Source organism: Pyrus communis, chromosome 17 (genome assembly GCF_963583255.1).
Source record: "Pyrus communis chromosome 17, drPyrComm1.1, whole genome shotgun sequence".
Lineage (NCBI taxonomy): Eukaryota > Viridiplantae > Streptophyta > Magnoliopsida > Rosales > Rosaceae > Pyrus > Pyrus communis.
The window spans coordinates 15,837,746-15,908,338 of NC_084819.1; the positions used below are offsets into that span (position 1 = coordinate 15,837,746).

Below are 70,593 nucleotides of genomic sequence, written 5' to 3' on the forward strand. Positions count from 1 at the left end.
AAGCTGAAGGAAACTGTGGAGGAGCTGTCTTTCCATATCTTTCTCAATCAAAGCAAATTGAGCGATAATATATAAACAGAACTTGACCAGTGCACGAAAAACAGAGCAAACATTTAAAATCAAAGATTGTGTACAAACACACAAAAGAAAAGAGCTAATTTTCTCACAAACCAAAGCCAAAACAAGGGAGAACAAACAAAAGAAGCATAAATAATTAAAATTGTTTGATTCAATACTGATTTCGTATGTGTATCCATTTCCTTGTTGCCTCTTGATCTCGACTGATTTCGATATCCAAAGAAAGCAAACTAGACAGGGTAGAAACGAGGGTGCAAAACCTGTACAAAACAAAACCAACAGATATAAGATATAATGCATCATAAATTCAAACAACATAACCCCTTTTCCTTGCCCATGTGTTTGAGTGTCCATCCTAGAAAAGTGTTAAAATGGAATTCAAAACGCGTGCCCAAGGCATTGGTTAGTAGGCTTGTTCTTTTCGTTTTTTAAGAAACCTCGACACTACAATGAAAATTTATTAACCATAATGTAGAAAGATACAAAATAACTTCCAAACCTAATTACAACACAAGCTATAAATCAAAATGTGAAACCATATTTTATTTGTTGGATCTTACCCTAGGCACAACATGGAGTCCAGCTGCTTGCTCCTCATAAACATTTCAACGTCCCCACCTCTGATTTATGTGAACATGTCTTCGATGAGGACCAATTCTTTCTTCAAGCTGAGGGAATATCCTCACAAGGATTTTATACATAGACCTGTAATACCATTTACTCCATCTCTTGAAGAACACAAGTGACCCAACAGCAACTGCAAAGCCAAATACAAATCCAATTTCGACGCTAATAAGATCCCAATCAATCTCATCTGTAGAATTTGGATGGCTTCCATTTAATGTTGGTGGTGGTGACAGTCTTGCTTTATTATCCACCGTCAGCGGAGGCCCCCATAATCCTTTGTTCCCTGTAAATGAGTCATTTGGAAATGTTGAAATTTGAGTACCAGCTGGGATCTTGCCAACAAGTTGATTATTCGAGAGATTCAAGAATGAAAGGAAATTAAGGTTTGCCAGTTGTTGTGGGATTTGCCCGCTCAGCTTGTTCTGTGATAGATCCAAGGACTCGAGTTGTCTCATGTTACCAAATGACGATGGGATTTCACCTGTGAAGGCGTTACTCGACAAGTTGAGAAAATATAAATATTTCAAATCTCCCATTTCCTTGGGTATTGGCCCACTGAAATTGTTGCATGAGAAGTCAATCAAGGTCAAGATAGTTAGAATCTTTGCCCAATCCCTCTTTAAACCTTTGCTTGTAATCGTTATAGCAGGCTCATAAAAGTCAAAACCGGATGATGGGGATGCAAATTTAAAAACACTGACTGTTGACCGGAAACCAATATTAGTGTTATTCTTCATTGCTTGCCATGTTGTCAGAGAGAATCCTGGTACTTCACCATTGAAATTGTTGTAAGCTAAGTCTACGATTTGAAGAATCGGCCAGGTGGCATTGGGCTTCACTGCTGGACATCCAATGCCTCCATAGAAATTGTTGGACCTCAAAGCAAGAACCATCAAGGTGGAGATGTTCTTCAACAAGCATGGAAAGGTGTCTGTTATCTGATTCTCTTCAAGGTTTAAACTAATTAAGCTTCTGCACCTGGCTAGAGACTTTGGAAATTGACCTTCAATCTGATTTTGGCTGAGGTCTAGAGCTTCTAATGACTCACAATTTTCAGGAAATTCAAGATTAGAAATCATTCCAGTAATGTTGTTTTTCTTGACATTAAGTACCCTGAGGGTGCTCATTGCAGCCAAGCATTGAGGAATCTCACCCCTCAGAGAATTACTGGACAAATCAAGAGCAAGAAGACCACTTGCATTGCATATTGATACTGGAATACTAGAATTGAAATGATTGTTTGAGTAATCCAGATATTCGGCATATGGTGTGACAATTGAAATTGGCCCCTTCAGCTGGTTTGAATGAAGGTCAAGCTTAAACACATGAGATGTGGAGTTGATGAAAGGACCTTCGAGACTTTCCAAGGCATTAGAAGAAACATTTAGGTAACTAAGAGAATCGAGCTTCCATATCCAATTGGGTAGCTGGCCTTGAATTTGGTTTTCTGAAAGGTCCAAATATGTTAAATACGTTTGATTTCTCAAGAAAACCGGGAATGTTCTCAACTTGTTAGAGACTAAACTGAAATAACCAATTTGAGGAAATGAAGAGTATGAGGAATTGCTGCCATTGTATAAAACCAGCAAGCTATTGTACGAAAGATCAATCCACGTCAGATTTGGCAGCTGATGAGGACCATTAAAAGGAAAGGCACTGAAATTATTTGAAGAAAGAGCGAGGGTTTCAAGCCCTCGAAAATTAAAGATAGACACGGGTATTGGTCCTTCCAAATTATTGAAACTCAAATCAATGTAAGTAACTAAACTAGAAGAGACGTTAAAATTTTCAGGGAGTTGCCCAGAGAAATTATTATGGGAAAGGTCCAAGTCTGGCAACAAGGGAAGAGAAAACAGAGACGACGGAATGCTCCCCACCAGTTGATTGTCGTACAAACTGAGATCTACCAGATTAATGAGGTTTTCCCAATGAATAGAACTAATTGGGCCATTAAACATGTTTGATGACAGGTCCAAATCAACCAATTTCGTTAGGTTTCCGATTGACTTTGGGATTGATCCAGTGAAATTGCATCCAGAAAGGTCTAGTGTGGACAACATGTTGAGGTTGCCAATAGAGTCGTGCAACAACCCTGAAAAGCTTGTCCCGCTCAAAATCAAGGATCGAAGAGATCCATTCTTGGGAAATTCTGGCAAGGAAACATGAAGTTCTGTATTAAGGGAAAGATCAATAGTCTGTAGAGTAGGTACCTGAAAGATCTGCTTCGGAAATGTTCCACGTAACCCACAACTATATAGACTCAAGGTAGTCAACTTTGAAAAATTGGCAAAGAATCCTGGAACCGGAGCAGAGATGTTGTTTCCGCCCAAGTTCAACACCGTCAGGCTTGAGAGGTTCTGAAAGAACATGCTGAACTTCGAGCTTTCAAGTGGCATGCGGCCCGCATTATAGTCACGTTGAGAAATATCAAGGACCTCCAACCTTGTCAAGCGTGAAATCTCAAAGGGAATTTTCCCGAAATAATAATTATTTGATAAATTCAGATACCTCAAGTTTGTCAGCTTTCCAATTGCAGATGGAATGCCAAAGCCTTTGACAAAAGAGTTATCGGCCAAGTTGAGGCTTTGAAGATGCTGAAGATCGGAGAGACTGCTGGAGCTGTCAATGCCACCCGAGATGTGTTGGCTGCTAATGTCAAGACCAACAACATGCCCGTTGCTACTGCAAGTAACACCGACCCAAGAACAACAGTCTGTACTTGAATCCCACGACACAAACTTGGAAGAAACCGGAGAACCATCATCATCAAACGTGAGGTTTTTCTTGAAATGGAGCAATGACAGTTGCTGGTCTTTGAGACACTGGCTGTAGACTCCAGTTGTGACATTATGACAGATAGTGAAGAAGAATAGGAGGACAAAGGATTGTAAAGATTTCATTTTTGCTAGCTGAGTAAGGAAAGTGTTTGATGAAGAACTGAAGGATTGGTGTGGTGGCTTTAAATTATTTTTCGTCGCTGCAGATTTGTCTTGAAGTCTTGGTCTATTTCTTCTTTTTACTTTAATCCCACTTTTTATCCCATTGAAGTCTTGGTTATTAATTTATATATGACCGACCAAACCCACCATGTATCTTTTAATTATTAATTTATTTATTTTACACTGTCAACTTATTATGTAGGTTATTAATTTATTTATGACAAACCAAACCGAACATGTATTTTTTAATTATTAATTTATTTACTTTAGACATGTCAACTTATTATATAGGTTATTTAGAGGCCTTACTGTATACATATTGTAAGTCTCAACATATTATAAACTGTAATGACTGCCAATGTTGAGGAGATTTATATGTATTTTATATTTATGTGAGGTTACAATTAAAAAATCGTTTGCTAGTATAAAATTTTATTTAATTGAAACTTATTTCTATTCCACTTGACGAACTTTTTATGTTCTAAAAATTTTAATCTTTCAATTGAATTAGAATAATTGAGATGTGTGGATGTTTAGAAAATTAAAAATCTTGAAATGTTAAGAGATTATTGGGTATTCTATTTGAAAATTTTTATCATTTCTCAAAACATTTCTTGAAAACAATTTTCTTTAAGACACAAAAACTTGATTGGTTTGCGATTTAAAATTTTTAAATCTTACAACTTAAACTAGACAAAGAGATATAAAAATAGGGGATCACAAGAGAGGGAGAAAGAGGAGAGATGAGGAAATAAAGTAAGAGATGATTGAAGTAAAAAGAAAGAAGATAGAGGATCGGATGAGATAGAGAGGAAGATGAGTGAGAGAATGAACCGAGAGAATGAAGAAAGCAAATTAGAGGAGAGACGAAAAAAGTAAAAAAAAAAAAACAGAGAAGAGAATAGATTTGGAGTGAGAGGGAGGAGGGAGAGAAAAGAAATGAGAGAATTTAAGTTTAAAAACTCTCAAAACTTACTTTTTATGTTTTTAAATAATAGATTACATTTTAGAGTTAGTCTTCAGTTTTTTAAAATAGTCATACCAAACAAGTTTTTTAAAGCCTAAAACTTGAAAATTGTTTTTGAGTTTAAAAAGTGGGATTCAAGTAGACTACCAAACAGATCCTAAATTATTTTTTTTTTTAATTATGTGTTGATTGGCTTAAATATTAATGATGTTATGGAACTAGAAAAGGCTTCCATGCATGAAATGTGTGGTTGGCTTGACTTATCAAGTCTTTGTTATCTTCTCCTCTCTGCATTCGCCAGAAAAGAGGGTGAAAAAGGAAGGACATGGGAAAGGAGAGTTGGGGTAGGGCCAGCACTGCACTGTGTGTACGCAAGGATTTGACGAAGTGATGTAGAATAAATTGCAGAATAGATCGAGGAGGAGATGACCGTCAGAAGATGAAAGGACGAAGTGAGAATTTGTCTATTTGGCGTCTGTATTACGAATTGGACCCACGATACTTTTTCAGAAAAAAAAAACGACACCACGAGTCAAACTCATGGCTTTGCCATAAGATATGATGAATTTTGGTCATCCAGGGTCATTTAGGCCTCTAAATTACTTTTGGTTTTCCATCAAATTAATGTTTAGTTAATGTTGTTTTAATTTCTGTGAGTCTTTTGAGTTGGTCTTTATTTAAATTATCTGGATGTAACCATTTGATCATTCAAGAATTAATCAAATACCAACGTTTAGGATTTCTCTCAATTTGTTGGTGGATTCCAAGAGATTAGGTTGGTAACCCTTTGATCATTTCGTGCTGCGTAAGGTTGTTGATTACAATCTTCATTGTCTCTATTTCTCTTCAGTTTCTTCATTTATCTGAGTTTAATTTTGATTGAGACTGGAAACTGCAAATAGCTACAGTCCAAAAGACTTGTGCTTTGTTTGGACCCGGCTTCTTTGCCCTCATAGTTCCGATACATTCTCATCTCCTGCTATTTTGTGTGATCATTGTTAAGTCACGTCAACATTTTACATTGAATTTTTTATAGAGATAATAAGACAAAAAAAATAATGATATAAAATATTGACGTGGTTTAACTGTAATCGTACAAATAGAAGAAAATGAAAGTGTATAGAAACTGTAAGAGCAGAAAGGCCAGATCCGCTTTGTTTACTTTGAAGTCTTTCCACATCTGTATAATAGGGCCATTGGCCAGCGAATTGGATAAAAGGCATCAGGACGTGCTCTCTGGGGTTGCCATTAAGTTCTTCGGGCCATTATAAATGTAGCGTCAGGCAGGGGGTAGATGAGATAGGATATTGTTTGATTGACTTGTTGACTTGTTGACTTATAGCTTTGAAGTCTTCGCCATTTTCCTTTTTTTTCATTTGTTTCTTTTTGCATTGACTTTTGCGTTGTTGATTTTGTAATCTTTCCGCATCTGTCTTGAAGTCTTGGGCTATTTCTTCTTTTTACTTTAATCCCACTTTTTATCCCATTGAAGTCTTGGTTCTTAATTTATTTATGACCGACCAAATCCACCATGTATCTTTTAATTATTAATTTATTTATTTTACACATGTCAACTAATAATGGAGGTTATTAATTTATTTATGACTAACCAAACCGAACATGTATTTTTTAGTTATTAATTTATTTACTTTAGACATGTCAACTTATTATATAGGTTATTTAGAGGCCTTACTATATACATATTATAAGTCTCAACATATTATAAACTGTAATGACTACCAATGTTGAGGAGATTTATATGTATTTTATATTTATGTGAGGTTACAATTAAAAAATCGTTTGCTAGTATAAAAATTTATTTAATTGAAACTTATTTCTATTCCACTTGACGAACTTTTTATGTTCCAAAAAACTTAATCTTTCAATTGAATTAGAATGATTGAGATGTGTGGATGTTTAGAAAATTAAAATTCTTGAAATGTTAAGAGATTGTTTGGTATTCTATTTGAAAATTTTTATCATTTCTCAAAACATTTCTTGAAAACAATTTTCTTTAAGACTCAAAAACTTGATTGGTTTGCAATTTAAAAATTTTAAATCTTACAACTTAAACTAGACAAAGAGATCTAAAAATAGGGGGTCACAAGAGAGGGAGAAAGAGGAAATAAAGTAAGAGATGACTGAAGTAAAGAGAAAGAAGAGAGATGATCGGACGAGATAAAGAGGAAGATGAGTGAGAGAAAGAACCGAGAGAATGAAGAAAGCAGATTAGAGGAGAGACGAAAAAGGTAAAAAAAAAAAAAAATAGAGAAGAGAGACATATTTGGATTGAAAGGGAGGAAGGAGAGAAAAGAAATGAGAGAGTTTAAGTTTAAAAACTCTAAAAACTTAGGGTTTGTTTGGTATTCTACTTGAGTTCAACTTTTTTAACTCAAAAATATTTTTTGAGTTTTAGGCTTTAAATTCTTGTTTGGTAAGACACTTTTTAAAAATTGAATTCAAAATTAACTTAAAAACATAGGCTATTTCTTAAAAACACTAAAAATGAGTTTTTAGAGTTTTCCTACTCTTTTCTCAACATCTTCTTTTGCTCCTTCCGAACCCTCTCTTTTTTCTCTCCCAACCCTCTCTTTCTTCTCTCCCCACGTCACACCTTGTCTTCTCTCTCTCTCCTCAGCCTTTGTCTTGTCTCTCTCTTTCATCACTATCTCTTTCTTCTCACTCCTCACCTTCTCACTATATTTTTTGCTCTCTCCCTATCCTCCTCGTCCTCCCCCTATCTTTCTCTCTTCTCGCCAACTATTTCCTCTCTTTTCTCTTTCCCAATTCTTTCTCTCCTCCGATTTTTGTTCAAGGAAGTTTGAATTCAAACTAAAAAAAAGTTATTTTTAAAAATTCAACCAAACATATTTTTGAAAATTTGAGACTTAAAAGAAAATTGTTTTTAAGTGATGTTATTTGAAAATTATTTTTAGGAACAACCAAAGTTTTTTGGTAGGATACCAAATAGACCCTTACTTTTTATGTTTTCAAAGAATAGACTAAATTTTTGAGTTAGTCTTGAGTTCAGTTTTTTAAAATAGTTCTACCAAACAAGTTTTTAAAGCCTAAAACTTGAAAATTATTTTTGAGTTTAAAAAGTTGGATTCAAGTAGAATATCAAACAGACTCTAAATTATTATTTTTTTATTATGTGTTGATTGGCTTAAATATTAATGATGTTATGGAACTAGAAAAGGCTTCCATGCATGAAATGTGTGGTTGGCTTGACTTATCAAGTCTTTGTTATCTTCTCCTCTCTGCATTCGCCAGAAAAGAGGGTAAAAAAGGAAGGACCTGGGAAAGGAGGGTGGGGGTAGGGCCAGCACTGCACTGCGTGTACGCAAGGATTTGACGAAGTGATGTAGAACAAATTGCAGAATAGATCGAGGAGGAGATGACCGTCAGAAAACGGAAGGACGCAGTGAGAATTTGTCTATTTGGCGTCTCCGTTACGAATTGGACCCACGATACTTTTTCGGAAAGGAAACAACACCACGAGTCAAACTCATGGCTTTGCCATGAGATATGATGAATTTTGGTCATCCGGGGTCATTTAGGCCTCTAAATTACTTTTGGTTTTCCATCAAATTAATGTTTAGTTAATGTTATTTTAATTTTTGTAAGTCTTTTGAGTTGGTCAAAACGTTTGTAAACTTTGTTTAAATTATCTGAAGGTAATCATTTGATCATTCAAGAATTAATCAAATACCAACTTTTGGATTTCTCTCAATTTGTTGGTGGATTCCAAGAGATTACGTTGGTAACCCTTTGATCGTTTCATGCTGCGTCAGGAAGAAAGCTGTTGATTACAATCATCATTGTCTCTATTTCTCTTCAGTTTCTTCATTTATCTGAGTTTAATTTTGATTGAGACTGAAAACTGCAAATAGCTACAGTCCAAAAGACTTGTGCTTTGTTTGGACCCGGTTTCTCTGCCCTTCTAGTTCCGATACACTCTCATCTCCTTCTATTTTGTGTAATCACGATTAAGTCACGTCAACATTTTATATTGAATTTTTTATAAAAATAATAAGACAAAAAGTAATAGTGATATAAAATATTGACGTGATGTATCCGTAATCGTACAAATAAAAGAGAAAGAGAATGTATAAAAACCGAGAGAGGAGAGAAGTCAGGTCCGCTTTGTTTACTTTGAAGTCTTTCCACATCTGTATAGTAGGGCCATTGGTCAGCGAATTGGGAAAAAGGCATCAGGACGTGCTCTCTGGGGTTGCCATTAAGTTCTTCGGGCCATAATAAATGTAGCGTCAGGCAAGGAGGTAGATGAGATGAGTGAAATTGGGATATTGTTTGATTGACTTGTTGACTTGTAGACTCTGAAGTCTTTGGTTTTTTCTTTTCTTTTCTTTTTTTTCATTTTTTCTTTTTGCATTGACTTGTGCGTTGTTGATTTTGAAGTCTTTATCTAGTGGAGCTAGGGCTATTGATTGACCAATAAAGGTACTCAAAGAAAGAAAGTGGGGAACAGGGCGAAAAATTTCGCCCCTACACACAAATACCAGCATAGCCAAGTGGAAGATGAACGTAGATGATATGGCATGCTGTGGAATTGTGATATTGTTGAGTTGATTTTTTGATTATAGACTTTGAAGTCTAAGCCTTTTTTTTCATTTTTGCATTGATTAGCGTATGTGAAAATGAAAATCTCACAAACCATTTTTTATATTGACAACGGGACATTAGACCGAAAGAAAATGAAGATTACATAAGAATATCATGAGACCATCAAACTCCAACTATATTTGCAACCAGCAATCAATCAATAGCGATAAATTATTGCATCGTGAGTGTAGGTAAGTCCCTTGACCAAATCCTAATCACAAATTTACAAATAGCCTCCAAGTTAATACAAAGCAAGTGGAAATTTGTAACATGAGAAATACTAATTGATATGATTGGATTTATTCATAACATTGAGGAATTGTGAGATTGCTTTTATGGATTGACGATGATTTTTCAAGTCTTGATTGGTTTGTCTGAAGTTATGGATTTTGATGAGTGAAATTCTTCAAAATCCCAATGGAAAATGCGAGATTTGTAAATGCTTAAAATGCAGTATGAAATCTCTCTAATTCAAGGGAATTGGACATATAATTCATAGTGTAGTTTAAGCATCACAAATCTCACATCTCTCCCTATGATTTTGAGCAAATTCATTTAAAGTATCTATACATGTTACCCTATGATTTTAAGCTTGTTAGGAAACCGGGTATGCTACCCTTAAATATGTTACCATTGTATCTTTGAAATATCTAGCTCCAAGCCCTAAACGGATTGGAGCACATTGTTGCTCTTTGCAACAATACAATCCTTTCTTCACAGGAAAAACTAAAAATAAAAATAAAAACAAAATTATGTCAAACCACAATTTTCTTAGACCATACACAGAAACAAAAACAAAAACAAAAAAGCTCAGAACAGGCAAAAAAAATATCATCAGAGAAAATAATAACATGGAATTGAAAACCTATTAGCCAATTTAGTTACCAATTTTTGGTGTAGATTGCCAACTCTCAATTTTTAATTTATCAAATTGAATAAAATTCCTCAATCTGTTGTATCTGACAGTCCCACCCCAGAACAGTAAACAAAAATTTTCTCAATCTCTTATATCTCACAAAGAGAACCACATGCATGTCAATTTCAGCTCTTACAACCGAAAGAAAAGATTAGGGGTTCTTAGTTTCTTACTGAAATCCATAAATTTGAATCAAATCTCTGCACCCCAGCCTGAGATCCCTTTGAAATGACCTCCATGAACACAAATCTTATACATGCACAACATTTTAGATGAAGTTGTGAGAAGGGGTGATCAACAGCGAGAGAAGAGGCGAGAGGCAAGGCAGAGGTGTAATAAACTCAGTTAACATTTTGCAAGGCTAACCTATAGACTATTGATATTTATTCAGTTCCTAAACAACACACACTGTATGCAATTGTAGCTCAAACTTTCTACATTACACTTTCCTCTCTCATAAGTGAAATACAGGACTGAAATTAAGCAAAAATTAGTCAACAAAAAGTATAAAAGACATGTACATGTGAACAACCGGTAAGCATTGGGCAACATCCTTTTCTGTGCAGCATAGAACATGTTAGTGTTCTCCGAAAGATACAAAGAGGAAGAATGTCCCAAATACTGAATTTGGGAAAAAGGAGAAACTGCAAATAAGGATACCCCAGATGCTGATTCTGGGAACACAGAGAGGGTTTTCTGGGAAACAGCCCAACAAAGCATGACATTATTTTTCGAAAATTGATATTAGCAGGAAAGCACAAAACTTGATAAATTAAATGGAAATTTTACTTCAACCCAATAAATACTTTTTCTTCAATAATTCATAGAATCCACTGTATTGTCACATACTACAGCTATGCGTCGGTCCAACACTAATTTTTTTTATTTGGCCTAAAACAAAAAACCCAAAACTTCAAATTCAAAAACTAGACAAATAAATTTAAAAAGGGTTAAGATTTTAGAGAGAGAGAGAGAGAGAGAGAGAGAGAGAGAGAGAGAGAGGGGGGAGGGGAGAACCTTGAGCGAGGAGGCAATTGACGGTTTCATTGGAGGAGAACATCAGTGCAGTTACAATTTTGTCAAGCTCTGCACCAACAATTAAAAACAGATAAAACCATCAAATAACACCACGCAGCACAACAAAACGTATTTGACAAAACAAAAAAATGTATCCAAAATCTACACAAAAATACATTCACCATTATTACCTGGAGCTTGGCTGCTTTCTCTAAACCTTTCTGCTTTTCAATTCCACTTCTCTTGCCTGCCCGAATATCAAAAAATCGAAATTACTTTCTTTCGAAAACTCAGTAATTCACATAATTATGTCTACATTACACCCATTTCTGTAAGAATTTGAAATCAATTACGTTTAAATATTACAAAGTATTGTATAAGCACTGGGACAAAAACCTGGCAGCAACGAATGCAAAATCATTCACAAAACAGAACAGAAAACATTGACTCACACAACATGATACAAAATCCTAACACACTAATTCATACAACATTGTAATCCACCATCCCATTTGTCAACATATTTCAACTCTCTGACAATCTTCCCCCCCCCCCCCCCTCTCTCTTCTCTTCTCTTCTCTCTCTCTCGCCAAATAAAAGGGTACATCTTCCTCTTTTGAAAGCTGCAATTATATAATTGAAAACAATATACAATAAAAATAGAAAAGAGTGCACTCAAGATTAATAAAGGCAAACCAAAATTTAAGTGTTCATTGACGAATCAGCAATGAAAATGCGGAGAATCAAATAACAAAGTTATTTTAATTTCCTCTTGTAGCAATAGACGATCACCAAGCATTACACACTAACTTTCAGTCAAGCTTAAACTGATATCCCATCTTTCCTTGTAACTCATCTATCTTTTCATGGATATTAGTTTTTGTTTCTACATTTAAACAAAATGGTGGCATGAAAAACTCATTTTGCCAAATTAACAACCATTAACAAATAGCTTCTAGAAAAGTCAAAGTGAATAAGATCATTTCAACCTTTAGCTCTAGAACAATTCATAAAAATCTACCCAAATATCAAAATTCCCGCACCATTCTTTGTGATATTGGAACACAAAATTAACTTGTTTGATTTCAGGCAACCCGACTTCACCTCTATACATGGAAATGGTCCTATTTATGATGCATCACATGTTAGCAAAACCATACATTAATTGAAAAGATAATCATCAAACCTAGCTAGCTAGTTAAATTATTTGTTAATTAAACGTACTTGTGGCTTGCAGATTGGCAGGCCATGCCAGAGGGAGAGAAGATGATCATGAGGGCAACTTCAGCATCGTAGAGGATAGAGAGGTCAACAGCTTTCTTCAAAAGTCCATTTATGCGTTTGCAGAAGGTAATTTCTTAAGTCTCACAAACAAAATAAAACCATCCTATTTTTTCACTACATAAACAACAAATCACAAATTTAACACTTACAATGGTATACGAGACCAACTGTAAACGAAAAAGAGAATGTTGAGAAAATAACCCAGATGAAGGCAGCTTTACAGAGTTTAGAATCCAAGTATGGTATCAACAGCCAAGATATGTTCCATGTAATATCCTTTTATAGATCCCAAAACAAATACAGTCTGCACAATCAAGTTTCTTGTTATAGCCAAAAGAGAATAATAGTCTGCAAGGTAGTGCATCTCAAACACTAAATGAATAATTCAGATAAAATGAAATCACAAAAGAACCCAAAAATTTAAAGGAAAAATCTTTATAACTTAACATCCAGACTGCCTTGGATCCAAAAACTTTTAGCACAGAGATTGCACTGCAATTTATCTCAGGTAAAACCCTAAACCTATCAAGGCAACGTCTGTGATTTTTCTGTACTGAGTTATGATAAATAATACAATCTAGCTATGATGTTTCACATGCATGTGTCTCTGTGTTACATTCTTCTTCTCGCTACTTTTTTTTTATTGGAATTATGTGTTGGTTGTTGCCCGAATAGAAATTTCAATTGGTTAAGCTTTGAGGGCTGGAATAATATTTTCTGAGCAAGAAAACAGAGGTAAATAAATAAAACTGCCGATCGAGAGCAAGTTGTCCCCCAAGCAATTCTTAAGCCAATGTAATTGGCTTCAAAATTCTTGGTTCTTCTCTTCAGATAAATTTTTGGTTATTTTTTCTCTTTTTCATGCAAGCTTACATCAGTAAAGGAAGCCAGAGATTTTTACCTTTTACCTTTTACCTTGGGTCTGAGATCCTCAAGTCGTGCTCTCCAAACGGTTCCACAAAATAAAAAGCACCTTTTTCCTGGAAAAGCACCAATATTCATACATTTGCACAACCAATGGTGCACTAATTGAGTTCCCAACCTATAAGGATGCTAACTTCATCATATAGCACTACAGTTAAACACACTTCTTTCCCTAATTAAATTAAGAAAAAATTTGACATTCACATGCCACAAAAATTACAGAGTTCCATGAAGTAATCTTACTATCGCAGCCAAATTGACACAAAACATGTCACTGTCCTTTCGAAAACAAAATTCCCCCCATTAATCATATACTCATTTAACACTCTATATACAGATTACAGAGTTTCAATAATTTCCATAAAATCCGACGCTTTTGAGCTTCAAATCTGTGCGAACAATTCCAGAGCTTTGAAGGGGTGCAGAGAAAAAGCTGCTGCTTCTGGGTTTAGAAAGCAGGGAAGAAAGTGCCAGAAGCTAAAACCCCACTAATCTTTTTTTTACTTCAGATTCTCAGATTCGCACTTTCTCGTTGTTTCTCCCCTTTTCTTGTTAGCTCAACAAAATAAATATCTTCTGAGTTCTCTTTCTCTCTCTGCAATTCCGCCCAGCTCCCTCGCCTCTGTCTCCGTCCTCAACCCACTCTGATTGAGACCGACGGAACACCCTCTCTGCGACGGGAGAAGCGGTGGCAACTTCGTAAATAAATCGAAATTTCCAATCAGAAGAGAAGAAGCGGTGGTAATTTTGTAAATAACTCAAAATTCACCCCAATTCACTGTTCATTTGTGGTTTTGATACAAGCGATACCAGGAGGGAGGAGATCGAAGACATACACACGACTGCCCAAACGATAATTTATATGAATACGAACTCGATTGCCTGGTGCAGTTTCAATATCACATATCCCTGCTCAACTCTGCCAATCTACATAGACGGACCAAAATTTGAACAATCACTTTTTAAACAAGCTGGAAAGCTCATCCTTCTCCTGCATGGAACTTAGAATATCACAGCCCCCAAGCAGTTCTCCATTCACAAATATCTGCAGGAAAGTCGGCCGGTTACTATACTTCTTCCGTCTCTCCCTCAATCCACTACTATACTCTTCGTCAAGCACATCAACGCTCTCATAATCCTCTGCGAAAATCCGCACAATGGGGCACTTCTCGAGCCCTTAATAAAGGCCACGACTTTGTTCTCTTTCACCAACCGGTCAATGAGTTCCTCCAATGGCACTGTCAGCTGCACATTAGGACCAGGTGTTAGCCGGAGATCGGGCTTCTTCTTCCTTGGTGGTGGCTTTCGGACCCATGTGGCGTTTGCCTGATTCATTTCCCGGAGGAACCTTCCCGGTAGCTTTTATGTGTTCTTCCATCCATGATTCCTATGCTTCGTTAGAACCGCCCTATCTGGTTCATCTACTACCCCAACCTACAGTACAATACCATCACTGTTAGAAGAGCAATATTACATAGTTCCTTCTACATTTATACTAGTTTTGCAGTAAAATCAACACCGATTAAACATTTCGATTCGATCCAATAAACTTCTATCCTGTACGGGAAAAAAACACTTCTTTCACCAGAGTATGCATTTCCCACACAAATCAATAACAATGTGGATTAGGGGTTTGTAGCTCAGTTGGTTAACTAGGCCGAGTTCCCGAGTTAGAATTCCCCTTCCCCATCGCTTGTATTACAAAACGAAAATTGAATTGATTTTATATTATTTATTGAATAAATTGAATTTAACTCTTGAATCAATATATAGATGTTCAATTTCAAAAAAAAAATATTTAAATTAAATTAAATTCACAAAAACTAAACTTTAGTAACAAATAAAGGTCCCAGAAAAAGTACGTACCTTGACGGAGTAGCAAAGCTCTTGCAATGACTTCCGGTGTCAGAGAACACTCGCCGCTATGTTCCTCGATAACCCGACGAACTGCAGCTCGCCGTTCTGATAAAAAAAAAGGGCGTAGATCCCCGTCTCCGCCGCCTCCGGCGCGGGGATTAGATCGGCCCCCGACAGAGTCTTAACCGGCGAAGTGATGACCAAAGCTCGAGCCTTGGTTGCGGTGTAGGGTTTGAGAGAAATGGAGGGAAAGGAGAGGGCTTTTGGTGGTAAATTGAATGAAGGATTAGGGTATTTTGGGAAGAGTGAGAAGAGAATAAGCGGATGGAGGGAGGCGACGGGATTGATCATCAACAGATATTGTTGGGGCAAGGGATTCGGGTTTTGACCCGACCCAGATGTTTGCGAGTAGCTAGTGGAGTTGGGCCTTGGAGTCAAGGACCCAAAGAAATAGATAACATTGAGGCCGTGTTAGTCAAAGAATTGATAATTATTATGTGCGAAAGTTAAAATGCATATGAATATGTGATTGATTTGTAGGGTTATATTGTATATGGAGTTTGATGGAATCTGCTTGACTTTCAAAATCAAATATATTTAAGATAGACTTTTATGGAGTAAAGTCACCTTGTATTGAATAAAAACTTGAGAGAAATGCAAAGGGGATTCTCTCAAAAGTGGAACTCTCTGTTATCTCGCAGTTTAACGTCAATTTTCATGTCAACCTTGTAAAACATAATGCCAAAAACATGAGATGGCAGAGAGTCTCACTTTGAGATAATCCAGTTGCATTTCTCTAAAAACTTTTTATGATTTCTAAAAAGTCTATAAAAATCTCGTGGTATTCAAATATGACTTAGTGTATTCAAAATTTCATTGATTTTAAAGGATTTTTTAAAAAATTAATAGACTTTCATATACCTTTCTATGGTATGTTTTTTGTTATTGCAATTTCAACCTCTCCCCTTAAAATTTTGATGGACTTTCATAGACTTTGATACTCCACCACTCACCATGATGCAATAAGGACCACTATTTTCACTTCCACACACCATTCTGTCACCACCACCCAGGGCCGACCAAGCCAGTGCAGGATGACGGACCGTCCGGGATCCAAGAAAAAATGGGGGACCAAAATTATTAGAGTGGTACATTCATATATATTTTCATAAGTATAAATTTATAAAAGTTGGCTAAATGACCACCAAGTTTAATCATAAATAGTGGTTTCTTTTGTTTGAAGTTAACAGGAGGTCTTAGGTTTGAAATTCATTTATTTACTTTCAAATTTTTACAAATTTCTTTCAAGAGTATAAATTTATAAAATTTGGTGAAATAATCAAGAGATTTAACAAGAAATGGTGGTTTATGTTGTTTAAAATTAACGAGAAGGTTTTTGGTTTGAAACGATATGTGTGCTTTTTTACTTTATGTTTTTACATTTTTTTTTTCGTAAGATTATAACTTTATAAAATTTGGTTAAATGATTAAGAAATTTAATGAGAAGCAATGGTTTTTGCTGTTTAAAATTAATGAAAGGTCTTGAGTTTTGGGTTCGAAATGCTATGTGCCTTTTTATTCTTTCCAATTTTTATGAATTTATGTTTGGTTGTTAATTTTTTTTTTTTTTAAATTACTAGCTAGTAGCTATGTAAGTTGTAGTTTTTAAGCATTCATTCCAATTTAAGTCTAACCCTTAACAAAGATTAATGTGTAAACTAAATTTGCAAATTATATGACGTGTCACCAATAAAAAAATAAATACGTTTATCGAAATCATACATTCAAAAGCAAATAATTATTGTTAAGGCACATTTTTTTAGATCTCCCGTTCCTCAAAATATCAAAACCTGCCCTACCCACCAGAGTATACTTTCGCCCTACCCACCAGAGTATATTTTCTATGATGCAGTTGGACCTTACGAGTTGATCATGTTTTATATTAAATGCTTAATCGTATGACAGATTTGGAGTAAAATTGCAGCTAACTTCAAACCCTAAATTAATGCTACGCAATCATAGAAATGGAAGGACTATTGTCGTACTTGAACATGATGTCAATGTTAGGTTGGATTAATTTTCCACGCCAACAGCATCATACCATTTACAAGTTGCTACCACCCCAAATTTCATGTACTTGTTTGTTCATGCCAGATTTGCTCATTCAGACTTTTCCATATTTCGGTCAAAATCTCGGTGGTTTCTCTTCATATTTTAGAATTTACAGTTTGTTTTTTGTGGGTTCAGTCAGGATCTTTAGGTTGGCCTATCAGTTCTCCAGAATCATACAGTTCTGTTTTTGTTCATTTGGTTCAGGACTATATCATGTGGAGGTTATCATGTCTATATCAACTGCATAAAGCGTCTCCTCCCGATGTCTATGACAGTATTACAAGCACGTCTATTCGATGGAGAAAGTTAAATCGCACTCACAATATGTGATTGACTTAAAATGATGATATTGAGACATCTTAAATATAAGTGAACTTTTTGAGTTGTATTATTTTAGATGGGGAAGAGTTAAAAAGAGAAAGCGTCATAATTAAAATAAAAAATAAAAAAATATTTTTTTAAAAAACAAAAGGTGATTGGAGAGTTGGTAATTCAGAGGTTAAAAGATTATTCATTGCTACCATATCTTGAAAGTAATGTTTTGGATTTTTCAAGTTGTTCGCATGAGCTACTTTCATTTGGCAACACGGTCGTAGAAGAGGAGGTGTTCCTTTCTCCCACTACAACTTGAAAAGTCCAAAACATCCACTTTTTGGGGATATAGCAGCAGCAAAAAATGTGACATCCCACATCGCCCAGGGGAGTGGATTTTGTAAGTCTTATATTTATATTCTCATCTCTACCTAGCACGAGGCTTTTTAGGAGCTCACTGACTTCGGGTTCCATTGGAACTCCGAAGTTAAGCGAGTAGCGCGTGAGGTCAATCCCATGATGGGTGACCCATTGGGAAGTTCTCGTGTGAGTTCCCAGAAACAAAACCGTGAGGGTGTGGTCGGGGTCCAAAGCGGACAATATCGTGTTACAGTGGAGTCGAGTCTGGGATATGGTGTAGGCCCGGGCCAGGATGTGATAAAAAAATCTTTTTAACTCCTGAATTACCAATTCTCCAATCAATTTTCTTAATTAAATGGTCCTTCTTTCTTTTAACTCTCCCGCATCTAAAATAACACCAACTTCGTCCTCGACGCACACTCACAATACATAATGGACTTAAAATACTAATGAAGTAACATCCTAAATATAGGTAAACTTCTCGAGATGACGATTATGACGATGTGCACCAAGCATATATGTGGTTACTTTTATACTGCTGCTACATATCGAAAATTCAGTACAAGTACCTCAACATGCTCTCTCATCATTCAATCAATAAACCTTTTAACAACCTGAAAATGAAATATTTCTAAAAGTAAACCAAAAGAAAGGCATTTGTTGATTTGGCTGCTGATTACCACAACCAACCAAGAGACATGCACTTCATACAATTCAAGCTACGTAGTTAGTCTAATAGCAAGGCTTCAATAGCTGATATTGAGATTCTAACATGCAACCGAATGTAGATCATCAAATTTGTATATTTTCATTATGTTTCACGTGACGAATGCTAGTAAGATGATATACACTCGGTTGAATTAGTGGCGACGCTGTATGTAGACTAGATGTTGTCATGGCTGCCTCAATTTTCTTGTGGCTTCATGTAATTATAATAGAAAATGGTCAACAAATGTGTTTTTGGCCCTCCCAGATTCTTTAGGTGACCTCGACCACTAGGTGAATCCGGGAATCTCTCCTTATATAATAGTTATCTACGAGTGTGAAGGATTTGTTACTTTAAGACCATCTTCAAAGCAGATATTAAATCCTAAGCGAAATGTTATGTAATCAATTTTGAAGGTAGAAACAAGCTCTAATCGATATGTCAATCCTATGTGGATTGACATATGAGAAAAGGTGATGTCAAATAATTTTTAATTATTTTATTGTGTGGATCTTATTAATGCACCAATTATAGATCTTGAAAATTTATTTTAATTGATTTCATTTTAAAATGAATCCTACAAATATCATACATAACAAAAAAAAAAAACATATCGGTTGGAAAAAGAGAAAATCTGACATTACCACGTCAACCATCAAATTTAACATTAGACATTTATCTTTTGACATCTCATTTGGAGATTCTCTAATCGGATTATTTTTTGGTACATAAAAAGTTAAGGAGGAGTGAAGGCTACCCCATTCTAGGGTTAGGGCATGCCACAACCCTCTTTGAAGACTTATAAATGGGGTTAGCTCCTTTTTTTGTTTGTACAAATCACCCACCAAGAGCGATTACTGGCATCGGGACTTAAATCTAAGCCTTAATTTAGCGAATAGAACGAACCTTACCAACTCAACCAACATTCATTGGCAATTAGAGTTACATACATACATACATATAGATATACAGACATAAATAAATATGATAGATGAATCCTACTAGATAGCCAAACAATTCAAAAGTGAGAGAGATAGAGAGAGGGGTAGATTCTGAACTACTTTTGCATATGAAAGCAAAAACATAGTTGTTGGATGATCATCATATAAGCTATGCTAGCTCCCCACTATATCCATTTGCACAGGACACAAAAGGAATGCAAGATGTCAGCCTTGCAACTTACCCCTAAACATTAAATAATTTTAAAAAAATAAATTAAAAAATTCCCACCCAACCAATACATTCCTTTAGCTTTACTCCTACTCAAAACCCAAATAAAATGTTCCCCCAAAAATAAAACACCTCTCTCACTAAGTCCTCATCATTCTGTTTGTACACATCATTTCATATAATCCTCCCTTTTCTTTCTTCTCCCACAATCAAAAAGCTTTCTGCAGTACTCTACTCTCTCCCAACCATGAGCTTCCCTCCTTCTGCATCCGGCGCGATGAAAGCGGTTCGAGGAAAGCTACATTTTCCTGTTGTCATGGTCTGCGCTATCGCCTTTATCAGTCTCCTCTACGCCGAACGATCTAGCATCAGGCTTTCCTCCAACCCTTTTTTCAAAATTAAGTCATGTTCCAAACCCGAAGCCATTACGAAAAATAGTAAGTCCAAATAACTATTGATTTTTCTTTTTCTTGTTGAGATTTTTTTCCAACAAAGATTTCCTAATTGATTTTTGTGGTCACCAATCCCTACCAAACAGAAAACAGAAATGCTACCGAGGATAAGTTAAGGGATTCCATATTAGATGATAGGGATAAGTTAAGGGATCCCATATTAGATGATAGGTTTGCTTTCGACCCCGAGGAGTGCAGCGTTGAGAATGGAGAGTGGGTGTTCAACCGTTCGATCAAGCCTCTTTACTCGGATAGAAGTTGCCCGTATCTTGATAGACAAGTTTCGTGTGTCAAGAATGGACGTCCGGATTCTGGCTATCGCTACTGGCAATGGCAGATTGAAGATTGTACATTGCCAAGGTTGACAACTTACAATGCATGTCAAAACACATCTATGCAAGTTTGTCCAGACTAAAATGTTGATATATTTATTGGGAGATATTATTTACACTCCAAAAAAATCATCTTACATCTTCCCGATTTCTAAAATTAAAGGGAGGTCGAGTGCATAATGACTGTTTCGGAGTGGTGATAGTATGCAAGTTTATGGATTTATATACTGCATGAACTATTGTTTTTCTAACAGGTATTTGTTTCCAAGTTTATATGTAGGTTTGATCCAGAAGTTACACTTAAGAAACTCAGAGGAAAGAGACTACTTTTTGTTGGGGATTCTTTGCAAAGAGGTCAATGGCAATCTTTAGTCTGCATGGTCGAATCCATCATACCCAAGAACCAAAAATCCATTCAACGAGGGCGGTCTCATACAGTCTTCAGAGCCAAGGTATCCTATAATTCTTAGTCTTTGCTCAGTTGAACCAACGACTAAACAAAAGAGATGAAGCTAATCGAAAGTTTTCCTTCTTCAGGAGTATAATGCTACTATTGAATTCTATTGGGCGCCATTTCTGGTTGAGTCCAATTCTGATGAACATATAATAGGAAATCCAAGGGAAAGAATACTAAAAGTGGATTCAGTTGCCAAGCATGCGAAATACTGGACAGGAGTAGATATCCTTGCGTTCAACACTTACGTTTGGTGGATGAGCGGCTACACGATCAAATCATAGTAAGTTTCACAAGAATATGCATAAATAGAGCTGGTTACTAACTTCTAACAAATAACAGAAAAAGAGTGACATTAAAACAATGAAGGGCACTAAACAGTGCTTTATATACGGCTTATTGTCTATTTAGTTAACCTGTTCTGTTATGATTAAAAGTCATGACCTGTTCTATTTGTGCATATTTTTGAAGAGAAATTAACTATGCCAATGGATTATTGTCATTTTCTTTTCGGTTTAAGATTGATCAATTGAGCAACAATGTGTAACTGAACACAGCTGGGGATCGTTTCCAAATGGTGAAGAAGGGTATGAAGAATTGGATGCACCGGTTGCCTACAGAATGGCGTTGAAGACCTGGGCAAACTGGGTCGACTTAAATATCAATCCGAACAAGACTCGTGTTTTTTTCACTACTATGTCCCCTACACACATGAGGTATCTCTCTCTCATACACAACTTGTTATGATTAAGCACAAGATAAAAATTGAATGTTTTTACTAATTACTTGAGTAACAAGTTAAATCTCTAATTCTACAGAAGTGCAGACTGGGAAAATCCAGATGGGATCAAATGCTTCAACGAAACAAAGCCGTACATGAAAAAGGGATTCTGGGGAACTGGTTCGGACAAGAGGGTCATGCGCGTGGTGTCCGAAGTAATCCGCAAAATGAAAGTTCCGGTTTCAGTACTTAATGTAACGCAGATGTCAAATCACAGAGTTGATGCTCACACAAAAGTTTACACCGAAACCGGAGGCAACCTACTAACTGATGAACAAAAGGCTGATGTGCTGCACAATTCAGATTGTATACATTGGTGCCTTCCTGGAGTTCCAGACGCATGGAATCAAATTTTTATGGCACATTTGTAGCGCTACGAACCACATGTAAATCTGCAGCGCTATCGAACAACAAGAGGCGGAACAATCGAAAGTAACACGTTTGTACTTTCTGTTCAAGTTCTTGTCTCATTTTTTTTTTTTCAATTGTAATGAATTGAATTTGTACAGCAAAAGCTGCTGAAGCAACTTGTTAGTTTCTTCAATGTTCTTGTGTTTTGGTAACATAATGCTGCAATGTAGCAAATTCTAATTTATCCAATAAACTAGGTCATGGTAATTAGTCTGGAGGACTTACCAGTTACCCCCCTTGACAGGACGGGGGATGTTTACTGTTGTAAGTTGTAACTGTGGACAATTTTATGTATATTTCATGTCTAAAATAGTTTACAAGATCAACCATAAATAGGATATGAATACAAGAAAGAAAGTGGAGGAATGATGCGAACTGGGATGGCAGCTGGGATGGCAGCTCAGCAAGCATGTGTGGAGGAATGGTGCGGACTGGGATGGCAGCTGGGATGGCAGCTCAGCAAGCATGTGTGAAGACCTGACCTCCACTATCTCTAACTTAAACTAATACCTAGCTTTACATGATGAGGGAATATTGCTCTTAAATAAGCCTAAAGTAAACAAACAAACAGCTAACCCTAGCTGAAAGTAAGATGACAATGAGTTGTTATTCATCACCAACTAAACAAGCACAACTAGACAAACCCTACCATCAATTATAGTAGATACTTCAATACTCCCCCTCAAGCTGGATCGAGAGTTCTTCTGGATCCGAGCTTGAAGAGAAGACGATCAAGTTGTGCAGAAGGCAGAAGCTTGGTGAACACATCGGCAAGTTGATCACTGGAACGAACAAATACAGTTTGTAATAGCTTGGACTGAACTTGGTTGCGAACGAAATGACAGTCAACCTCGATGTGCTTTGTGCGTTCATGGAAGACGGGGTTGGCAGCAATATGCATTGCTGCTTGATTGTCACAGTGAAGAAGAATTGGTTTGGAGGAGATGATTTCAAGATCACGTAGCAACCTCTTTAGCCAAATTAGTTCGCATGCAGTCGATGCCATTGCACGGTACTCAGCTTCTGCGCTTGACCGAGCTACAACAGATTGCTTTTTGCTTTTCCACGTAACGAGGTTACCACCAACAAGAGTGCAGTAACCAGTTGTGGATTTGCGATCAAGGACATTGCCTGCCCAATCAGAGTCTGTGTATCCTTCAATGGTGAAATGTCCGTTGTTTTGCATGAAAATCCCAGTAGATATTGAGCTTTTCAAGTATCGAAGGATCCTTTTAACTAGTTGCAAATGATGAGATGAGGGAGAATGCATGAACTGGCTGACAAAGCTAACAGCATAAGCAATGTCAGGTCTGGTTATAGTCAAATAGATAAGTTTTCCTACCAACCTTTGATACTCCGATGCATTTTCAAGCTGGATGCTTGAGGTTTCATCCTTGAAATTTGTTGGTAGTGGTGTTTTGGCAGGCTTGCAATGCCTCATATTTGCTTCTTCTAAAAGATCTAGAACGTACTTTTGTTGATTTAGAAACAAACCAGTTGGAGATTGATCCATTTCGATTCCAAGAAAGTATCGAAGTCTGCCAAGATCTTTGATTTTGAAGGTTGAATGTAATGTGGCTTTGAGAGCATTTATTTCTTCTGGATTATCTCCCGTGACAATAAGATCGTCAACATAAACAAGTACCACCAATCTTCCATGCGTACCAATCCTAGTGAACATTGAAGAATCTGCATTGCTTCGTTTAAAGCCGGATGACATAAGGACAGAACTAAGTTTTGAGTACCAAGCCCTTGGAGATTGCTTGAGACCGTAAATAGCCTTGTGAAGCTTGCAGGCTATTCCTTGTTCCTTCTCTCGTTCATGACCAGGTGGTAGTCGCATGTATACCTCTTCTTCTAACTCTCCATGTAGGAAGGCATTTTTTACATCCATTTGATGTAGAGACCAGTTTGAATTGATAGCCACCGAAAGAAGCACTCTAACTGTGTTCATCTTTGCCACAGGGGCAAAGGTTTCTTTGTAATCTACTCCGAAGGTTTGTGTGAAGCCCCTTGCAACTAACCTTGCCTTGTGCCGCTCTATGTTTCCATCTGAGTGAAATTTGGTCTTATAAATCCATCTTGCCCCAACCACACGTTGACCTTTTGGTAGAGAAACAATGCTCCAAGTTTGGTTTTCATCAAGTGCCTTCAGTTCTTCAAGCATGGCTTGCCTCCATACAGGAGATTGGTGTGCCTCTTCGAAGGATCGAGGCTCAGAATTTTGGGATAACTTGGTCACAAAAACAGCATGAGATGGAGAGCTCTTGCTATGAAAAACCATTTGTCCAATAGGATGTCTAGGCGTGTAGATTTCAAAATCATCAAGCCTGGCTGGAGGTTGTCTATTTCGAGAAGGATTCCTTCGTGGAGGAGGAGGTTGTTCAAGTTGAGGCTCTCTCCTTTCGAGAATGACTTCTTCATTATCTGCTTCCATACTTTCAGGAGCTGACTCTATCTCAACAGCTTCATTTTGTGGTGTTGACAGCCTTGTATCATCAAGGAAGAGAGGGGTAGGAAACACTTCATATGAGAGCTTCCCCTGAGGTTCATCATCATGCATTTGAAAGAAGGAGTGAGTTTCATCAAAACGCACATCCCTGGATACACATACCTTTCTGGTCTTAGAGTCGTAGCATTTGTATCCCTTTTGGGAAGTTGAGTAACCTACGAATGCACATTTGATAGCCCTTGGATCAAGTTTATCTCGGTGAATAGTTTGAATGTGCACATAGCATACACATCCAAACACACGGAGATGACTTATGTCAATTTCTCTCCCCTTGAGAATTTGGTAAGGAGATTTGAACTTCAAGATTCTACTAGGAAGGCGATTGATGATGTATGCAGCAGTTTGTATAGCTTGAGACCAGAACTTCTTTGGAACTTTTGCTTGCAACATTAGTGATCGTGCTTTTTCAAGCAAATCTCGGTTCTTTCTTTCTGAAATGCCATTTTGTTGTGGCGTTCCTACACAACTTGTTTGTTGCAAAATTCCATGCTCACTTAAGTAAGTTGTCATGATTTTGGACGTGTACTCAGACCCATTATCAGACCTTAAGATGCCAATTTTAGAGTTAAAATGATTTTGAATTAATTTATGAAAATTTTTGAAACACTGGAAAGCTTCATGCTTGAATTTAAGTAAATACACAAAGGTAGTTCTAGAGAAATCATCAATGAACGATATGTAAAATCTGTAACCATCAAAGGACTCTAATGTGGCAGGTCCCCAAATGTCAGAATGGACTATTTCAAATGCTTTGGTAGCTCTAGAGAGAGAGTGGGGAAAGGGTAACCTGGTGAACTTAGATTTTTGACAAACTTCACAATCTGGAATCACTTTACAGAAACTAGGAAAAAGGAAAGACATAACATGTGAAGAAGGGTGAGCTAATCTTATGTGCCACAGCTTCTCCTTGTTTATAGTGCTTGAGTTTACGTAGAAACCTTTTTGGAAACTTGAAGAGAATTTGACATAGTACAGTCCATTGAGGAAGAACCCTTTACCAATCGTTTCCTTCGAAACTTGGTCCTGGAAAATCACATAGTGAGTTGAAAAAATTGCAAGACAATTTAGCAAATGTGTTATTTTTCCTACTGACAATAGTTTGAAAGGAAAAGAAGTGTTGGAAATGTGCCCTAAAACCAATCATATGATGATACTTTATGGACATTTCACATGTTAAACTAATCTAGTTTAATATTAAGGGCAAAGATTATTGTTTGAGCCGTCTCATATAAATGTTATATGCTTAAACGATAAGTCCAAGGAATATGTGATTGGAAGAATGCGATCTAAAGAAGTTAGATTCATGAGACCATTCTTTCGTTGACACATCCTAAACGTTCCTGATCATAGGATTGTCAATTGGGCATTGACAGTCCGTTAAGATCAGTACGTGCTATGTCTTCTCTCAGGGAGAGTGACTAGTCTCGAGTCATTGGTGTGTGTGACATCAAGACAAGCATGTAGGTGCTCAATAGAGAATGAGTTCACTGAACACGATCAACGAAGAGTTCTCATATTCATGTCACATGAGAACTCATGGTTGGGATAATGCAAATTAGTCTTTTGACCTGAGGCATCACAGTTGTCTTGTGGTTAGGTCCTTAATCTTTGATTATGTCAAAGTCACTCCATCAGGAGGGTGTCCACGGCATCGTTGGGGTTAAGCCACTTAGCCATGGAGGCAAGTGAATGCGCAACAAGGGATCTCTAACCTTCAAACTGTTTGAGGGAGAATACTCTATGATATGATTTAGAATCTCTGGCCAGAGTATGAATGAGATGTTGGAATGCGTTCCAAATCACATTCAAGGTAATCATATAAGCACAAGACTCACATTGGATAGTAGACATGAATAAACTATCAAACCAAACAATGTGGTCAAGAGTATTGTATTAGAGAAAGACCGTATTGCATTTGTAATCCTAAAACTGAATAGGTTCTCCACCTCTTCTGATTAGCTTGGGTAACCATGACATGCTGCTAGGCGTCAACCATGGTTTGTGGAAGCCCTAAAAGTGTATTATCACTAACGGGAGAATTGAAAGTAAGTTTCAATTCACAATCGATTTGAAAGAGTTTGAATCGCCCACTACCTCGCTAAAAGGAACCTAATGGATCGTACACCGTGTAAGGTAAAGATTGAAGATTCAACGGAGATGAGTAAGAATAATTAAATGGTTTAATTATTTATGGCAAGGATTAATTAATATGTTAATTAATCAAACGAATAAGTTCGTTAAAGACCTCGGGATAGTTTTGGACCTTAAGGCCCAATGGGCTTCGAACGTCAAGTCCATTGACTTAAGTTGTATGACAACTTAATAAATAATGATTCACAAAGGCCCAAATAGCCCAATAAATCCCCTTAAATTCGGCCATTTAGAGGAGGGTAGTGAACTTGGCTTAATTGCAAGTTTGCCACTCCATTGTGAGGTGGTATAAAGACATCTTTATAGCCATTTCATCCTTAGGGTTTTCTAAGGAGTAAAGATGAGAACAAACTCTCCTTTCTCTCAAGAAATGGCCGGCCACCTTGAGGAAAAACATCTAGCAATCTTACTTCCTCAAGGTCACTCATTTTTCTTCTCCAATCTTACCTTGGTGTGGAGACTTAGAGGTTCTCAATTTTGGGAACTTGGAGAAACCTTTTCATTCATCCAAATCCATGGATCTAAGATGCAAGGAATGAAGGCCCTCTCTTTGGGTGATTAGCCTTTGCTTATGCAAAGAGGAATCTACAAAGGTATTGATTTCTCAACTCACTTTGTTTTTGAGTTGAGTCTTGGTTCACCTATCTACTAGGCTTTGAAGTTCATGGGTTAAGTTTTGTTTTTGAGTGCATATAAACATGATTCCGCCTTTTAATTGTTAATTGCATGTTGTTGATGTTGCTCAAATGAACTTGTTTTTCACAAATTTTCCTTCAAGAAAGGACATGCATGACAAGGGATTCTTTTTTACTCGAAAAAATTTTGAGTTTCCCTCTGCCTACTATATGAACTTTGGTGCCATTAGCTACGGAGACAAAAGAAGGAGTGGAAAATTTTTGAAAATCATTTAGTAAAGATGCATCGTTAGTCATGTGATATGTAGCTCCTGAGTCAACTATCCAAAAATCACAACTATTACTAAGATCCAAAGCAGTGGAGATAGTTGCAATAATACCTGGCATGTCATTTTGTGACACTGAGTTTGATTGTTTGAGAAAGCCAGCAAACTTGCCGAGCATGGCTGAAGGAGTTTCATGATTTGTTGCTCCTTGTTTCTGTTGCAAGAAGTTAGCGAATTCATTTATGAGAGCAATGGGACTAGAGGAAGAGTTTATCACATTATTGGAGACATTGTCGCAAACAAGATTTCCTCTAGGAGTGTAGGCAGGCTTCATTTGGTTTCTTGGTGCTCTTCCATCGTCATTGAACTTAGGTTTAAGTTCTGGATAAAGAATCCAGCACTTCTCTTTTATGTGTTCAATACCTGTACGACCTATCTTCACACAGTGAGAACACTTTAAGTCTGGTCGTTTTCCCTTGTATGGTTTGGAGAAGGTGAAGGCTCTTGCTTCTGATGGCCTAAAATTTGATTCTCCAATGACCATGTCTGCGTTCATAACCTTCTTTCTTACTTCTTCACGTTGAATAACGTTGCAGACCATCTGTAAAGTGGGAAGTTCAGGTGTCATTAAGAGATGGCTTCTAAGATCTTCATAATCTGGTCCAATGCTGGCAAGCAACTGGAACACTTTGTCTTCTTCAGCACGCTTTAAAAGAATGGTTGTGTCCGTGGTATGAGGTCTGTAGAGATCCAATTCATTCCATTTTGCCTTTAAGTTGCCAAGATGTTGAACAAAAGAGAGATTTCCCTGTTGTAATTCCGTAAGATCTTTCTTCAGCTGAAAGACTCGCGCAGCGTTGTTTAGATCTTCATACATGTCTCGTACGGAATTCCAAAGTTGGTGAGATGATACTGAGTAGCTGAAAATCTCAGCCATCTTTGGTTCCATAGAGTTTAACAGCCAAGACATGATAAGTTGATCTTGGGATACCCGTGCTGCATAATCTGGTGCAGTTGTTTCGGGGATGATGTCATCCTTTTGAATGAAAGGGAGCTTTCCACGTCCTCCAAGAGCGAGAGAAATAGCTCGTGACCAGGGCAGGTAGTTGAATTCGTTTAGAAGCACTGAGCTTAAACGTTGAATTGGATTGGTATCCATGGTTTCGTTTTTTGAAGTTTTTTCTGCTGGTATGGCCATAATGGCTCAACTGGTTTGGATTTGGTGGGTTTTTTTTTTCGGAAGAACACAGAAGCAGGTCCAAGAGGAATCACTGCTCTGATACCATGTGGACAATTTTATGTATATTTCATGTCTAAAATAGTTTACAAGATCAACCATAAATAGGATAGGAATACAAGAAAGAAAGTGGAGGAATGATGCGGACTGGGATGGCAGCTGGGATGGCAGCTCAGCAAGCATGTGGAGGAATGGTGCGGACTGGGATGGCAGCTGGGATGGCAGCTCAGCAAGCATGTGTGAAGACCTGACCTCCACTATCTCTAACTTAAACTAATACCTAGCTTTACATGATGAGGGAATATTGCTCTTAAATAAGCCTAAAGTAAACAAACAAACAGCTAGCCCTAGCTGAAAGTAAGATGACAATGAGTTGTTATTCATCACCAACTAAACAAGCACAACTAGACAAACCCTACCATCAATTATAGTAGATACTTCAATAGTAACAGGAGCAGGTTAATTTTTGGCTGATTTACCATGGTAAATTGCCCTGCAAGTCATGTTTCACAACATTAAACAGAGGTAAACTAAACAATCCAACCGTCCAAATTCGTACCATCGACCATCCTAATACCATCGCCTCCTCGCGTGCTGACACATGATGAAGTGCTCCGAAGGTACGGGCTGTATACATACTTATTAAGAACATATGTTTGTTTCTTAAAATAAAATAAAATAAAAAGAACACATTATAGTTGCATGACAATTAAATGTGAAATAAGTATTAACTAGATATAAGAAGATTAGCAATTTTTTCATCAACAATCTCTTTATCTCTATCCTCATGTAATAATCTATATGCATGTTCGACTAATAATTAGTTATGACATGTGGGCTAATAATAATCTATATGTATGTTCGACTCAAAGGATATGTTCGACTCAAAGGATATGAAACCTTCTTGTTTGAATGACTTTGTGTATTGCGTTACTATTTTAAAGATCCATATAATGCTACAGATAATAATAAGAGGGCTTTCTTTTCTCTTAAACAGGGTGATCTTTTAAAGATCCATATATTCATGGGACACTTATTCTCCATCAACAGGAGGCCGAAGGTTTGGTATGTTTTCTCCTTTTGTTTCAATTGTGAGACCATATTTTATTGCTTTCAAGTCAATTCATGACGATTTTGACAAAAATAATATATAATCAATAAAATTCTCACACTACATACAAATTTATGATAAGAAATAACATACATACCTTCACAAAAATTTCAGGTTATAAAGATGTAGAGAGATTTGGGAAGATGGAGACCAAGTGGACTGCTCTAGCCTCCAAAATAATCTGAAAATAAAAAAAACCTTTTGGGGTTTCAATGTGCAACCCTAGAAAAAATTGGTGATGGTAGTTTTGATGATTTTATAAAGTGGAATGGCATTTTAGACTTTGCAAATTAAAAAATAGGGATAATTTTGGAATTGAAAAAAAATCATTAAAGGGAGCAAAGTGCTTCCCTTGTTTACCTCTTATGTGCTTTTTAGTGCTTCTATTTCTAGCTAAAAGCACTTTTAAAATGTTTGCCAAACGATCATTTTTTGAACTAATGCGCTTTTACTTATTAGGAATCGCTTTTTGCTATTACAAAAGCACACCCACAGCCAAAGGATCCTTTATTCGACAGAAAGGGTACCTTGACTGTTAACTTGGCATACCAACAAAAGTTTGTGGGCTGTTTTCAGGCCTAGTATTTTGTGGCTTCTTCAACCGCTTTTTGCTATTTCAAAAGCACAACCACAGCCAAATGATCATTTATTCGACAGAAAGGGTACCTTGACCGCTAACTTGGCATACCAACAAAAGTTTGTGGGCTGTTTTCAGGCCTAGTATTTTGTGGCTTCTTCAACACGCTACTGGAGAAGTGTGGAATATACAATTCATATGGCTTGAGAGAGAGAGAGAGAGAGAGAGAGAGAGAGAGAGAGCGGCTGCATATTTGGGTGTGGAAAGCACTGATGTTCATGAAGAAAAGTTCGTATCTTCTTTGGTGTACTTTCTTGCCTGTTTGTTATTTGTTCTGCACACAATCTTTCATGTATTAGTTGACAAGTCCAAATAACTTACATACAAGTACAATTTCTAAAATTTTATCAAATGAAGTCACATGACTACCATGTTAGGCATTGTGTGTACGAGATGGGTTTTATTAGCACATAATAATGTGTGATTGACTTGTATTATCATCATTGTAATACTCTATTATATATTTCATGTAAGTTTTTTGCCCGCACATAAAACACTCGTTTTGTCACAAAATTAATCTTAAAAGTAAATTGAAGTACAACCGTATTTCAACTCGAAAAAATTGCTTGGTTAATACAACTATGACATGGTTTACTAATTCTTAACCGAGTGAGAAAGAAATGAATTGAAGGGAGTTAAATTAAAGTTGTTTAATAAATTATTTAAAATGCAAGTAATGAATTGCTCAATTTTTCGTTTTCAATCTTTACAAATTAATACTGATTATTTCCCAAAAAGGTTAGTATGAATTTAGGCCGTGGGCCTAGGGCCCAAAGAATAGAAGATTGTTGCAAACTCCATTTGACTGCGGCTCAAAGCCACCTCCCCATTCATCTCTCGGGGGGATTTGAGAAGCGACGCGAACGTCTGATCGCCAACACTGTTCAGGTAAAATTCCCCCAAAAAAATTAGGGTTCTCTCAATCCCCAATAACATTAGGGTTTAAATCCAAATCCCAATCCCAATCAAAATTCGTTCAAGTTTCTCAATTTTACGTACAAATCAAACCTGAGGCTTATGCTATCGGGTTTAGTCGAATCTCTCGCCCCTCTTCTCTATGAATCGAGTGCGAATTTTCTCTCTTTTTGGTCAGGTGACGTAAGCAAGCAGCCATGGCGGGCGGTGGGAATTTCATGAACAGAGTCGTGTCGTACCTCGTCAATGAGCTTCTGGTCGATAGCCTCGCCAACAGGTACTTTGTCTCGATACTTTTGAATCATTGATCCTATTTGATTGGGTTTGATTTGTTGAAAGCTTCATTCTCTGGCCACACGGAACTCTCCGTTCCCGACTGGCTCGTTCCCTTGAAGCAAAATTAAGCCAAAGCTCTGATTTTGCTCTCATCTGGGGCGCCAACATTTTATGGCGCTTCGGCTTTGCATGCTTTGAGGAAACGTTCGCCACAAGAGAATGATCTTTATTGCTGTATTTCAATTTTCTGTGATAGGGAGTGTGTTTTGTGTGGTGGGAATTTTTTGTTTTTGTTTGATTGTTCACGCTGATGAATATTGAGCTAGTCGGACATTTAGCCCATCTGATAGGATAAGGTTTTGATGTTGTTTGAGTGTTCGCGTGCTGATGACTATTGAGCTAGTGAATTAAGCTTCTCAATAAGCCGTCGGGACGATTAGATTCCTGATTGGATGCTCCCAAAAGCAAAATAAGTTCAAAGCTTTTGAAAATCTGCAGTGTAACGGTAAACATCAAAATTTCGATGAAATAAATGTTGACCAATATATTAAAGTTTCGACGTGCTAGGGTATACATGGCATGCGCTACGTGTCGCACAAATTGTACACATAATGTGTGACTCAATAAAATCGGACGAATCACCTCATATTGAGAAGCGGTGTGGTGCACCCCTACCTATGAAAATGAGTGCATGGCAAAATCTAAAGCTAAGGTGGAGATTGTTAAACAGATGGCTTCCAATAATGTCATTATTGATTAAGCAAGTTTTTCTCATTATGGCAATGACAAGGTAACCACACTTCAATTTTAATATTGTATTAAGTGGGAAAATTAGGCCACAAAAATAATGCTCGAATGGAATGAAAAATTGTGGTGATGATTTATTCTCAAAGCCTATAAATAAACTTCTCCATCAAAGTATCAGGCATCCTAAAATTATATGTTCGAAGCCAACCATTTTTGGCTTCTCTAGTTTCCTTAAGGTAATCGTTTGTTCAAGATCAGGTCCTTGTGATCATTGGATTAACAACCTCTACTTCACAAGAACCACCAAGCACCCCTACACGTGCCGGTTCCTCCATTGCCAAGAGCCAAAGCCTTGCGGCCCTCGTTCATCAAAGATCAAGTCATTGCGACCCTTGGATCAACAAAACTATACATCTGCACCTTTCGGAGAACGAATCAAAAGATCAAGTTGTAAAGAGATTATAACCCTATAAATTCATTAACACAAAATTTACTTTATACACGTATTCTTGATTCATTTGTTACAGAAACTTGCAGGAAACCGCCACTAACTGCAGAAACTTATAGGAAGCCACAACTAAATGCAGAAACTTGCAGAAAGCCGTCACTAATTGCAAATTCGCAGAAAGCCACCACCAGTTGTAAGCATAGGTGAAAGAACTTTCGTCAAACTAAGAAGGAAATTCACTAATGTGCTGACAACAGATACAAACAAAAAAAAAAAAACAAAAAAAATGATGGTGTCGTGGGTAGATATGTATACATTGAATGAAATAAAACTTATTTATTGATATCTTTAAGAAATTATAGATATGTGCATACACGAGTTAAAACAAACAAACATGAGGGAGTCTTCATAAAGGTTGCTCATGTGATGTCTCAGTACTTGGCGGAACTTCATAAAGAAGAAATACCAAAGGTTGATTATTTGAAGCCTTAATACTTGGTAAAACTTCAAATGGCGAAGGCAATAGGTGCTTTTAGGATAAAGCCACAAATCTCTAATAATCACTTTAAATCCGACTTTTGGATTCTTGCAGTTGGTCAAGCTTTCTTTTCATGCTCATTGAGTAATTGCGTGCAAGTATGTGCAACTCTCTATTTTCATGCTTAAACCCTCTGATCTCCTGTCTAAGATTTCACACCTCAACTATCAATGATTCAACTTGGCGAGTTCGAGCAAGTAGGCATTGATCCATATTGGATACATAGCTTGCACATTGAACATTGAAAGCCAGAGAATCTTGAATAATCAATTCGTTTGACCGTTTTGAAAGTATTATGTTATCCTTGGGAGAGAAGAGTCCTAGTTACCACTGTAGCTGTTATGTTATTCATCACAGTGTCCCCAACTGTAAGAGGACCATTAGCGGATAAGAAGGATGGGTGCCTCTTGAGGAGACATGTCTGCATCTTCCACAACATTCAAGTCAAAACGACGATCAAATGGGCAAACCATTTTCAAAAATGAAGAAGGAAAATGATGTCGGATAAATCTCAGAAGTGTAAAAGGGAAAAATTTCTACAGGCAGCAACTTGTTAGCGTGCTTTTTGAATACAATCAATGCCTCTATAAAAGAAGAGGCAACAAGGCCACTTGTTTAAAAATCGAAGATGCACCACTCTTTGAATTTCAAAAGTCAGATTTTCCTAAATAAAGTTCGTTGTCATTTTTCAAACGAAATTTTAGCTTTTCGGATATCATGTGCAACTTTGTCAAAGATCTCTGACAAAGTTGAAACGCATAAATTTTACAGTTCCAATTACATCACTATTATCGACTAGAGTAAAAGAACAACACCACTACTTGCTATTGGAAAATTCCTATATGTGTTGACATATGTCCTCCATGGCAGGTCAGATAAATGTCAGAAGTACAAAAATGGGAAATTTCTACAAGCAGCAACCTTTTGGGCGTGCTTTTTGAACACAATCAATACCTCTATAAAGAAGAGGCAACAACGTTACTTGTTCAAAAATCGGAAAGGCACCACTTTATAGGCTTTGAGAATGAATCACCACCACAATTTTTCTTCCCAGTCGAGCACCATTTTTGTGGCCTAACTTATGGTTTAATTTTCCCACTTAATACAATATTAAAATTGAAGTATACTTGTCTCGTCATTGCCCATAATTAGAAAAAAATTGTTTAATAAATAATGGCATTATTGGAAACCATTTATCTAACAATCTCCACCTTGGCTTCAAATTATGTCATCTCCAAGGGTATTTCTTTCGATGCCCTTCATGCATCCTTTTTAAATTTGTAAACACGAGAATCCAGTGACAAATGAAATAAGAACACGTGTACAAAGTAAATTTTGTGTTAATGAATTTGTAGGGTTACAATCTCTTTACAACTGATCATGTGACTCTTTAATAATCTTTTTACGTGATGACTTGATCTTGGATGAAGTAGTGGTGTTGTTCTTTTACTTTTGTCGGTAATAGTGACGTAGTTGGAATTGCAAAATTCATGCGTTTCAACTTTGTCAGAGATCTTTGATAAAGTTGCTCATGATATTCGAAAAGCTGAGATTGCGTCTAAAAAAAGACAACGAACTTTATTCAGGAAAATCTGACTTTTGAAATTCAGAGAGTGGTGCCTCTTTGATTTTCGAACAAGTGGCTCTATTGCTTTTTTTTTCTTTTTTTTTTTCCTAAAGGCATCAATTGTGTTCAAAAAACATGCTCAAAAAGTTGCTATCTGTAGAAATTTTTCTTCTTTGCACTTTTGAGATTTATCTGACCTCATTTTCCTTCATCATTTCTAAAAATGGTTTGCCTATCTGATTGTCGTTTTGACTTGAATGTTGTGGAAGATATAGACATGTCTCCTCAAGACAACATATGACATCCATCATTCTTATCTGCTAATGGTCATTTTACAAAATAAAGACTCTGTGATGAAGAATAACATAATCGCTACAGTGGTAGTTAAGAATCTTCTTATTCTTAAGGATAACATGATACTTTCAAAACGGTCTGATGAATTGGCTATTCAAGGCTTTCTAGCTTTTAGTGTTTAGTATGTGGACATTGTATCTAATATGGGTCAACGCCTACTTGCTAGAACTCGCTAAGTTGAATCGTTGATGGCTAAGGTGTGAAATCTTTGACAAGAGATCAGAGAGCTCAAGCATGAAAATAGAGAGTTGCACATGCTTGCAAACAATTACTCAACAAGCATGAAAACAAAGCTTGACCAACTGCAAGAATCCAAAAGTCGAGTTCAAAGTGATTATCAGAGGTTTGTGGCTTTATTCCAAATGTATCTATTGTTTTCGTCATCTGGAGTTTTACCAAGTATTGAGACTCCAAATAATCAACCTCTGGTGCTTTTTTTTCTGGAGTTCCGCCAAGTATTAAGGCGTCACGTGAGCAACCTTTGTGAAGGTTTCCTCCTGTTTGTTTGTTTTAGCTTATGTGTATGCACATCTGTAATTTCTTGGAGATATCAATAGGATAAGTTTTATTTCATTCAATGTATATATATCCACCCACGACACCATCACTTTTTTTTTTTTTTTTTTTTTTTTTTAATCTGCTGTCAAGGGAATTTCCTTGCTGTTTTGACAAAGGTGTTTTCACCCGTGCTCACAGTTAGTGGTGGCTTTCTACGAATTTGCAATTAGTGGAGGCTTTCTGCAATTAATAGAGGCTTCTTGCAAGTTACTACAGTTAGTGGCGGTTTCCTGTAAGTTTTTGCGACGCATGTTGATGTCACAAGGGAGTCACCGGATTGCACGCATTGCCTTTGCCTGCGAAGATGAGGACACACTGTTGCCTATAAGGACGAGCCAATGTGACGACAAGTTGTGATGTAATTGTGATGACAAGCTTTTGATGCAACTGCTGGCTACCATTTTACTCATTTTCACTTGCCTTATTTGTCCCCCAACCAGAAGTGGTAGTTTCTTTAGCTGAAGTTTTCCCTCCAAGATGATGTATCATTTGCACTTGTGGTTGCATCGCCTCTGAGACTCTCTGCTTCACATTGCTCTTGCCGCTTGCTTGTTCATGGGAAACACCAATGCATTGAAGACATTGGAGCTCATGATTCAGCGATATGGCTTCAATGACATAGTTTTTTAAGTAGCGTCTTCAATGTATTTTCTTTTTTTATTGCCTTTGTAATAAAATTGACTTTCATTAGTCAAACCTTTAACAAACCCTTTTTTTTTTATGTGACTGAACATGAAGTTGAATGTTCGAGCTGTCTACGTACCCTCGATTGGGAAGGGATCAAGTCATCACGGAGTTCAAATATGTTTGTTTTATATATATATATATTTTTTTTTTGTGTGGTGTCGTACGCAGTTTATGCTCTTGCGGGCGAGGAGCATGTCTTTTTCCCAGGCATAGTATCGCTTCAAGAACTTGCCGTTTATGGGGCCAATCCTCAAGCCATCTTCATCATCGATCTTGTAAGCACCGTTTGTGTAGACCTCTTGTACTACGTAAGGTTCATCCCACTTCGAGGTGAATTTGCTTCTCATTTTGTGTGTCGTGATGATAGGCCTACGCAATGCAAGGACGTGATCTCCCATTTGAAAAGAGCGAGGGCGAACTTTCTTGTTGAAGGCCTTGGAGAGTTGTGCTTGATAACACTCCAAGTGTTGTTGAGCTTTGAGCCTTCTCTCATCCAACGCTTCCAACTCTTGAAGAATTAACTTTGCATTCTTTTTATCAATCAAGCCTTCTTGTATAGCCATCCTTAGTGAGGGAATTTGGCTTTACAACGGCTAAATAGCCTCCACACCATACACGAGCAAATACGGCGTAGCTTGAGTAGGCGTTCGATGCATCGTCCAGTATGCCCAAAATGCTTCGCTTACTTTCTCGTGCCAGTCTCTCTTGGTCCGGCCAACGACCTTCTTCAAGAAGTTGCATATAGTCTTGTTGAATGCTTCCGTGAGACCATTGGCTGGGGCGTGATACATCGAAGATTTGTGCTGTTTGAATTTGACTTCTTGCAAAGCTCGTCCATTAGGCAATTGGAGAACTGCTTCCCATTGTTCGTAATTATGTAACGAGGCACACTATATCGGTGAATGATATAAGCCTTTATGAAATGAACCACGGTCTCCTTCTTTACTTCCTTTAATAGGATAGCCTCCACACAGTTGGAAAAATAGTTCGTCACCACCGAGATGTAGGCTTCCTCTGCAGACGACTTGGCAAAATTGGTCCAACGACATCCAAACCCCATGCATCGAAAGGCCATGAGGTAATAATCGGGTGTAACGATTCTGGTAACTGATGTATGAAGTTGGCATGGAATTGGCAAACTTTGCACCTCTTTGCATAGTTAAGGCAATCCTTCACCATGGTCGGCCAATATTAGCTCATTTTCTTCAGTTGGAAATGCAGCTTAGGTTCGAACTAATAAGCTCCACATATTCTTGAGTGAGCTTCCTCTATCGCCTAGCTGGCCTCTTCTTCTTCCAAGCATCTGAGAAGCACTCGCTAAAAAAAATGCTGATAAAGTGTCTCCTTGTAGTAAAGGAAGCGAGGTGCTCGTCGTCTAACTTCCGTGCTGTGCCTGGGATCGTCCGGTAGCTTTCCATGATCCAAGTAGTCAGTCAATGGTTGCCTCCACTCTTCTATATTAACAGGAAACACGGAGATGATATTTGCATCTTCCAATGGTAACTCGATGATGAACGGGATCACCCATTGTTGGCAAACCGGAATGTTTACAGTTTCTCCTTCTCTCAGCATTATGCTTTAAGCCAAGTTGGTGAGAGCATCTGCCATTTGGTTCTCCTTCATTGAAACGTGCTCTAGTGTGACTGCATCGAACCCTTGAAGCACTTGTGTAGCCATCCGGTAGTATGGGACAAGATCATCACTTCTTACTTCATATTCAGTTAAGAGTTGATTAATCACTAGTTTAGAATCCCCATACACCTCTAGCATCAGGATCTTCATCTCTACTACCATTTGGAGTCCAATGATCAAGGCTTGGTATTCTGTGACATTGTTAGAACATAGCTCACTTAGGCAAAAAAAGTAAGGTAAAACTTGTCTCTGTGGTGATACAAACACCACGCCTATCCCTGCTCCATTCGCTCGTGCTGACCCATCAAAGAACATCATCCATGCTGGAAAGAGATCGACATAGAACACTTCTTCATCTGGTAGGTCATCTGAAATGTCCCAATTGGCTGGGATCGGGTGGTTTGCCAAGAAGTCTGCTAGAGCTTATCCTTTGACGGCCTTTGCCAGGATGTAGACTGGCTTTGACATGATATATTTAACTGGGTCGGCTCGTATTAAGTGTATAGTGTATGTGTGCATGTAATGTTTGAGCTTCTGGATGGCAAACACAAGGGCAAGGACATTTTTTTCTATCTGGGAGTAGTTCAACTCGGCACTAGTGAGAGTCCGATTAAGATAGTAAAACGCTCATTCTTTATGAGATTCATTCTCTTGTGCTAATAGTGCTCCAATTGAACTTTCCTGAGCGGCGATGTATAATATAAGCGGCTTTCCGGGCACGAGCACCCCCAAGACAGGTGGACTTGATAAATACCTTTTTATGCTTTCAAAGGCATTGTGGCAGGCTTCGTCCTACACGAACGGAACATCCTTCTTCATCAGTTGACTGAACGGTTGACAACGTCCTGCCAGGTTGGAGATAAAACGTTTGATGAAGGCAAGCCGTCCTTGCAAGCTTTTTAACTCATGTAGGTTCCTTGGCTCTAGCATACTTTGGATGGCCTTGATTTTGGATTGATCAACCTCGATGTCGTTATGTTTGACGATGAAGCCGAGGAACTTACCTGACATAACACCAAATGCACTTCAATGGGTTCTTCTTAAGGTTGTATTTTCATAGTCTGTTGAACACTGTTCACAAATCCATCAAGTGATCCGATCTCCTTTTGGTTTTGACCACCATATCGTCGATGTATCACTCAACATTCTTGTGAAGCATGTCATCAAAAATTTTCTGCATGGCATGTTGATACGTCGCTCCAGTATTTTTTAGGTCAAAGGGCATCACTTTGTAGCAGTGGATACCCTTTGGGGTGAGAAACGCTGTTAACTCGTGTCATTCTTATTTGGTTGTAACCAGAATAACCGTCTATGAAAGATATGGCTTTGTGGCCTGTGGTTGCGTCCACCATGATTTTGATGATTGTGAGAGGAAAATCGTATTTCGGGCAAGCATCGTTCAAGTCACAGAACTCCACGCAGTCTCGATTTCTTAAGAACAATGACAATGTTTGAGATCCACCTAGGGTATTGTACTTCTTGAATGAAACATGCCTCGATCAATTTATCAATCTTAGCTTCAATTTGGGGGATGAGCTCCAATCGGAAACGCCTCTGAGCCTATTTCACTAGTCATACCCCCGGGTTGACTGCGAGGTGGTGTACACTGATGACGGGGTCCAGACCTGGCATCGTTTTGTATGTTCATGCGAATATGTCTTTGTACTCCAGCAACAGTTTGTGGTATTCCTCTACTTCGTCCGGATTTAATAGTGCACTAACAAAGATAGGCTTTGGTTCTTCGCTTGTGCCCAAATTGAGTTCTTTCAAGTCATCAACAGTTGCTTGCCCCCTGTCTCTGAGGTACGATGTAGCTTTTTTGATGCCATTGACTTTGAAGTGTGCTTGGATTTCTTGAACGGAGAGAGATGAGAGGTAGAGATTGTCCCATTGGGCATGCCAAATTTGTAAACACGAGAATCTTGCAACAAATGAAACAAGAACACGTGTACAAAGTAAATTTTGTGTTAATGAATTTGTAGGTTACAATCTCTTTACAACTTGATCATCTGATTCGATCTCCGGAAGGTGTACATGTATAGTGTTGTTGATCCAAGGGTCGTGATGACTTGATCTTGGATAAACGAGGGCCACAAGGTTTTGGCTCTTGGGAATGGAGGAACCGGCACATGTAGAGGTGCTTGGTGGTTCTTGTGATGTAGGGGTAGTTAATCCAAGGGTCACGATGATTTGATCTTGAACAAACAATTGCCTCAAGGAAACTAGAGAAGCCAAAATGCGTTGCTTCTTTCTTGTTGCTTTGCTTCGAATATATAATTTTGGGATGCCTGATATTTTGATGGAGAAGTCTATTTATAGGCTTTGCGAATGAATCACCATCACAATTTTTTTCTTCCCCAACCAAGCACCATCTTTGTGGCCTAACTTATAGCCTAATTTTCCCACTTAATAAAAGTGTGCTTACCTCGTCATTGCCCATAATGAGAAAAAACTTGTTTAATCAATAATGGCATTATTGGAAACCATCTGTCTAACAATCTCCACCTTGACTTCAGATTTTGCTGTCTCCAAGGGTATTTCTTTTGATACCCTTCATGCAAGGTGCGCCGCACCGCTTCTCAATATGAGGTGATTCGTCCGATTTTGTTGAGTCACACGCCATGTGTACAATTTGTGCGACACATGGCGCATGCCATGTATGTCCTAACACGTCGAAACTTTAATGCGTTGATGAACATTTATTTCACCGAAATCTGGATATCTACGGTAACATTTGAATCACTGCCGCTTTGGAGGGTTGAGAATATTTTAACATATTTCTGGGTGTTACTGTAGGAAAGGATTCTATTCTTTTAATGTTCTTTTCGTGGTGTTTTACTTTATGGTTTGATGCATTCTGGACATTGATGTGGAGATAACTATTTACGCTACTGGCGATGCATAATGGTTTGAATTGATTGGACCCCGGAAGATTTTTCTTAACGATTTCTTTAGTTGTTAAATACAGCTGCTTTTTGGGGCCTTTAGGATGATTTGCTTCCTGAATAATTTGCACCTTTAGAGAAAAAATTTCTTTATCTTTCAGTGCCAGTGATGACTCTGCGTAGGCTTGTAATGATGTCAGAAAGGACTGCAAAATTAAAAAAAAAAAAAAAAAAACCAAAGAGCTGATACCTTTTTCTATCTTCTTGGAAATTATGTTCTGCATTCTTTGGATGAGGAAAGTCAAGTCTTAGGCTTCGTTGTTTTTTCATCTCTTTCTCGATTTTTAGTTTTCTCCACTTCTTGCTATATAATATACTTGGGTGATCTTGATGGTGTTGTCCTCTGTGGTGGTTATTTGGTCCTTAATTCATGACTTAACTTTTTTACACGAGCTTCTTCGCATTTACATTACTGAGCGACGACTATCTATCATTGGGATCATTGCTAATTTCCATGTCCTTAGATAACACAAATTTTCTGCATGCTGTTTAGACTAGTCGCAGACTAGTTTTTCCCTATGACCATTGTTTATACCTTACATAAAAGTTTTTCTGGTTTTTCAGCCGTGCATTCCAAAGGTTTGCTGTGAAGACATCAAAGAGGATTGAAGATATTCAAAATATCGGTAATGGTTACTTTGTGCTTAACGCTGTTTTGTTTGCTGTACTGCGCCTTTGAGTATATATCATGCTGATGGTGTTATAAAATGGTTTTTGCTTGTACAGCTGCAAAGAAGAAGGAACAACTTGCTGAGCAGATGAAGGATTTTTCAAAGAACATGGAGGATGTGAGTTTCCTTTCTTTGAAATTTTGTTCATTCAGAATCTTTGAAAACATAACATATTTTGCGTCTGATGGCATCTGCTTTTGTTCTTCCTGGCTGCAGTCATTCAAAGACCGGTGATACTTTGGTCGATGAGTCTTTCAAAGTCCGGTGATACTCGGTCAATGATGGGCGATGCTTGAGCGGTCGTAGGCCTCGTGTTACAAACATGTGTATATCGTTACATGGAATCCTATTTCCTTCCTTTAAGAGGGGAAATAAATTTTGAGTGTTTAAGATTTGCTTTCAAATGTAATTAGCATGTTAGTTACATAACTTACACACTTGACAAAAAAATAATGTCGTTCCAATTCTTAATCGGTGATGTTTTGCAAGACATGACGTGAAAAATTAAGATGTAAAACTGCATGTACGACTCACATAATATTTTTGAATTTTAGGTAGGTGTAAATTTATTTTTTATTTACATTTGTTCTGGCAAAGATAAGCATTTTCCATCTTGTCTAATGGATTGGTTTTTGCATCTCTTATTAGAGAAGCTCTTAGAATATTTGGGTTCATGGAGCACAACTTCTAATCTTGAAGAAATGCGACCTCAATCAAGTGTTAGTAATTGCTTCAATGCTTTTAGCCAACCCTTGTTCGGCCGTGTTTATAATATAATTAAAAGCACTTTTATATCTCTAAAAGCACTTTTGACGATATCTCATTCAAAGAACTTTTGACAATATTACTAAAAGCACTTGTAATAGTATTTGGAAAAATGCGCCTGCTAACTGCATCTTCAAGAAATACATTACGTGCCTTTTCAAGAAGCACTTTGACATTGACGTGCTAATAGATGAGCTTTTATAGGAAACGCTTGCAAAAGTGCTTTTCAAAGAAGCGTTTCTAAACAGGCAAATGTTTGACAAAAACTTTGAAACTACTTTTCGATCCCATTAACACTTTTCTTCTAGGTGCTTCTCCATCCAAGTTTTTTTTAATTCAAAATGCACAATTATTTGAGCATGTTTGTGATAAGGACTTCTAACAAAAGCGATTCTAAGCAAGCATTTCCAAACCGGTACTCAATTGTCTATCAAAGACGTAAAGCCCATAAAAAATTTTTTGGCAAATTACAAATCCGATAAAAGAGAATAAACGACATCTGGAAGGGGTTTTAGCTTTCTTCCCCAGAAAACCGAAAAGGGTTTAGCATTCTCTCCTCTCCTCCACGATCCATGGCGTCCATCATTTGCAGAACCGTAAACCATCTCCGCCACGTCAACCGCTCAGTGATCCGATCCGGATTGCGGATTCCACGGCCACCGCTCGCCGACTGTCTCCAAAATCGGCATCTTCCACTCCTCGGACAGGTTCGTCTACTTCAACTCTCTTCTGCTAATACTCCGTTTGACTCTAGAGAAAAAGCAAGTAAAGATTCAAGATTTCGCGTTATTTATTTCCCTTTTGTTTCTCTGCATCCAAACAGCTCGAGCTTATTTCATTTTCTGTATTTTGTTTTTGATTTTTTTTTTTTTTTTGGTGTTCGATTGGACCGCAGTCGTTGACGATTTATCAAAGATGTCTTTTTTCGACGACACCCAATACTACGACGGAAAATCAAAGAAACCCAGAACCCAAAACCACGGAAAATGAAAATTCTGGTAATTCTGGTAAATCTGGTGAATCTGGTGAAGGGAGCAAATCTGGGGAATCAAGTGAAAGTAGTAATGCTGGGAAATCTATTCGCGGAGGGGTAATCTTTACAATGGCCATAGAACGATTTTTCTTAGTTATTTGAATGTGAAGATGTGATTGACATTTCGTTTGATTTTGTCGTGGTTTTGCAGCCTGTTTCGTGGTTGAGTTTTCTGCTGCTGGTGGCGACTGGAGCCGGAATTATACTCTATTACGACAAGGAAAAGAGACAACATATTGAAGGTAGACTACTATGGTGAGTTGGATGTATGTGAGTTTTGCATGTTGGGTTTGTATTCACGAGTCTGCAACTTTGTCAACGGTGAACTTTAATGTTGCCCGTGTTGTTTTTGATGCATAACGAATACCTGTCATCAAGTTTTTATGCTATGCCAAATGGATTTTCCTTTCCAAAAGAATCTTTGTAGTTGTGTTATCAATCTACTGCCAATGCTGATATGAGGTTAAAGTAGCATTTTGTTCTGTTCTCTCTCAGAATGCTTTCAGCTTGGACTCAGAAGACGATGGTTGTGTATGTTAAAAGCTTTAAATATGTTTATGCACTTCCAGCCTTCAATAAGTATAATACATTCCCGCCAGCTTGGTCAGTTAACTTGTAGATTAAGGTGCTTAATGTTGATTTAAGTCAGGGATAAATACTCATACGGCTATATTAGGCACACAATACATGACTAAGCACACCCATGTCACCTATTAAATACGTCTTTTTGACTGAGTACTTCACTTTGCATTCTTGTTCATTTCAAATATTTATGTCCGGTTAAATTCAGTGTAGAGTAAAATGTAATTAATGTTGTATCAACTCATTGCTTCTCTCTTTTTCTCATAAGGTATCAAAGCTCAATGCTTGTTTTTTCTCTTCTTTACTTCTTTTAAAATGACTTTTGTTCTATTAATTGACATTTGTTTTTCTGCAGAAATATTTAAAGCGTCAAAGGAAGTAAAGCAGGGACCATCTGTGGGAAAAGCTGCCATTGGGGGTCCATTCAATCTTATCAACCATGATGGGAAGCGAGTAACTGAAAAGGATTTTTTGGGGAAATGGACATTGATGTACTTTGGTTTCACTCACTGCCCTGATATCTGCCCAGATGAGTTAGTAAAGCTAGCTGCTGCAGTTGATAAATTACGTAAGTCTTGCGTTTTTACAAGGGTCTACCCTTTTTTTTCTTCTCGCAGATAGTGCAAATCATAAAATCTCAATAGGCTTGATCTCTAGCTTTTATTCTCTGTATTCTCAAGCATGTGATGCCTGAAATTTTTTATGGTCTGTTGCATGAGTTCAGAGAAAGATGCAGGGATTGAGATAGTACCCCTGTTCATATCCGTTGATCCTGAAAGAGATACCGTTGAGCAAGTCCGTGAATATGTGAAAGGTACATCTCAAGATTTTAGTGTGCACCATAGAGCTAGTAAGAATGACCATACATAACATAATGTAAGTTCTTACCTGATGTTTTCTCAACTGTCTCAGAGTTTCATCCAAAGCTGATTGGCTTAACTGGTAAACCGGATGAGATACGGAGTGTTGCTCGTGCATATCGTGTGTACTATATGAAGACAACAGAAGAAGATTCAGATTATCTTGTGGATCATTCCATAGTCATGTATGTATCAACATTTTCTCGAGTGGAAGTTGAAAAATTAGTTGTTTGTGTCCTTCCGATATTGAAATCAATGATTATTTTGTGCAGGTACTTGATGAGCCCCGAGATGGAATTCGTGAAATTTTTCGGGAAGAACAATGATGTCGATTCACTTGCTGAAGGTATAACAAAAGAGATAAAGCAGCACAAAAAGTAGTGAATTAGTTTTCCTTTCATTGCAAGTGAATAACATTTGTATGGTTACTTTTCAAAGTTACCTTATGAGGCGAAAGCTCGTTCCTTGTTTTCCTTTTTTTGATAGTTGCCGTTATCTAAATTGAGAGAATGTAACGGGGCGATTATATTTGAAAAACTGACTTTCATTTTTCAATCCAAGACATTTCATGGAGTGACAATTTTCATTGAAGTTATCCGAATTTCAGATTTTACTTGTGTTATGTTTGCATTGCTCTGGCTGCTGTGGTAGGATTTTGCCAGTGGCATTATTTGATTTGTTCACTTGTATAGCTAGTATTGGTCAGTTACTAATGGTTGTTGTTACTGTCACTTAGTATTACGGTTTAGTGGTATTTCTTTATTTTTAAGTGACTGGTCTTAGGTTTGATTCTCGCCAAAGACGAATTGAAACCACATTATTGCTAGTTCATTGTGAGGCTAAGCCCGCTTTCACTATAACATGAGTATGAAAATTCACTTTTTAACACTCATGTGTTTAGTAACATATATGGAATTAGAAAGTGCAATTTTCCCGTTGAAATTTGTAATCAAATACTTAACAACGAATTAAATACTTAATAACGGATCAATCATGAAGCCATTGAGGGCGGATTGTTCATGGTGCTGAATGATGCCCTCATGAGTCATGTCCCTATTCCATCACCAGTCAATCAAATCCGACCATGATACGATGAGTGCTGTAGAACAATGAAGCATATCGACAGCTTGCGCTGTACTGTGAAGTTACAAGAGCGCAAGGCTGAGTTTGTAAGCATGTGATGCGGTATATTAGCAAAACCGAGTCATAACTCGAAACAAAGCGAGATTTTCCTTCTTGCCATGGATAACCCTTTGTACGGCGACATCTTACATGGTTTTACATAAAACTAACTGCGACAGTAGAGTATTTAGGTAACATTGAAGCTAATTATTAAACTAACCCTAATTACTTGGGTACAAAAACCACTTCTTATTTAACTAAGGCTATTATAGTCGCGTTTTCTCGCTGTTTGTACTTTTTGATTGAGCATATACATGTCCACCTCATTTCTCGACCCAGTTTGCCTTGTGTTTGCACGTCTTCTCCGGTGCCTGTCATCTCAGTTTCCATGATTACCATACTTCCACACAGCTACGGGGCATAGATGCAACTTCCTCACCTGAAAAAATGTGTTTCTGTAAGATTTCCTACCAAAATACCTATTATTTGAACAAGAATCGCTATCCAGTCCTACCTCCGGTATCAGATTACTCTTCAAGAAGGGGTTAAAGTTGCACATGCCTTTGGGATTCACCTGTCGACTTCTTTTGGGATAATGGCCTTGCCGAGATAGACCTGTTGCATCTCGTCTCTCCAGATCTGCAAGCACAGTGATAGGTATATCTCTTAGTTCTTTCAGTCTTCCCCAAGGCTTGTGTGTGCGGGCATGTGTGTGCGTGTGAGAGAGAGAGAGAGATGAAGCATAGAACAAGCATGACTGGAAATCTCAGAGAAAGTTCCACACCGTGTCACGAAATTCCACCCGGATATGAGGCACATTTGTTCTGTGGATATCATTTCCATCTGGTCCTCTCTTGTAGTACTCTCTGCCTATCCAGTGCGACTGCACCACAAAATTTGATGACTTAAGTTCGACATTAGAGGAACAAATCGGACATATCAGAGAAATCATAGAAATAAAGCCTTACCAAAAACCGAGTGCAGATTGGGGAAACTAATATAAACGTGGTTCATATTTTAAAGAAATCAACTGCACACTTGATTCTAGTATCTAGCTAGATGGGGGAACTATAGGTTATGTAATTCAGTAACGCAGTAACTTACCTTCAGTGCATGTGAAAAACCTGATTGGTAGACTGAATTACGGGCAATTTCACATAAATCACATGAGCTCAATTTCCATACCTGTGTAAAGGAAGGACTTATAAATAATTGGGTCTTTATTACCATTAGAGAGAGAGAGAGAGAGAGAGAGAGAGCTTACAGAAGCAGCTATACTATATTCTTCCACCAAAGGTTCTTTTGTTAAGTGGATTTGGAGAGGATCATCGGTGGAAAGAGAAACATTAAGACCCCGTAAGAAAAACACAGGAAAAGGGTTCCGATGGTAGTCCAAAAACAATGAATTGTTGCTCAGGGGTGACATAGCCAGACCAATCTGATGAGACAAACAACACATGGCAGCCAATAAAAAATTGCAAAAGATAAGTCATTTATATAAAATAAGAAAATTTTCCTTACCTGGGATAAATAATATAGATATTGAAGTACAGGAGATTTTCTCAAATTGATTCCATGTGCAATATTAGTTGCGGTAAGAAAGGTTGCAGCAAGGTGGTCAATGTCACCAGCCTGAAAAATATTGAATAAATGACTTCGCATTATGTATGCTTGTGATCAAATAGAAAATATATCTTTTAAAAAATACCTCCCCAGAATGTGGACGGAGATTGATTGTCCTCATGCCCTTAGATTCACGAAGCTGAAAACAAAAATCCAACGGCTCAGCACTTAATGCCAATTCATGACAAACTTACATGGTGTCACAATTACAAGGACTAAAAAAACAAGTTAAGCAACCGCTAAACATTGTAAAGATACCTCAAAATATGTGAGTAAATAACAACCAAAGTTCGTGGAATATAAGCCCTGGTGTTGCAACCAAAGCAAACGAGACTGACAACATTGGAAAAAGAAAAGCAAAGAAGGATTCCCAAGAAGCTATGCTACTCTAGTCACAAAGCTGCTCAAACTTGTATGGGGAATAGAATTTAGGTAATAGAACACATAGTATGGCATAAAAATCTTTGGACTGCAGAACATGTACCTTGTTTAATGTGTAGAGATTAGCATAACAGTAGTACAAGTAGTATGAAAATGCGGGATTGAATACATTGGTCCATTGTGCTGGTGTTGGCATGTGTTTCGTGGGGCGTCTTTCAGGTTTGCTTTCGTCGTCCACCAAATCTAACCCCACAACCTGGAAGATCAAACATGTTTAACTCAAAGCATTTATTTTGGAATTAGATAAATGCTTCAAAAACATGAAACGCACACACGATACACAGAGAGAGAGAGAGAGAGAGAGAGAGAGAGAGCGAGAGATGTTTCAGGGGAAAAATTGTACAATTTGACAAGATGCAAACCTGTTTCAGGAAAACGTGCAACTGTGGATGGGAATCTGGATCTACAGTAACCTCAAACAGTGGAATAAAGATATTGTCAAGAATGTTCTGAAATGATGTTACTATTCCCATTTCCTTGTATATATTGTACAGCCGGGGCAGCTGAAAGAATAAGGAAAATACAAGAACCATAAGTATGAGTAGCATTCAAGACTTTTAAAAAAGTGCTTAAGTGGAACAGTACCATACAATCCCAAGATTCTTATAAATGTCACAGCGAACTGCGAATTTTGTGTTTACCTGAATCAACCAAACAACATTCTCACTGTACAATTCATTGTTCACTATCCAACTAGCCATTTGGTCCCACTCACTCTGCTTCCTACCATATATCGATATCCTGTACTCAGCCATCTGCACAAGAAATATGGAACATCAGGCGAGGTTGATCTATCCAAACATGCAGAAAGATAACATAGACACACGATAATGAGAGAGAATGTAGAGGAAGTGGCATTGGTTCCATATCAATGACATTGAACTTCAGGCATGGCAACGGAATGATAACTCAGAAACCTAAAACTTATTGACATATGCCTATGGTTAAATGAATTTATATATAACTCATTGGGGAATCAAGAAATCACACAATTAAAAACGCCACTAGAATGTAGAGTATTAATCTCATCTTAACAAGCATACTTGCAAAACAAACAATTACAAAGAGAAGATAGAAACTAGAACAAGTAAAAACTATCTGCAAACTGGATCAAGGAAGCACCTGATATTTACTGGCAGCAAGATCAGAAAACACTTGTTTTGTCAGCTCAGCAAGGAAACGTCCTATTCAAGAAGAGATTATCAAATCTGACACTTCATACATTGATCAACGACTAAAAAACTAAGCTTCATCAAAATTGACTGAAGTGGATAGAAACAACTATTCAAGCCCATGGCTTAAGAATCTAATTCTTTACTATCACCCAGTAACCTTATAATAGTTGAGAAAACAAAAAACTATACCTTGAATAAGATTATCCTGCTTAAGGAAAATCTCCCGGAGCCTACTTTGACCACAGGGGTTGTACTTAAGATTAAACTTATCAAAACGATGAAATGTACTCTTGTCAGCATGAACATCCAAAAGGTCAACATTTAGGTCGTGCCTGTTGAAACAAATGTGAACAGATATTACATCCCATAGCTTAAAATATACAATAGAAATACATGAACAAGGATTGATAGTAAGACTCGAAATGCATCTTTTTATTAATTAAAATAGGCAAAAGGATACCCAGTCAAATCCAAACTCTCAAAAACCTCTTTCAAGGTCAAATAGGTTCCATCTCTAAATATTACAACCTGACAAGAAGCACAGAACTTGAGGTATTAGTGAAAATCATGCAATAACCATAACCAACATTATAATAAATCTCATTGAAACCAACAGTTGAGTGACCATATGCATAGCACCTTACAAACTTGATAGTTTGGAATGATTATCCACAGTTGACAGAAATAAATGGAAGAAAAAAATAGAAAATCACTCGACAACATATCTGCATAACGATTTCAAATTACCTCATCAGGCTCCTTCCTCAACTTTGATTTTATAAACCTCAAAAGATGTTTCTGGTTCATGCATGCTGAGTGATGAACATGTGTATCTACTTTTCTTACATTATAAAAGTCACGATGAGGAGCACTCTTCTGAGCCAGAAACTCCCTATCCGCATTAAGCATTAAGTGAAGATTGAATTTCTGAATGACAGACAAATAAGAACATTGTTGAACAACTATTACTACTCCAGCATAGAAAGATCATTGGAAGGAGTCTTAATGACTAATAAGTATTAATTATCAACACAAGTCTTATCAACACAAGTCTGCTTACTTGTTCCAGAAGATTCAGCCGATGATGGCATAAAGTTCTGATATTCCCTGCTGCTGTAACTCGGAGTATGTGATGTAGGTCAGTGAAAAACGTTGTTGCATCAGCAACAGGAAAAAGTTCTTCTTTTGCTGCAAAAGAGGGAGGGTATCAAGATCTCTACATCGGAAATTCATCAAAAAGAACACTGCAAATGAATAAAAATGCCTCAGTTATGACAAACAAAAGACAATACACAAAAACAGCCACTTACAATCTTTATTTGGATACACATGAACAACCCCGTCTTGCATTTCGAAATAATGCTGCCGAATAAAGAAGAATGTTAATTGGACAACAGAAGAACACAGGTTTCCTGAGTTATAGCTTGTAGAATTAACAAGTAAAAACTCACATCAGACTTCCCCTCAGAAGTATAAGAAAATGGAGCTGGGTTAGGTTTTGGGGTACTTGGGTCTGATATAATTTCCTTCTCCCACGGAGCAACTGTCTCGGTGAATAAATATCTTGTTCGCAATTCAAGGCATTCTTGAAGAACCACGTAGACCTCCGCTTCATCGCTAGATGGCACTTCTGAAAAAATTATAGACAAAGATAGAACCATGAAGATGAGATCCTAACTCCCCAGTTTCAATATTACAATTTGCAATCAGCTTTTTAAAACTAGTTAAAAAACGCAATCAGTAACTCATTAAAACCAACAAATAGGAAGCACAAATATGGTGAACATGGGAAGTTGAAAGAACATTGTTCAGATTTTGACCACGAGTATTTGTACAACCAGAATATGTGTGCTTCTTCAAACTGATATTAAATTTAACAGAATTAATATATTACTAGCATTAATATATGAATGTTTTGACACCCATTTTGTAGGGCACACTTCATAATATATTTCAATGATCCAAACCGCCTATACTTTAGTACATTATTCATAGATCATCCTTGCAAAATATACAGAAATAAAAAACCATTAAGACATTCATTTGTAGTGAAGAAAATGGACAAATATGGTTCAACAAAGAAACACTAATTTAATCCAACAGTCATATGGTTTCGAATTTGGCGATTTTGAGTAGACATGATCTTTGAGGTAAGACATAAAAGGTAGGAGGTTGGATCGTTGAAATACATTATATAGTGGGCCCCACAAAAACGTGTGTCAAAAGCATGTGTCCCCGGATCCTAACACTATATATATATATATATATATATGATTATTTGCATTAGTATCTATTTAATGAGCAGCAAAAAGTCATGTTCAATCATATACAGCAGGTCTATCCAAAACACTTCACAGGTACACATCTTTGTAAATATATGCACGAAATAAATAAACAAACAAATCAACCAAAAATGTGTACGTCTAGGGACGAGAGAGTTCATACCCGTTGGAGTAATGTTAAGTCGTGCAAAAGTCTCTTGTTCTGGCTCTTTCCTTAGGATATCAGCTGCAATTGGATCAGGCTGGACACCATGCAGGTCACCAGATACACTATGGGACCTAATCATACTTGTAGGAGCTATAGGTATTTGCTCTCCATTGGTATTAACATGGTTCGGTAAATTTTCATATATTATCTTACCATCGGGCCCCTGCAAGCGATGTCAAAATAGTCCAAAAGATTCGTAAGAAAATTTAGAGAATAACAGAAATCAACATAAATATTTCGCCTGAAAAATAAACTTTCGCTGGATTGTGTGATAATGATGTGTGGCCCCATGTCAATTTAGAGCAAGTAAGATTATGGACGCTTGCACCATATCTGACAGACACAATGCACAGAGGCTGAATAAACTCACCACAGTGCCAAGTTTAGAATTGTCAGTCATGTTGTCTTCATCATCTGATCCTTCTACACTCTCAAAGGCACTTGCACTTGCAGCTGGAGACTTGGGAGAAGTTGGTCGGATAAGACTACCGGTTCTCTTAACTGAATTCGCAAGCTCAGTAGATTTCCCTGAAAAAGAAGAACTATGTACTTAAACAGAATAGAAAACTGGCACCTATCTCATTGGTTTGTTCATAACAACAATTTGAGGATGACAGAAAGTAACCTTGAGATCTTACTCGAAGGCAAGAAATCAAATCAGAGGTTAAATGAAAACTCATGAAACACTAGGCTTTAAACACTTCATATTATACCCCGTCCTGGTAACAATATCAAGCATAAACAAATTTACATCGTAAAAGAAAATATCTCCTTACTACTTGCATGAATTTCATACTAAGTTCTTTGCCATCATGTCCCAGCCAATAGTGCCACCTTAAGGTGTGCAAAGATGAAATTTAAAATCCATTTGCCGGTCTGCACATGGATAACATATGCTTGAAAAATTTGTCTCATCGCATTTGCTTTGTGTATAGCTAATTTGTCTCATCGGATTTGTGTTGTATATAGTAAATTTGTCGCACCGATCTGTGTCGTGCATATTGTAGTATTTTCCTTGTCGTCATTCGACAGTTAAAGATTTGCACAATCACAACATACCATCAATTCCTTTTCTTTGTTTCTTTCTTCATGGCTTATTCAAGTAATTTGGCAGTGGCTTTCAACAACGAAGTTCTCAGACCAAGGGACACGAAGTTTTAGTTTTTTTTGTTTTATTCATTGCTTAGGCTCAAGAAAAGAAAGTAAATGAGTGTCCTTCCTATGCTTCTCCACACAAAGATACACCATTTATGGGAAAACCTATTAGCATTTCAATTAGTACAAAAATTATATTACCAAATACCAACACACAGTAATTTAGAAGGAGTAATTAAGGCATTGATAATCTAATGAAAAACTATATCACAAGTCTAAGTGATGAAGCCAGTCCAAACACGACGTCGTACCGTTACTGCTATACGTATCAAATTGAAAGTCAGAAATTAAAGCGAAATTGATCACTCTGGTGTCAAGTTCAGCTGAGCATACCTTCCGGGAGAGTGTGCAGCCTCGGCAACCCGGCCGGAATACCGTCGACGGGTAGAAATCCGTTGCGCCTATGATCATCACCGTCAATCCCTCCAGAAATCGCCGTCACGTCCGGTAAAGACGCCGCGTTCCGCCGGTAGTACCCGTTGCCCTTGCGCCGCGCGTGACTCCTACGCTTCTTCATATTCTGCGGCGAGTCGCCACCGCCACAGCCGCCGTCGGAGTCGCCCTCCCTCTCCTTCTCCACCGTCTTGGCAAACTCCAAAAGCTGAGTTAGGGTTTTGCGGTGCATGTAGTAGGCCGACACAGCCACCACCGAAGCTCCAACCAGAGCAGCCATGGCCAAATGTAGCGCGTACGACTCCATATCTCTCGCTCACGGTTCCGCCCTGCCGAGGACAGGGAATCAGGAGAGAGAAAATGTCGGTCCGATTGGATTGTGCGAGTTCTAGAGAGAGAAAACAAAACCCTACTGAAAGAGCTGAGGCGAGCAGAGAGAGAGAACAGGGATAGTGCACTCCGTTTGTATTCGGGACAAGCGAGACTTGCGTCAGTATTTATGAGAGAAGGCGAGAGGAGAAGAGGACATATTCCCTCAGTTGTTTTTAATTAATCGGCGGTGACAGTGTTAGTAGAAAGTTTATTTAAATAATTAGGAAAATGTTGAGTGCTTTGCTGCTTTTTATCGCCGCTTTTGCAGAATAATTTTAAATAGTTATTATTTGGTTTTTGTCTATTTGCTTGTTGCAAAAGGTTCAGATCTGAGTTTTTTTAAAGGAAAATTAATAAAAATAATTTGAAATTTTTAAGTTTTAACGATAAGAACAAAATAAAGGGTAAATTAAATAGTACCAGAATTGACTTCTTAGTGTAAAAATGTGATTTTTCGTTAAAGTGAACAGTACCGGAAGTTTTTCATTAAAGTTTTTTTTTTTTAATTAAACGATGTATTTACAGAAAATGATGTCGATTTAGGTTAATTATAAAATAGTTTGCTTAGAATAATTTGATATTGAAATCGCTTGTTAAACTAAGAATGATCAATGCGAAGAAAAATATTATTGCAATGTGGCCATAAATCTAAGATCTCTGCTTTGACTTGAGTGTAGGAAAATTGATTAAAACAGAGCGATCCATCTTCTATACCTTCTTTTCTCGTAATTTAGATAAATGTATTATCATTAGTGTGGGGATAGGGTAGGCTTAGTCTTATAATAGGTTAAGAATAATGTGGTTCGAATTCGTCTTTGACGAGAATCATACATAAAATCTATCTCTTACAAATAAATAAAAATACCAATAAACCTTAATACAGAAAAACAATGATAAATTAAAAATAGGGTTAAGCGGTTGGTGTTGATTATTTGTTTTGTTTGTATGCGTAATTTTGAATTTATTAATTGAGAGTGGGGTGGGGCCGGGGTCCAACCAATGTGGGTTTTGATAGGAAGACAGAGCAGAGCAGCATTTCGTGTACAAGGGAGAGTGGATTGTTGAGTCACTTTCATTATCCATATGAATATTATGAGATGCCACATACGCTCGTTGGGGGATTTTCTGGCCACATGTTAAAAGAGGAAACAAAAGTTCATTCGTTTGTGTTCCGTTTTAAGTAAGTGAATTATGCTCTGAGAAACCCGCTTAACACCTGTTTTTTTTTTAAGAAAATTAATGAAAAGTTTGAAAAAAAAAATTTTGTTTTAATAAATAAATGTGTAGTAAAAGGTAAAAACATAATCTTTCGTTAAAAGTAAACAGTACTTTGAGTGCTTTGTTAAAATTCTTTTTTTTTCCTAGTATTTTCGAGTAACGTTTTAATGTGATTGTCACGTCGCTACACATTATTAGTTTATTAATTTTTTAGTGTAACGTCACATCGTTATATATTTCTGTTAATTTATTTATATTATAACTCGTGAGTTAGTATCATTATAATTTTCAATTCTTTTTTTTTTTTTAGGATTTGGCTACAATACACAAATACATAGTATTATAATCATCTAACGGTCAAATATATTGTAATAACATTCAAGGAGTGTATTGACCGTCAGATGATGATACTGTTAGGTACTTATGTCATTATGATGTTTAGATTATTAGCCCTTTCTGTAAAAATAAAAAATAAAAATAAAAAGGGCAAGTTAAGCAGGGATGAAAAGGATGGAACTCATTTAGGGCAAATATATGATGAAAACGGCAGAACTTAATTTGTTGTAAAGCCTATGGTTATTTAACAAAATAAATTGGAGTTAGCTATTAAATTTAATGTGCCATGTCTTTGGTCGTTAGATTATGAGAATATAGCAAATTGCGGATAAATGCATGAAACTTAAATGTAGAGACTCATGATCCCCTTTTTTGGTTTCTAGCTTTGAACTGTGAAGAAGGAAAATGGAAAATAAATATAAAAAAAGGGTAAATTACACTTTCATACCTTATTTTTGGGATCTATTTCAATTCTTTACAACATCTTCAAAACATTTCACTTTCATACCTTAAGTATTGTTTTATTTCAAAATAATAACTCCGTTACATTTTCCATCCATTAATCCGTTAAGTGCTAAGGTCATCTTTAACCGATGGCTGGCCAGAGGGCTCGTTTTAGCCATCTGGCCCTCCAAGATTCTCCAAGATATTAATATTTTAATGAATAGTACAAGGTCATATTTGCTTCCGTCTCCAATCGAGGGCCATAGGGCCAAACATAATTTATTATTTAAAAACTACAACTTAAATGTTGTTAAATGTTTTTTTATGTAGTATAATTTTTATGTTGGTTAATGTAATTTAATGTTGTTTCATATTGTTTAATTTTGTTTTCATGTTACTTAATTTAATTTAATGTTGTATAATGGCTTAGGAAGTTATAGGAAAAAAATAGAATTAAAAAAAATATGAAACAAATTTTGTGAAATAGAAGTTATAGGGAAAAAATAGAATTTAAAATAAAATGAAACAAATTTTGTGAAATAGAAGTTATAGGAAAAATAGAATTTAAAAAAAAACATATGAAACAAATTTTGTAAAATAAAAGTTATAGGAAAAAAATAGTATTTTAAAAAAATATGAAAAATAGAAGTTATAGGAAAAATTTTGTAAATAAAAAATAATAATAAAATGGTAAAAAAAAAAATTAATCAAAGCATTCATGTCGGTTATAATCGATAGGAATACATTGCTATTATTTAGTATAAATGTATTATTGTCATAATAGGAACGTATTCCTGTTGGTTATAACTGTGACATCCCACATCGTCCAGGGGAGTGATCCTTATATGCATATTCACATCTCTACCTAGCACGAGGCATTTTGGGAGCTCACTGGCTTCGGGTTTTGTTGGAACTCCGAAGTTAAGCGAGTAGCGCGCGAGAGCACTCTCATGATGGGTGGCCCACTGGGAAGTTCTTGTGTGAGTTCCCAGAAACAAAACCGTGAAGGTGTGATGGGGGCCCAAAGCGGACAATATCGTGCTACGGTGGAGTCGGGCCCGGGAAGTGGTCCCGCGCCAAGCCGAGATGTGACAATAACCGATAGGATTTCCAGTTTTTCTGGCCAGCCCTGTAGCCTTCTCCAATTCCGTGGGGCCCTTCTCAGATTTCACAACCCTCTGGCCTAGCCCTCGGTTGGAGACGGTTTTCGGGCTATTTTCGGCCCTTTAGACTCTTCGGTTAGAGATGGCCTAACATGGTTGCCACGTTGCTGCCACGTGGCAAAAAAAAAAAAAAAAAATCAAAAGCTGCACACACATCCCTACAACCCACCCCGCCCATTATTCATTCCCCCCCAAAACCAAAACCCATTAATCCCCCCCCCGGGCGCCGCCAAAACACCATCATCTTCATCGATCCATTCGTTGTCCCTCCCTGCAACCCAAATCCAAAACCATTCCCACTCATCCTCCACATCCTCATCCGCACCCATATTCCCATCCCCCCCAACCCGCAACCCAAAAGAAGAACAAAAAAATAAAAAATAAAAAAATAAACCACCCCTTTCTTTCCCTCCCGTCTTCCCCAAACCCATTGTGCACCCATCCTCCACCTCCTCCTCCGCACCCAGTACCTGCAACCCAGAAAAGAAAAGGAAAAAAAAAACCCATCTCCTTTCCCTGCAACACAGATCCTCCCAATAGGTGTGGATTTAAGAAGTGGAATGTGAAGAAGAGGGTGGGTGCAGAATGCGGGTTTTTGGGTAAGGTGGGTCATGGAGGAAGGTGGGTTTAAGTGGGTCGTTTGTGTGCCGGGGCAGGGGCAGAAGGAATAATGGGCGGGGTGGGTTGCAGGGATGTGTTGCAGCTTTTGATTTTTTTTTTTTTTTTTTTTTTTTTGAAGATTAAGGTTTAAAAAAAAAATTTTAATTTTTTTTTTGCCACGTGTAATACATTTGGCAGTCATGTGGCAGTCATGTGGCAGCCACGTCAGCATTTAAAGGATTAATAGATGAAAAATGTAACGGAGGCATTATTTGTCACATCCCGACCCGGGGTGGATCACTTCCCGGCCCCGCTCCACCACCGTAGCACGATATTGTCCGCTTTGGGCCCACTACGCCCTCACGGTTTTGTTTTTGGGAACTCACGAGCAACTTCCCAGTGGGTCACCCATCATGGGATTGCTCTAACCCCCTTCTCGCTTAACTTCGGAGTTCCTACGGAACCCGAAGCCAGTGAGCTCCCAAAAGGTCTGGTGCTAGGTAGGGATGGGAATATACATTTAAGAATCACTCCCTGGGGGATGTGGGATGTCACAATCCACCCCCCTTAGGGGCCCGACGTCCTCGTCGGCACACCCGCGGCCAGGGTTAGGCTCTGATACCAAATTGTCACATCCCGACCCGGGGTGGATCACTTCTCGGGCCCGCTCCACCACTGTAGCACGATATTGTCCGCTTTGGGCCCACTACGCCCTCACGGTTTTGTTTTTAGGAACTCACGAGCAACTTCCAAGTGGGTCACCCATCATGGGATTGCTCTAGCCCCCTTCTCACTTAACTTCGGAGTTCCTACAGAACCCGAAGCCAGTGAGCTCCCAAAAGGCCTTGTGCTAGGTAGAGATGAGAATATACATTTAAGGATCACTCCCCTGGGCGATGTGGGATGTCACATTATTTTGAAATAAAATAGTACTTAAGGTATGAAAGTGAAATGTTTTGAAGATGTTGTAAGGAATTAAAATAAACACCAAACCTGAGGTATGAAAGTGTAATTTACCCAAAAAAATAAGAGATTTTGTATCCCAAAATAAAGCTCTTTTAATTAAAGTAATGATTTGGATGATTGGATCTATAATGTTTTTTTTTTTGTTTTTTTTGTTTTTTTAGTACATCGATATTTTTACACTAGAAGACGGAGAGTTCAGCTAACCACACAATAGGCAGCCCAATTTAGTATCGAATTTGTCATCCACGAGATTCGAATCTAAAACCTCTCACTTCTAAGCAAAAAGAAATACCATCAAATTATAGTACTATAAACTGATTTTGTGAAGTTATAAGTTTTTCATAAACTGATTTAGTTTGAGGAGCATCTATTGATTTGCTTTTACGAAACTTCTGATGCAATATAGATTTTATCTTGAGGATAATACAACTTTGTAATTTGTTGGTGCGGAATGTTATTTTTTTCTTTGATCGGGTTGAAATCCTGACAAGATTTTTATCGATACTCATTTAAATGTACTCTGTCATCCAATATGTACGTATTATTTTGATCTATCAATGAATATCCTGCTTGCTCTAAAAAAAAGTGTTATTAATACAGTAGTATCCCTTAAGCTTAGACATAATCTCACATAGACAATAGCCCATCTTGGATAATCGATTCATTGATGTGATCGTATTAGGCGATTACCGCTATTTCCAGTCATTTTCTCAAATATTGTTAACATCTAATTAAATTCGATCGGCAAACAAAAAGAAAAAAAGAATTATTCAGGAAGCAAATTCATATTCGACCAGAATAAAGGAAGCAAATCATATGTTGATTGAAGTTGATCATGCTTTCTTGCAACCTGACCTCTTATGTACATATATTGTACTCTTAATTACTTAAGCAACAAGATATTTGTACTCGTAAACAATTTTGTCGAGTTAACTGACCATGTATTAACCTGATAGATTCACATCTAACTTTAAATATGTCAATTAATGATTGCTAAGATCCGTTGTAGCACAAATCACGATAACGTCAATGATTAGTTTCCAACTTGTTTATGCACGTGGATAGCTAAAGGGTATGTTTAACTACAAAAAATAACAACATCAATTGTTGACGTTTCACAATTGTTAATGCATTACACATACAATTACATGTATAACGGAACGGAGAACTCTATTGAGTCATCCATTGACATACACTACTACTATAAAACTACTAATGCATCCGATCACGATGCAGTACATGGTAACATGGACCGCGGTAGAATTTGGTGCTAAACAAATGACTGAGTACATACCTGTTTTTCATTTTTGTTCCAAGATCATTCGAAGGAATGACAATCCGAGTCGGTCGATCACCCAGCTGATTGACATGTCACTGGGTAAAGTAGAAAATATATGACTTTGGGTACTTGGTACATCATGCACTAAGCTTCACATGAGTTTACGAGTTACTTACTCACACGTAGGCAAATTGGCTCAAAGATTGCTCGTTACAAGTTTCTTAGGATTTAGTAACAAACATGTCTTGTAATCAAATATCTCTTTAAGGTGCTCACTAAGGCGTGCGATGCTGGCTCACCAACTTTGAAGTCCAACTTGAGGAAACCTCCTAGGGCTCGGGATAACCACTTCCCAGCACTCCACAACTTCTCAAGGTCTCAGGCACGCCCTTCCTCGAAGCACATCTGCCACGTAGACGACTAGGCTCGGGAATATCTCATCAACTTAAAAGACGAAGAACGTGTCACCAGACAAGCTGACGTCACCCCAGTAGCATGTGAGTACTGTGAGTTTAAGAAGAAGACCACCAACCACGAATTGCACTTATTGTCAGTAAATAGAACTAGAAGACTTCAAGCTAAAATAGAACCAGAAAACTCAACCATTCGATCAAGGAGGCTCATCTCATATGCCTATAAATAGAACAAGAAGCCTTCAAGCTAAGGACCTTCGTCAAATTCAATCTCTGCGATTAAAGACTCAATAACTCATCTGTTTTTCAGCACAACCCAAGTTGTTATTTAGTAAAATCTCTCAACTCTTCAACTACAATCTCAAACTTTCTTCAAAGCAAATCCAACCTACGATCCTTGAGATCTGAAACTCTTACTACTCTGCTACCATGTAGTATGATTCGGTTGACAAACATTCCAACCAACCTAGATCACCTCCTTGCGGCAATGTTTACTCTCGAGTCTAGCTCAATACCAACAATATCGATGGACTCGTCTAGCATTATCGTGCCATCCAAGGCTTGAATCTTGCTAGAGTTTACTGCTTTCTTTATATTTGAGGTCTATTAATTTACTTTTCAGTTAGGTAAATCGGCTTATCAGCCCATGAATCTTTTTTTTCAACGTTAGTAATCTTGATTTCATCATGAAATGATTACATTCCAGTTTCTTGCTTTCATTATTGTCTTATATTATATAACTTTACACAAACATTGTCCGTTGGTAGCCTCCAATAGTAGGCACATACTCTCTCTTTCTCTCGAGCCATCTTGTGGCATTGGGATAGAAAGCCACCCCCGAAGCAAATCACGTGTTGAACCCAAGTCAAACTCTATCCGAGTTTTGACACCAACATTTACTAATTAATTAAGACCACAAATTCAAAGGCATAATAATTTCACTAAGTTTACATTGCTAAATGATTATTGATATTTTTCACAAAATAAAGGAAGCTGCTTCGTACTAGGAGAACTGTGTAATCACTTTTTTGAAATATCAATAATAGCTTTTAACATAACATATTTCTCATAAATTAAAATTATGGAAGATATTGTAATCTCTTTTGCTCATGGAATCATTCATCGATGTGTCATCCACTTTGCAAGGAAGTTAAATTTTCTAAACCTTTTGAAGTTTTTGTTTTTTAGTATAGAAACCTTTTGAAGTTGTTTAACTCTAAAAAGTACTATTAGAAAGGTGAAAAAGTAGATTAAGGGATAATCAAACAATAATTAAGATAATGTAGAAAGGAGATTGAGTCGAGAATAACTAAAGAAACAACTTTTGAAGTTGTTTTTGAGTCAGTTTCTATTATATTTGTTATTTACTTAAAAGAGATAGATTTTGCTACTTAGTACTAAGTTGATATTCCTCCTTACTGATAAGTAGAGATTTTAGGTTCGGTTATCACTAAGATGAATTTAAACCATATTATTACTAACCCATTATGAGACGTAGCCCACTTCATCTTCTTAGTGTAGATAACATTATTTGTTCGAAGAAAGAAAACAAGAGATAGATCTTTAAATAATTTTCAATCCCTTTCACCTAGTAGGTACGTAACTAAAATACAAAGGATGAGCCAAGAAAAAACAGAAAACAAATACATACAAAGAAGCTTAGGTGATGATATATATCTCTGTTTGCTTCAAAATTTTAACTAGTTTTTATACTTTATTTTGGGTACGTGATTTTTTATTTCATTTTTTATTTTTTATATTTAATAGACAAAGATAACTCATCACGATTTGCAAGTGACCATTTACCACAATGATAGAAAGATATTAAATTCTTATATGACGACATAAGTTCAAACTACCGACAATCAAAAAATAAAAAAATAAAAGGTTTACACGTGATTCACATGATTTATGTGTCACTTTTTGGTTGAGAAATGTGTCATTAATTTTCATTTCTGCAAAAAACATGGTTTGTGGTAATTGCCTCACACTACGAGTCCAACTCCATCGAGTCTCAATTATGTTTTTCTTAGGAACCTAGGTTGTATGAGAGAATTTTATTAATATGAAAGAAAAAAATTACATCCAGTTGGGGAATGAACATAAATCTTACAAAAACAAAATATAGAAAAAGAGAAACATAAACTTTACTTCTGTCAAAAAAGAAAGTACAAGAAAAATGGGACATAAAGAAAAAGAAAATAGAAGAAAAAGAAGGAGGGGGGACATAGGAGTAGGACCAAACCCCTCTAAAATTAAACATAAAAGATAAAAACCTGCAAGACAAGTTGCAAAACAAAAAAGAAAATCCAAACGAATTAGGTAAAAAAGAAAATCACATATTGGGGAAACAAACTTATAGGCTTGCATGCACAATAAATTTGAATGCAGAAAAAAAAAAAAAAAAATCTCTATAGAAGAAGCAACATGCTAAACAAGTGAAGACAAAAGACACACTAAATTCCCTTTTCTCAATGGCCGCAACGAATCCTCATCAATCTTTATCGGGCCAATATTTTGTAACTTGACACTTAATTTATGATTATTTTAATTTCTGATGTATAATTTTTTGTTTAAATTTGGTATACTTCAATGAAATAAGTGAAAATACATATCATGGTCCAAAGAGAACTAGTGTGTGTGTGTGTTTTTTATTTTTTGTTTTGTTTTGTTTTGTTTTTTTTTTTTTTTTCTGAAACTGAAATGTCTGTATTGTGAAAAAATTAGTTTATGGTAATTGCCTCACGATCACGCATAAGTTCATTTTACGAGTCTGGTCAACTCCATCAAGTCTCGATCAGCTCAAAAAATCTTCATCAATCTTTATCAAGACTGAAATTCTCGTTGTTTAATTTTTAGATGCATTCCAATCATATTCTGCTTAACATGCTATAAGTCGTGAAGTAGTCAAATGGCGACGAAGTTTGAAATATTATCTTAAAATTAGAATTAGTCAAGAGTTCGATTTCGTAACTATCACGGGGGTTCAGTGGTTAAGGATGAATTTCAAATTCTTTTTTCATACGGCACATTCTGAGTTCGATTCTCAATGAATCACATCATGATGATCAGGAGATGCTGAAATGTCTCTTTGAGTCTTCCTAACCTTCAAAAATATGGACTACTATGACCAAATCACTAGCTGGTCTCTCTTTTAAAAAAAAAAAAGAATAGTTCGATGTCATGATCGAAAAACAATTAGTTGTATATGTGGTAAAGATCTATCATTGCATCTTATGCTTGTTTGATTCCATGCACAAGAAATGATTACACAAAAGATGGGTTTGTTGGCAAATGGTGTTGGTATCTGCAGAGGTAATGTCTTTTAAGTTGGGAAAATTCCGATAATATTCCTTTTTTAGACCAACTTCAATGGTGGGCTAAAAGCCAAATTACCCTTCAAAATTTTCCCCTAAAGCCACTCCAACCCAAGGGGAAAATTTTAGCTAAATGCTAAATGCTAAACCAATGTCAAATTTCCTCCAAAATTTAGCCCAGAAATCGGAATGGACTCCACCCAATATTTATCGGAATTTAAATTTTTTTAGATTAAAATGTTCATAAAATTAATTTACGATAGTCTACATATTTATTATTATTTTTAAAAAGTTTAATTTAACAAAAAAAATAGCCTAAGTTCATTCTTCAATAATCCCGGGCTAAAATTTTAGGCTAGAACGGTTGGAGCAGAAAAGTTGTTTCTGGGGTAAAAGCTAAATTTTTCAGGCTCAAATATTTGGCTTTTAGCCCAACCATTAGAGATGGTCTTAGGCAAGAGGGTCAGTGCTAAATGGGATTGCGAATTGGATTCCCTTTGAGCATACGTAGGAATCTAAATTCCTGAATAGTAGAAAGGAAACATGAAGATTGTGAAACAAGGAAGTATATATTAGGGAATTAATAGGAGGGAATTTTTGCAGAAGCACCAAATGGATTTTGTTGAATGGGAAATCGAGCATCTTTTTATGTTGTTAGGAACATAGCTCGATATACCAGGTGTTATACTATTATTGATTGAAGTTTTTTTTATTTCAAGTTTCTAACTAGTTGTGTTGTTACACTTTATGTACCGTGGCTTTTTCATGGCACATAACAAAGATTGATTGAGGGAGAAGGGAGGGAGAGCGAGATTTTGGCATAAGGACCGGCTTATTCTTTTAGGTTTCCATTATATGCTCTGATTGGATCAAAACAGATTTTGATTGATTTTATTTTTAATTGAACTTATTTTTTTTAATATTTTTTTAACAAACGATAGTTAATTAATTGCACTTTCTAGAATTGAGGCAAATGTGAAACCCATCTTATATTTTGCCTCAAAATTAGAAGGCAACCGAGGTGTACATTGGGTCACTCTCTCTACTCATGTGTAGGGATGGGCAACGGTTATGGCGGACGGGTAACTGCGGTTATTTATCCATAATTGTTTATTCTCGTACCCTCATTACCGTTTACCCATTGGGTAATTGCCTAAACGATTATACTCATACTCATAACCATTTATAAACGGTTAACCATACACATAACTACGTACCTATTTAACCGTAACCGTTTAGTACCCGTTTACCCATTTATCCTTTCTTTTTAACCATTTACTCTTTTTTCACCTGTCTACGTGTTTTTTAACAACTTGAAAATTTAAAAAGAAAAATTTGTCATAATTTTCTTTTTCTAATAATATATAAAATAAATGATTTGAACGATTTGAATCGTGCGTATGCAACTTGAGAGAAGGTAATTTGTCCCATATACACACTTTAAAAATTTATCCTGAAATTGTAATTCCAAACTTTTACAGATTCAATCGGGAATATATGTCACAAGTTGCATATCTTTTGTATACAAAATTTGTGTCAAATTTTTACAGTTTGTAATTCCAGAATCTGGAATATATGTGATCGTGTTTATATGTGACAAATTTTTACCGTGTGTATACACAATCTGGAGTATAGCTATCATAATTTGTCACAAATTTTTCATATACAATAAAACCATTTACTCCTTTTTCATACATTAAGAGAAAGTTACAACTTGAAAATTTAAAAAGAAAAATTTGTCATAATTTGTCATAATTTTCTTTTTCATCCGTCTAAGTTTTGTCTGATAGGGAACATGGTTTGTGTTAATTTTACATATATAAAATACATGGGTAAACGATTACTCATTTATAACCACAGTTAATACCCATAACCACCTATTTAAATTTCACGGGTAAAAGGTTGTACCCATAACAGTTTATTTATCCAAACGGTTACCCATAACCGTAATCGTGAAATTTAAATGGACGGTTAACCACGGTTACTCGTAACCGATGGGTATTTGCCCATCCCTACTCATGTGAGATCATGTGAGAAACAATGGTGGCAGAATCAAAATATGTAACAGTGACATCATCGTTTTTTTATTCTTATTTTTTTATCGCAAGTTGAAGATTTTGAGAAGCAAAAGATAATAATAATAATTCTACAGTAATATGAGAATAAGAGAGAGTGATAAGATGGAGATATACAACAGCCACACCTAAATATTTTTTTGGCATAATAAGATCAAATATTTCAAAAGTTTAGTTGAGCGTCGAAGATAATGATAACAATACCAAAGTAAGAGTGCACGACGGAGATATGCAGTTGTGGACCAAAAATATTTTGCATAATAAGATTGGAGGTTTTGGAAGCTAAAGTGACATTCGAAACAATGTTGTAATAATGTAAAGTTACTGAAAAGTAAACTAGCATTATTACTTGTATAATGCAATCATTGTGCAGTCTGCATCCGGAAAGAGATTTTTTCTGAATCTTTTCTTCCAAAACTCAAGGATTAAGTGATTCGAGCTTTTAAAATTTGATCCAACAATAAAAAATTATTATAACTTTTAATTTCTTTTTTACTAATTTCTTTATTTTTAATCGTTGAATTAAATTTTAAAAGTTCAAATCATTTTATTTCTGAATTTTGAACAAAAAGATTTGAAAATGATCACTTTCCGTATGCATCCTTCTATCCTTTTCTTGATTCATTGTTAACACAAAATCCAAAAATCCTTTTGACTCAGGATTCCAAAATCCCGAAAAGTTAGTGGCATGCGAGTAACTTTCTGACAGAGATTTTCTTAACAAATTATGCTCCCTAGTCCCCTATTAGGCTAGTACTTGGTACGTTGAATACAAGTCAGCCTTATTTGGGCTTTATTCTAAATACTGGTTACAGTGGGAGCTCGGCGTAATATGCACGGTCCAATGAGCCCAACTATATTTAGAACTTCACTTTTTGTTTGTGACCCATGGACATCAGAGCAATTCGACCAATTGTCGACCAATTGTGCGAGGATAAGCCAAGTTCAAAGACGGTTATTATTCACCATGTCTGTAGGGACGATTACTATTTATAAATATATATATATATATATTTTTTTTTTTTTTCACATTTGTTGCACTTTTATCTTATTTTTTGTGAGCGAATCATGAGCAACATGCATCAAAGTCTCATATAATGCAACTTCTTCTCTGATCGACCAATTTGACCTATCACTTTTTTTTTTTTTTTTTTTCTTAATAACAAAAGGTTTTGAAAAGTGAAAATAAATATAGGAGTTTCTAGAAAAAATAAATATTGAGTTGTTGTGTGGTGAATTAACAAAATGGTTGGGAATTTAAAATAACAAAAATTACAAATTTTCTATTTCTCATCCTTTTTTTTTCCTTCCATTTTTACATGTTTGATTAATCCAGAATTTAATTTTTCTTATTATTGAATTCGGCGCACCAGAAAGCTCTACGTGGACTAACGATAAGAATTTTTAAATTTGTTTACCATTTAAATTCAACACCGCAGATCATCAGACTATTGAAATCCAAAAAATCTCATCGCACCAAGTGTCACATCCCGGCCCGGGGTGGATCACTTCCTCGGCCCGCTCCACCACCATAGCACGATATTGTCCGCTTTGGGCTTACCATTCCCTCACGGTTTTGTTTTTGAGAACTCACGAGCAACTTCCCAATGGGTCACCCATCATGGGATTGCTCTAGCCCCCTTCTCGCTTAACTTCGGAGTTCCTACGGAACCCGAAGCCAGTGAACTCCCAAAAGGCCTCGTGCTAAGTAAGGATGGGAATATACATTTAAGGATCACTCCCCTGGACGATGTGGGATGTCACAATCCACCCCCCTTAGGGGCCTGACGTCCTCGTCGGCACACTCGCGACTAGGGTTAGGCTCTGATACCAATTTGTCACATCCCGCCCTGGGGCGGATCACTTCCCGGGCCCGCTCCACCATCGTAGCACTATATTTTTCACTTTGGGCTTACCATTCCCTCACGGTTTTGTTTTTGGGAACTCACGAGCAACTTCCCAGTGGGTCACCCATCATGGGTTTGCTCTAGCCCCCTTCTCGCTTAACTTCGGAGTTCCTACGGAACCCGAAGCCAGTGAGCTCCCAAAAAGCCTCATGCTAAGTAGGGATGGGAATATACATTTAAGGATCACTCCCCTGGACGATGTGGGATGTCACACCATGTCATAGAGTAGTTGGCTCTTCCATTGGGAACCAGATCCCATTCGGATCCCCAAAAACTAAGCATGCTGAGCAACGATCTTGGGCCGTTGAAATTTGATCCAACGGCTACAAACAGGGGGTCCCCCTAAAAGTTATAATAATTGTAGTCGTTAGATCAAATTTCAACAGCCCTAATTTATTGCTCAGCATGCTCAATTTTTTGGGATCTAGAGAGGATCTGGTTCCCTTCCATTGGAGCTGTTGCAATGGGCCCACACTAGCCGGCCTTGTTCGCTCCACGCCCTTGTTCCGCGAGTGTGTTGCAACTAGGGATGGGAAAATACCCATTGGTTATGGGTAACCGCGGTTATGCGTCCATTTAAATTTGACAGTTACGGTTATAGATAACCATTTAGATAAATAAACGGTTATGGGTATAAATGTTTACCCGTGAAATTTAAATGGGCGGTTATGGGTATCCCCCGTGGTTATAAACGGGTGCACATTTAACAGTTTATTTTAATACATGTAAAACTAAAAATAAAAAATAAGTTTCTAACTAGGTTTAGTATCTCGAGATATATTTGATTATAAAGGGTCATATAATATATATATATATATATATATATATATATATATATATATATATATATATTTATGCCTCACAAAATATAGTTGATAGAACAAGCTAATGTTTAATATATGTGATTGAATGTGCTACAACATTAGAGTGTTCGACATTTTTGTTTTGGAGTCTTTTGTAGCTTTGACCACTTCAAGATAATGATTACCTTGAGCATTTAGAAACATGTTATTATTAGATGATGCGTACCTATATATATTATCAGAGTTGTTAAAGATTGAAGTGAAACGGGAGCCATGTATTATTCTGTTTATTTTCTTCACTAGTATCAGATAAGAGAAATGAACGTAGAGAGGGACAAATGAGGAAAACATAATTATTACTTTCTGCTTTTCATCTTTTTGTACTACCCATACGATACAAGCATACGTCTCTTTTAATGCATGTAAAAGGCTTACACACCAAAACAATAAAAACCAAACTTTTATTATTTAAGCAATATAATTTTGACTTCTATTCTTCCACTTTCCACCCTTAGCCATATGTGGTTGTTTTCTTTATGTGGACATTCACACCAATTTCACAACAGAAATCATTACTTGAGTATTTATAGTCTCAACAACTACTAATGTTAATGAGAAACAATTCAAGAATTAATTACAAAAAACAAAAAGGCACAACTTTGTATTACTTGTAGGGCAAGTAACCCCATTATTTTTCTTAAAAAAGGCACAAGGTACGGAGAAATATTATCATAGTAATTCCTAAGCCTATATTTTCTCTTTATGCAGCTGCACCCCTCTCTCTCCTTCAGTTAAATTTAGGCCACAACGCATTGTTAAACACACTCCTTACACTGAGCTAAGGAACTGAATGTTTGTTTACTACAAAGCCGTTCACAATATTCATTAAGCAATCCAAGTAATCTATAAAACATGGTTTCAATTTCGATATTTTTTTAGCAATGATTGCATGAAACATTCACCATGAAGCATGAACTCTAATTTTACGTTTTTTTTTTTTTTCAAATTATAGATTCAGCTTAAATTTATTGTTCTTATAATTGTGGTGAATTGAATATGCGTGAATAAGAGAAGGAAAAAAAAAAGGATTGTTCCAAAAGTCTCATTCTACACTCCAAACTTTCTATATTTGGAAAAAAAAAATACACTTGTGAGGAGTGTAGAATGAGATTTTTAGAGTGCCAATAACATTTCCCTTTTTCAAACCTTACACGCATGGGAGCCGCATCCTGAAGCTGCGCTGCCCAAGCCACCAAGTCATTCCTGCTCCAAAACTCTAAGGTCCAAAACAAAGCCGTTTTGCATCACCTTTCTTATGAACCTGGGCTGCCTGCAGTCGACTCGCAACCCAATTGGGCATATGCACCAAACCGTCCCACTTGTTTTTTTTTTTTTCTTTTGGGCCTTGTTTTTTTTTTTGGCTCTCATGAAATAACAAGCCCAATAATTGGGTATATAATCTGTTAACCCATTTACTTCTCCTTTGTTGCCCAGCAACCCAACAACCACCCTTTTGGGCCTGTTAGCCATGACAGCTGTGACATCTCGTCCCTAATTTTATGTTTTTACAAATTTTTAAAACGTGATTTTACGAAAATACCCTTAGAGGCGAGGTCTTGACTTTTGTTGATTAACGTATAGTGAGGTGTATGAATTAATCCTTTAGTGTTTTCCTTAAGTACTCGACATTACGGACTCGTAGGCGCAAGTAGAAAAGGATTTGGGGTTACTGTTAAAGTTTTACGGAACTGTAAACTCGAGAAGTACTTTTGTTTTAGTCACTATTTATATATTTTATATATTTTTATAATGTTTATATTTATTTATCATTTAGTTATTTTTTTTTTTA

General features: G+C 36.9%; 5 protein-coding genes, 1 long non-coding RNA gene and 1 pseudogene across 9 annotated transcripts; 3 read left to right on the top strand and 4 right to left on the bottom strand.

Moving 5' to 3' along the window:
* Positions 1–90: 90 nt before the first annotated feature.
* LOC137723204 (receptor-like protein 6) lies at positions 91–3,676 on the bottom strand. The gene is made up of 2 exons (XM_068462376.1): positions 639–3,676; positions 91–338 (listed from the first exon to the last, which is right to left on the bottom strand). The coding sequence occupies exon 1, from the start codon at positions 3,603–3,605 to the stop codon at positions 684–686; it is 2,922 nt and encodes a 973-aa protein (XP_068318477.1). The 5' UTR covers positions 3,606–3,676; the 3' UTR covers positions 91–338; positions 639–683.
* Positions 3,677–10,868: 7,192 nt separating this feature from the next.
* Positions 10,869–12,881, bottom strand: LOC137721795 (uncharacterized). Its single transcript, XR_011066722.1, has 4 exons — positions 12,656–12,881; positions 12,395–12,568; positions 11,362–11,417; positions 10,869–11,239 (listed from the first exon to the last, which is right to left on the bottom strand). It is a non-coding gene; the product is annotated as an uncharacterized lncRNA (long non-coding RNA).
* Positions 12,882–13,559: 678 nt separating this feature from the next.
* Positions 13,560–15,579, bottom strand: LOC137722091 (bifunctional monothiol glutaredoxin-S16, chloroplastic-like; annotated as a pseudogene).
* Positions 15,580–20,142: 4,563 nt separating this feature from the next.
* Positions 20,143–22,345, top strand: LOC137721813 (protein trichome birefringence-like 3). The gene is made up of 6 exons (XM_068460822.1): positions 20,143–20,332; positions 20,434–20,707; positions 20,960–21,131; positions 21,217–21,416; positions 21,691–21,849; positions 21,952–22,345. Exons 1-6 carry the CDS (start codon positions 20,143–20,145, stop codon positions 22,283–22,285), a joined length of 1,329 nt encoding a protein of 442 aa, XP_068316923.1. The 3' UTR covers positions 22,286–22,345.
* Positions 22,346–31,653: 9,308 nt separating this feature from the next.
* On the top strand, positions 31,654–42,788 carry LOC137723671 (uncharacterized). The gene is made up of 5 exons (XM_068462870.1): positions 31,654–31,762; positions 31,968–32,066; positions 42,106–42,167; positions 42,268–42,329; positions 42,429–42,788. Exons 2-5 carry the CDS (start codon positions 31,987–31,989, stop codon positions 42,444–42,446), a joined length of 222 nt encoding a protein of 73 aa, XP_068318971.1. The 5' UTR covers positions 31,654–31,762; positions 31,968–31,986; the 3' UTR covers positions 42,447–42,788.
* Positions 42,789–43,422: 634 nt separating this feature from the next.
* On the top strand, positions 43,423–46,026 carry LOC137723620 (protein SCO1 homolog 1, mitochondrial-like). The gene is made up of 7 exons (XM_068462818.1): positions 43,423–43,684; positions 43,873–44,067; positions 44,162–44,252; positions 44,948–45,160; positions 45,317–45,406; positions 45,505–45,637; positions 45,725–46,026. Exons 1-7 carry the CDS (start codon positions 43,550–43,552, stop codon positions 45,831–45,833), a joined length of 966 nt encoding a protein of 321 aa, XP_068318919.1. The 5' UTR covers positions 43,423–43,549; the 3' UTR covers positions 45,834–46,026.
* Positions 46,027–46,463: 437 nt separating this feature from the next.
* Positions 46,464–54,390, bottom strand: LOC137722415 (AMP deaminase-like). Of its 4 annotated transcripts, none has more exons than XM_068461411.1 (20): positions 53,792–54,390; positions 52,674–52,831; positions 52,259–52,466; positions 51,265–51,443; positions 51,124–51,175; positions 50,874–51,001; positions 50,561–50,740; positions 50,274–50,341; positions 50,003–50,145; positions 49,761–49,822; positions 49,280–49,393; positions 49,001–49,141; positions 48,682–48,834; positions 48,283–48,336; positions 48,096–48,206; positions 47,839–48,012; positions 47,679–47,759; positions 47,359–47,457; positions 47,149–47,213; positions 46,464–47,013 (listed from the first exon to the last, which is right to left on the bottom strand). In XM_068461411.1, the coding sequence occupies exons 1-20, from the start codon at positions 54,156–54,158 to the stop codon at positions 47,010–47,012; spliced, it is 2,541 nt and encodes an 846-aa protein (XP_068317512.1). In that variant the 5' UTR covers positions 54,159–54,390; the 3' UTR covers positions 46,464–47,009. The 4 variants fall into 4 exon arrangements, 2 of the variants coding, with proteins under 2 accessions (XP_068317512.1, XP_068317511.1); XM_068461410.1 differs by having other exon boundaries at positions 46,465–47,013; positions 47,136–47,213; XR_011066761.1 differs by having other exon boundaries at positions 46,469–47,013; positions 47,089–47,213; positions 53,792–54,186.
* Between the last annotated feature and the right edge of the window lie 16,203 nt (positions 54,391–70,593).

What these genes read in the sequence shown, in the direction of transcription:
- LOC137721813 (XM_068460822.1), top strand. Translation starts at nt 20,143, where the DNA reads ATGAGCTTCCCTCCTTCTGCATCCGGCGCGATGAAAGCGGTTCGAGGA. An exon ending in CGAAGCCATTACGAAAAATA is followed by an intron (nt 20,333 to 20,433) that starts GTAAGTCCAAAT and finishes CCTACCAAACAG; the next exon opens with AAAACAGAAATGCTACCGAG. An exon ending in GGCTACACGATCAAATCATA is followed by an intron (nt 21,417 to 21,690) that starts GTAAGTTTCACA and finishes AACTGAACACAG; the next exon opens with CTGGGGATCGTTTCCAAATG.
- LOC137723620 (XM_068462818.1), top strand. Translation starts at nt 43,550, where the DNA reads ATGGCGTCCATCATTTGCAGAACCGTAAACCATCTCCGCCACGTCAAC. An exon ending in GGAAATCTATTCGCGGAGGG is followed by an intron (nt 44,068 to 44,161) that starts GTAATCTTTACA and finishes GTGGTTTTGCAG; the next exon opens with CCTGTTTCGTGGTTGAGTTT. An exon ending in AGTCCGTGAATATGTGAAAG is followed by an intron (nt 45,407 to 45,504) that starts GTACATCTCAAG and finishes CAACTGTCTCAG; the next exon opens with AGTTTCATCCAAAGCTGATT.
- LOC137723204 (XM_068462376.1), bottom strand. Translation starts at nt 3,605, where the DNA reads ATGAAATCTTTACAATCCTTTGTCCTCCTATTCTTCTTCACTATCTGT.
- LOC137722415 (XM_068461411.1), bottom strand. Translation starts at nt 54,158, where the DNA reads ATGGAGTCGTACGCGCTACATTTGGCCATGGCTGCTCTGGTTGGAGCT. An exon ending in ATTCTAAACTTGGCACTGTG is followed by an intron (nt 52,467 to 52,673) that starts GTGAGTTTATTC and finishes CATCGCTTGCAG; the next exon opens with GGGCCCGATGGTAAGATAAT. An exon ending in GGGTGGAATTTCGTGACACG is followed by an intron (nt 47,214 to 47,358) that starts GTGTGGAACTTT and finishes CTGTGCTTGCAG; the next exon opens with ATCTGGAGAGACGAGATGCA.
- LOC137723671 (XM_068462870.1), top strand. Translation starts at nt 31,987, where the DNA reads ATGGCGGGCGGTGGGAATTTCATGAACAGAGTCGTGTCGTACCTCGTC. An exon ending in GTCGATAGCCTCGCCAACAG is followed by an intron (nt 32,067 to 42,105) that starts GTACTTTGTCTC and finishes CTGGTTTTTCAG; the next exon opens with CCGTGCATTCCAAAGGTTTG. An exon ending in TGAAGATATTCAAAATATCG is followed by an intron (nt 42,168 to 42,267) that starts GTAATGGTTACT and finishes TTGCTTGTACAG; the next exon opens with CTGCAAAGAAGAAGGAACAA.